This window comes from Mangifera indica, chromosome 17, assembly GCF_011075055.1.
Source record: "Mangifera indica cultivar Alphonso chromosome 17, CATAS_Mindica_2.1, whole genome shotgun sequence".
Taxonomy (NCBI): domain Eukaryota; kingdom Viridiplantae; phylum Streptophyta; class Magnoliopsida; order Sapindales; family Anacardiaceae; genus Mangifera; species Mangifera indica.
Window position 1 is genome coordinate 944,404 of NC_058153.1, and position 53,342 is coordinate 997,745.

At 36.0% G+C, this 53,342-nt stretch overlaps 8 protein-coding genes, 1 non-coding gene and 2 pseudogenes across 16 annotated transcripts in view; 4 read left to right on the forward strand and 7 right to left on the reverse strand.

Annotated features, from left to right (window-relative positions):
* The first annotated feature begins 372 nt into the window (after positions 1–372).
* LOC123200846 lies at positions 373–4,202 on the forward strand (annotated as a pseudogene).
* Positions 4,203–4,908: 706 nt separating this feature from the next.
* On the forward strand, positions 4,909–6,462 carry LOC123201166 (E3 ubiquitin-protein ligase ATL42-like). Its single transcript, XM_044616635.1, has one exon. It carries the CDS (start codon positions 4,909–4,911, stop codon positions 6,082–6,084), a length of 1,176 nt encoding a protein of 391 aa, XP_044472570.1. The 3' UTR covers positions 6,085–6,462.
* Positions 6,463–10,056: 3,594 nt separating this feature from the next.
* LOC123200391 (ankyrin repeat-containing protein At5g02620-like) lies at positions 10,057–13,640 on the reverse strand. The gene is made up of 3 exons (XM_044615558.1): positions 13,087–13,640; positions 11,836–12,251; positions 10,057–11,357 (listed from the first exon to the last, which is right to left on the reverse strand). Exons 1-3 carry the CDS (start codon positions 13,544–13,546, stop codon positions 10,458–10,460), a joined length of 1,776 nt encoding a protein of 591 aa, XP_044471493.1. The 5' UTR covers positions 13,547–13,640; the 3' UTR covers positions 10,057–10,457.
* Positions 13,641–18,860: 5,220 nt separating this feature from the next.
* LOC123200677 (casein kinase 1-like protein 3) lies at positions 18,861–25,826 on the reverse strand. Of its 3 annotated transcripts, none has more exons than XR_006498654.1 (17): positions 25,606–25,826; positions 25,460–25,500; positions 25,054–25,123; positions 24,822–24,970; positions 24,511–24,606; positions 24,345–24,415; positions 23,239–23,300; positions 23,088–23,151; positions 22,827–22,911; positions 22,303–22,429; positions 22,076–22,158; positions 21,542–21,608; positions 20,855–20,991; positions 20,498–20,674; positions 20,294–20,402; positions 19,942–19,995; positions 18,861–19,832 (listed from the first exon to the last, which is right to left on the reverse strand). XR_006498654.1 is itself a non-coding variant. In XM_044616000.1 (15 exons), exons 1-14 carry the CDS (start codon positions 25,679–25,681, stop codon positions 20,519–20,521), a joined length of 1,284 nt encoding a protein of 427 aa, XP_044471935.1. In that variant the 5' UTR covers positions 25,682–25,826; the 3' UTR covers positions 20,112–20,402; positions 20,498–20,518. The 3 variants fall into 3 exon arrangements, 1 of the variants encoding a protein (XP_044471935.1); XR_006498655.1 differs by having other exon boundaries at positions 20,165–20,402; XM_044616000.1 differs by lacking the exons at positions 18,861–19,832; positions 19,942–19,995 and having other exon boundaries at positions 20,112–20,402.
* Positions 25,827–27,295: 1,469 nt separating this feature from the next.
* On the reverse strand, positions 27,296–31,622 carry LOC123200379 (splicing factor 3B subunit 1-like). The gene is made up of 2 exons (XM_044615549.1): positions 31,484–31,622; positions 27,296–31,385 (listed from the first exon to the last, which is right to left on the reverse strand). Exon 2 carries the CDS (start codon positions 31,357–31,359, stop codon positions 27,574–27,576), a length of 3,786 nt encoding a protein of 1,261 aa, XP_044471484.1. The 5' UTR covers positions 31,360–31,385; positions 31,484–31,622; the 3' UTR covers positions 27,296–27,573.
* Positions 31,623–32,044: 422 nt separating this feature from the next.
* LOC123201061 (protein NRT1/ PTR FAMILY 1.2-like) lies at positions 32,045–35,016 on the reverse strand. The gene is made up of 4 exons (XM_044616514.1): positions 34,670–35,016; positions 34,361–34,578; positions 33,576–34,132; positions 32,045–32,912 (listed from the first exon to the last, which is right to left on the reverse strand). Exons 1-4 carry the CDS (start codon positions 34,779–34,781, stop codon positions 32,045–32,047), a joined length of 1,755 nt encoding a protein of 584 aa, XP_044472449.1. The 5' UTR covers positions 34,782–35,016.
* A 1,870-nt stretch (positions 35,017–36,886) lies between these two features.
* On the reverse strand, positions 36,887–36,968 carry TRNAS-CGA. Its single transcript has one exon. It is a non-coding gene; the product is annotated as a tRNA-Ser (tRNA).
* Positions 36,969–37,566: 598 nt separating this feature from the next.
* Positions 37,567–40,851, reverse strand: LOC123200134 (probable beta-1,4-xylosyltransferase IRX9H). 3 transcript variants are annotated; one of them, XM_044615274.1, is made up of 5 exons: positions 40,486–40,851; positions 39,167–40,143; positions 38,232–38,481; positions 37,936–38,144; positions 37,567–37,812 (listed from the first exon to the last, which is right to left on the reverse strand). In XM_044615274.1, exons 2-4 carry the CDS (start codon positions 40,069–40,071, stop codon positions 37,974–37,976), a joined length of 1,326 nt encoding a protein of 441 aa, XP_044471209.1. In that variant the 5' UTR covers positions 40,072–40,143; positions 40,486–40,851; the 3' UTR covers positions 37,567–37,812; positions 37,936–37,973. The 3 variants fall into 3 exon arrangements, with proteins under 3 accessions (XP_044471209.1, XP_044471208.1, XP_044471207.1); XM_044615273.1 differs by having other exon boundaries at positions 39,167–40,146; XM_044615272.1 differs by having other exon boundaries at positions 39,167–40,308.
* Positions 40,852–40,986: 135 nt separating this feature from the next.
* LOC123199993 lies at positions 40,987–43,884 on the forward strand (annotated as a pseudogene).
* A 1,512-nt stretch (positions 43,885–45,396) lies between these two features.
* On the forward strand, positions 45,397–46,774 carry LOC123199994 (E3 ubiquitin-protein ligase PUB23). The gene has a single exon (XM_044615062.1). It carries the CDS (start codon positions 45,679–45,681, stop codon positions 46,690–46,692), a length of 1,014 nt encoding a protein of 337 aa, XP_044470997.1. The 5' UTR covers positions 45,397–45,678; the 3' UTR covers positions 46,693–46,774.
* A 1,082-nt stretch (positions 46,775–47,856) lies between these two features.
* Positions 47,857–53,342, reverse strand: part of LOC123199992 (protein EMBRYONIC FLOWER 1-like) — a 6,650-nt gene continuing 1,164 nt past the window's right edge. For 2 of the 4 annotated variants that reach the window (XM_044615058.1, XM_044615057.1), the window contains 6 exons: positions 53,096–53,294; positions 52,250–52,677; positions 52,049–52,165; positions 50,467–51,938; positions 48,595–50,284; positions 47,857–48,466 (listed from right to left, as the gene is read on the reverse strand). In XM_044615058.1, coding sequence (XP_044470993.1) covers positions 48,456–48,466; positions 48,595–50,284; positions 50,467–51,938; positions 52,049–52,165; positions 52,250–52,677; positions 53,096–53,238 — 3,861 coding nt within the window. In that variant the 5' untranslated portion in view covers positions 53,239–53,294 and the 3' untranslated portion in view covers positions 47,857–48,455. The remainder of the gene's footprint in view (positions 48,467–48,594; positions 50,285–50,466; positions 51,939–52,048; positions 52,166–52,249; positions 52,678–53,095; positions 53,295–53,342) is intronic. The other 2 variants (XM_044615059.1, XM_044615061.1) reach the window with 2 other exon arrangements.

Consider the following 53,342-nt stretch of genomic DNA (forward strand, 5'->3'; position numbering starts at 1 on the left):
TTTCATCTCTTTCTTCTTACAACCACCCCCATACCTTTGCCATTTGAAAATTTCACCACATCTCAATCATGAAATTAACTGCCCAGTTCACTCGGTCTCTTCCGGTGTTCCTCTGCTGTTGATCTATGCTCTTTGCTAGCTCTTCTCCACTACTTTTGACAATTTGTCCACTCTTCACATTATCATAAATCCTGTCTTTTATTCTCGCACTCGATATATGGACATTAATATTTACTTTATTTATGAGTTGGTTGCCCAAGAGACTCCTGGCCTTTGACATGTTTCAATGATCTCTTTGCTTGTGGATATATTCATGGAGGGATTGTCTCACGAGTGTTTTGAATTAAAAATCAAATAACACTTGATCATAATATGTTTATATGTATACTCAAAGTAATTACGCATAACATTGCTAATACTTTACGGGTATCAAGTGCAGGTTCAAGTCCTCAATTCGGAAGTATGAAGTCAACAGTTTCAATAGTTGGAAGATCAAACCAAATTTGGGTGGAAGGAGAAGGAATGCATCATGCATTATATTTTAAAAAGAACGTTTGTGGAAATTGGACAGTATCTTACAACAATAGGTTTGTTGAAAGTAAAACATTTAAGCTTCAGAAAGAAAGAAAGAAGCCAGCTTTCCTTCCGGCTGTAGAGGGAGATTCTGTGGCTATACTAGCAGGAATTCTTTTGAATACGGTACACGGTGTTCTATTCCATTTGGCTAATAGGCTATGGTGTTCTTTTGAATAGGGTATTTGGTGTCGCATTAATTTAAGATAATTTGTTTAATTTCCCAGTTGAGATTTGGCGAAGCAAATGGACATATGATTAACACAAACGTGTTTGAGCATTCTGGGAAGTTGTATTCCATTGCAGAGAATTACCTTCCTCAGGAGGTTGACATTTCTACCTTGGAAACTTTGGATGATTGGGATGTCAATGGAGCCTGGAATCGACCATTCACAAGCCATCCAAAGGTTTTTTCTTATTTGTTTATTTTTTCAATCTACCACGACCACACATTGCTTGTTGGGTTATCCCATATGGGATGGAAAAAGATGACGGAAAGTCTTACTTTTTGAAATAGCTTTCAGGGCGGAATAAGTCTAATAGTATTTAATAGTCGAATAAGGATCCTATGGCAACAATTTTATCTAAGTGTCTGCCGGAATGATTGATTAATCTGAAGGTCCAATCAGTAGCCCCTTACCCCTTGGGAAAGGGGTTAGATGTCTCTATATAAAGTGTGAGGGAAATCCTCACCCTTGAGCTAGTTATGGTTTATACTGTTTTTTGTTTTACTTACATTTCCAGTCAAATTATCTTGAGGGAAAATAATAATAATTAGTTTCATCCAACACAGAAAGCTCCAGAGTCAGGAGAGCTAGTGATGATGGAGTTATTTCTGGTAATTGATTGTTTGTTGATTGTGTTCCATTCTGAATTTCTTCAATAGCCACAAGATGATGATACCAAATTAATGGATTTTATTGAATTATTTCTCACTTCAGCTGATGGCACGAAGCTAACTCATAAGGCTGATTTGAAGTTCAATAGGAGTGTTCTTAGCCATGAAATTGGAGTTACCCTGAAAGTAAGTTGATCTTTGAACTTAAATATGCCGCCACGGTTCTTGTATATGAAGCAATTCCCTTCTGTCCAATAAAACCAATTACAGGAAAATATAAGCATGGAGGTTATGAGCTGCAATTCACTTTTTCTTTTTTTGCGGCGTCAGGTACAACATAATAATGGATTATGCTCTTACAACTGACTTTGACAGACTTCTCAGAGGTGGACAGTGAGTACAGATCTTGTGCTTGGCTAATGCTCTGTCAAATCAATCTAGTGTTAATAAATACCCTTAAATTCCTAGAGTTTGTGACTTGCAGATTTATGAAATTTGAAAAGGAAGGCCATGCAAGAATAGGAGTAATGCCTCGTTATGGAAATGCAGATTCAGTAGAATGGTTTGAGGTAGAACCATACTGCACATTTCACCTGATCAACTGCTTTGAAGATGGTGATGAGGTCAGTAAAACCTTCAATGTCCTCTAGATCATAAAATTCCTCATGAATCTAACAGAAAAATTAATTAGAGATCTCTCAAGTTATTGTGAGGGGATGCAGGTCTCTCCAAGCCATCATCCCAGGTCCTGATTGGGATCAAGAAAAGTTTGAGTAGTTCTCCAGGGGATTCAAGTTCACAAATTATACTGAAAAGAATCCCCATAATTCAATGCAAGATGGGTTTCTTTTTACTCATGCATATGAATGGAGATTAAACATGGAAACAGGAGAGGTGAAGGAGAGAAATCTCTCTGTTACCGACTTGTCCATGGAAATTCCTATGGTCAATGAGAAATATACTGGTTTAAAGCATAAATATGGCTACACCCAAGTGGTAGATTCCATTGCAAGCTCAATGGCTGGTATAACAAAATTTCATCAAAATTATATTTTGTCCCATGGAACTGAAATGCCCTTCAAACATTATACTGGTTTTTTTCTTCATGTCAGGCCTTCCTAAATATGGTGGTCTAGCAAAGCTGTACCTTGATGAACCACCAGCATTGCCCGAGCCAACAGAGGTACTGAATCCCTTTATCAGAGTAGTAAAATGATATCTGGACTTTGATTTATACATACTTGCTAGTTCTGATTACCGCATTTTCCATGAAATTAGATAAGGACCAAAGCAATCAGCTAATAGAAGTGGAGTACCATAAGTTTGCGGAGAGCAACCTTTGCAGCGGCACTGTGTTTGTGGCAAGACATGGAGCTTCTGAAGAAGATGATGGTTGGCTTGTCTCTTTTGTCCACAATGAGGAGACTGATAATACGCAAGTAAGTGCACTGCTCTGAAATCAGCCAGATCTCAATATATTTGTTCCATAATGTGTGATTAGAAGTTTAATTCAGGATGAGGATTCTTTTATCGCAGGTTCATATAATTGATGCAAAGAAGTTGGAAAGTGGACCAGTTGCCAAAATTGCGCTGCCACAGGGTGCCATATGGTTTTCATTTAAGTAGCACGAAAACTCACAATAGGGTGCGTTTTCACATTTTGGAAACGTTTCTAGTTTCGAAACTCTCCAAAACTTATACAAAACGTTTTGGGTCAATTCAAAATTTTTAAATAATTTTGAAACGCATTTCTTTTAAAAAAAAAATCGTAAAATCAATTAAATACACATCTTTTATATTGTTGGACCTAAAATGTCTTTAAATCTTATACTGAATTCATCTCTTTTCTACTTTTTGATCTATTACTTATCTCCTCCCTAACATGTTATATAGATTGGTATATATTGTTTTTTTCTTAAATATCTATATGTGCTTACTCAAAAATAATTTACAATAGGTTCTATAATTATATTTTATAGTATTTTTTCTTTTTATTTTTTTTATTATTTATTTTTATACTATATAAGTTTATGTATTTTTGTTATAAAAAATTTGACATTTAAAAAAAAAAACCCTTATATTTTTTATATTTATAAATTTTTTTACGTTTCCATTTCCTATATTTTTAAAAAAATATATTTTCACATTTTCATTTCTACATTTTCATGTTTTCGCATTTTCGTTTCTGTGCTATATAGATTTTCATGGAGCTTTTGTGCCAATTCCCAGTCATCCTTGGAATCTTTTGCCGTGTTGTCATTTTCTGCCAAAATTCCTGGTTTACCTTGTACTTCAGCTTCTTGATGTTGAACCTTGGGCACGATTGCGCAAAGTGGAAAACCAGTAAAAACCTTATGAATTGGTCGGTCAAAGCAAAAAACCAGTTTGTCTACAATCTAAGGTAGGAGAGAATCGGATATAACGCGTCCGTGGTGCAACCAAAGTGTGGTGTGAGCTAGTTGGTGGAGTAGTGGTTTGGTATAGAAGCCTAACAATGCAAAACTGATATGGCGCATTGACAGAAGAGGAAAGCTCGTGTGGTGTATGGAAGGCAACGTAAGATCTTCTAACGGAGCGTGTAGAATTTGATGAAAGCACAAGGGCATCAGCGTTGAACTCGTTGTTATGACAAGATGTGTTTGATCTGTTAAGGAGTTTCTTCTGACAACAACGACTATAAATAGTAACACAAAAGAAGGCGTCAATTACAAACGTTATTGAAAAAAATCATTAAACCTTTCGGAAACCACCTGAGAGGGAGATGCATGATATCTAGTCGATGGCTGGAATGGAGTGGTCACTAGAATAGGTGATTGGAAAATATCAAACCCTAGAAAAGAAAATGCAAACTTCTCAAATTTTAAGTAAAGGAATTATTAATTTTTTAAATTAAGGAAGAAAATGAAATAAAATTTTAATTTTTAAATTTTTTTTATTAAATAACGATTTTAACTTTAATCTTAATAGAAAATTTTAACAAAAAAATAAGTATTTAAATTTTTAAAATCTTACAAGTGGAAGTTTGAAAATACACCAAACCTCAGGTGAGAATAAGTCTTTAGACCTGAAAGGCTAATAGTCGGCCCTAATGACACAATGCAATGCCATTTGGCCTGCGAAACTGAAGCATTGGCAATCAGGGAAAGTTTTTTAAGTTCTTATGAACCTTACTTTGACCCTTACATAAACAAAGGATCAAGCCTTGAGGAATCTTCCATTTTTATAAGACAGCACCGAGTTTAATAACTTTCAGATAACCTAAAAATTTAACATAAGATTGCAGGTTGAATTTATTTATACAAGTGGGATAAATGGAGACAGCATAGAAAGACAAAACAGAAGAAAACAAAAAGAGAAAAAAAATACCCTTCTGAAACACTGCATCTTATGGACCTATACAGATCATTGGGTCAAGGAAAGGTATCCAGCTGAGTAGAAAATTCAGTGGAGAAGAAGATAAATTTAACAGAAGAGACAGCAAGTTTGGTCATTTAGCCATGAGCCAACTGGGTGTACTCATTATCATAGTTCTTTGCTTGTTCTTTCATGTCAGAGCCCAAAACATTTCATACTCTGAACATCTCAATGTTCTTCATTCTCTCCAGACAAATCTTTCGGCAGTTCTTGGGGTCTTCTCTACAGTGTTTTCTTTATTACTTTTGGTACTTGCCTACGCAAGATTTTGCCCAACAAATCCATTTGATTTTATGAGTCAAATTAGTAATCAAAATACTGCCCATCGCCAGAGCCAAACTTTCCAGGAACTTATTCGATCATCACCTAGATCTTCAGGGATTGATAGAGCAGTGATAGACTCAATCCCTTTTTTCAGATTTTCATTGCTGAAGGGGTCGAAAGAAGGCCTTGAATGTGCAGTTTGCATATCAAGATTTGAAGATAGTGAAATTCTAAGATTGTTGCCAAAGTGCAGGCATGCATTTCATGTCACATGCATTGACCAGTGGCTAGAAAGCCACTCTAGCTGCCCTCTCTGCAGACACAAGTTTGACATAAAAGACCTCAGGAGCATCAGCTTGAGGCTCTCGGGAAACCCTTCAAATCTTACAGACGATCCAAATCTTGAGCTATTTGTTCAAAGAGAGCAAGACCGTCAAGCCTCATTGAGGTTCAACATTGGCAACAGCTTCAGAAATGCTGAAAAGGGTAAGAAAGAAGAAGAATTGCTTATTCAAGAGGTGAATAGGAATCAGGAAAAACTCCTGCATAAGTTCAACCACAAAATCATTGTCTCTAATGTTGTAATTAAGAGTCGATGGAGTGATGTTAATGCTTCGGACTTACTGTTCTTAAACTCTGAGATGCTTCGTGCTGTATCAAGCAATAGAATATCTCGTTCCAGTTCAACAAGAGGAAGATCTCATTACGAGTCCAAGTTCAGTGGGCAAGACAGAAACCATTCAGATTCATCTTCAAGCTTGGCGAATTCTTCAGAGAAGAGATCAATGTCTGAGATCATCAACTTTGCAAGGTTCAGAGATTTCGGTTTAAGACAGAAGATAAGCCAAGCTTCACCTGGCGGCAGTGGAAGAAAAGAAGAGAGAATAAGAAGGCTTTGGTTGCCGATAGTGCAGCGAACAGTTCACCGGTTTGTACGTGGAGAAAGAAACTTAGAGGAAGAACAGGAGGAGAAAAAGACTGCTTTGAACGTGTAAATTCGACTCTCAGAATCACCCTACAGGGTGAATCTTCTTGCTGTAAAGGAAATTCAGGGGTTGTTAACCTATAATATCAATAGAGGTAAAGTACAGAATTGTCATGATCAGGCCATTGATGCTTTTTTGCTTGTGTTTTTCTCCTCTTATCATACGAGGGAATCATACCCTAAGAGTTGTCGAGATTGGAGAGGTCAAAGTCACATAAACTGGACAACAGAAGCCTATAATTGTCATGATCATTGACATTGATGCTTTTTCTGTTTGTGTTTTTCTTCTGTTTCTGCTGTAATCCCAAGCATAAGGCATGATATTTGATATGTGAAATTTATGATTTTGAGTTGTTAACATTAACTGCTAGTTTTTAGCTTGTGGTTTTGTCAAAATTGTTTCATTTGATATATTGCAATATTCACTTGGGACTACCAATAAGCGCTAGCGCACATCTAGCCTCTGTGAGCATTGGGGTTGTGAAGCGAGATAATATGTTAGTTGTCAATTGTGGTAGTATATTACTATCCCAAGTGCAAGGGTGGTAATGCCAACATTATGGCATTCACTAGGGGCTAGTTAGGAGTTAGAATGCAGTCAACCTACGTGAGCATCAGTGTTGTAAAGTGTAGTGATATATTACAATCCCAAGTACAAACTATGAGACTTAAATTTTACATTGGAAAATATGAACATCTTATGTAGGGTTTATATGATTTTAAAATTTTCAATCTCAACAACTACCTTTTGAGATATGGTTCTTCTAATATTCGTATGACTTTCATCCACTCATTTCATACAACATTGATTATGCATACAGAATAGGCTGCAAGGATTCTCAAGTGAGTTTTCTGAAACCCTCCTAAGTGAGAAACTAGACCCCCAAATTTGTTTTATCTGTTCAACCATATTTCATCCATAAATCATGGATGGCTCAATCAAGCCGAATCCTGATTTTACCGAGTGACTGATTTGCATGCATCTACCTTGACTGGGTACTGAAGGCGTAGGAGTTGTCCAGGGGATGTATTTTCTGGTTCAAGCTGCCCGCTCAATCTAAACATAATTAAAATCGTCCCAAAGAGAAGAAAAAAAAAAGCCAAAATTTGTTGCTTTCACTAGCATTACTAGAATTGTCTATGGCAGATCTGTTTGGACTCTTTCATTGTATAACTTACCACACATTTTTAAAAGGATTAAAATACTATTTCCCTGTCTTCACCCTCTTGTCTCATCCTGGAAAGAATCCAGAAATCCACTTTATATTCTGTGATTTTGTTCATGCATTATCATAATGTGAAGTGGGAGATCAGTCCTTGAATATATTATATAGTTTTTGTGCAAGCTATATGAAGACTACTACTTTCTTCTGTTTGTCTTAAAATATAACCCAAATGGTCTGCATTTCCACAGTGTCACTCTATGGAAACAGGGTTACTCTGTTTCTCAAATAAATTATTGCCTTTTCATGTATTTTCCCCATGCTAAAGTAAATACCGGTCCAAAAATGGTTTACATAATTGCAAATGTGTAAAATCAGAATCAAAATCAATAGTATCAGTCTTGAAAAGTGCTATTGGGCATTTCTCTTATGCCGGTAGACTTGTGCTCATCAACTCCATCTTGTTTAGCATTCAAATCTATTGGGCCTCTATCTTTATGCTTCCCTCTAAGGTGATCAAGGAGACTGAATCCATGTTGAGAGCTCTCTTTTGGGATGGAGTTGGTCTAAATTGAAGGAAAGCCAAAGTAGCTTGAAATGAAATGCAAGCCAAAAAATGGAGGTCTCAAAATTTTTAGCTGCAAGGAGTGGAATAAGGCTGCCTTTTCAAAACACATGGGACCTTTGCAACCCTTTAAGCAACTCTCTTTGGGTAGATTGGATTAAAACTAATGGAATTGGGAATAGAAGTTTATGAGAGATAAATGTTGGAAATTCTAGCCTTTAGAATTGGAAAAAATTAATGAAGCTTAGGGAGTTTATGAAGAATCGAATCAAGATGGAGATTGGTGATGGTGAGGCTACTCTTTTTTGGAAGGATTGTTGGCATCCCTTTGGTCCTCTTATTGAGAGCTTTGGAGAAAGAATTCCCTATGAAGCTCGTTCGAATTTAAATTGCAAAGTGAAGACGATAGTCAATGGAAAACTTAGAGATGGCCTAATGTTTTGTCCTTAAATTTAATGGAGGTTAAGAACTTGGTTGATTTTTTACCTTCAAGTGAAAAGGACAGGTTGGTGTGGCTCCCCAACCATAATGGTAAGCTTTTTATCAACGTAGCTTGGAATGAAATTAGAGCCAAATGTAGGTTTGTTGGAATGGGGTGGTGTGGCATAAAAAAATATATTCCTAGGCATTCTCTTATTCTTTGGATGGCTATGAAGGGGAAGCTTCCCATGAGAGCTAAACTTGCAAAATATAGTGTTATTAATTTGGCAAAGTGTGTCCTTTGTAATGAAAAGGAAGAAGACTTGAACCACCTTCTCTTCCAATGCTCTTTTAGCCAATTCATTTGGTGTGGGTTATTGGAGCTATGCCATAGAAGATATATTTGTCAACGTTGGAGCATTTATGTGGAAAGGATCGCTCATTCTTGGAGGAAAAACAGCTTGCAAAATCTAATGTGCAAGATGAGTCTTGTGGCCATGGTGTATGCAATTTGGATGGACCAAAGAGCAGATTATGAGCAGCATCAAGAGAGTGTGTGGCCATAAAGGATCAGAGTTCAAGAATATAAAAAGATCAAGAAGGAACGAAGAAGTTGCTAAGAGATGGGGTTTCTCGAGCTGTATCTTCAAAGAAGCATTACAAAGTTAATACTTTGGATAGCTTTTTTGTGGCTTGTTTATCTAACTTGTAAGTTATTTTGCAGGTTTATGTTAGATATGTTGAGGTGGTCAAGGTTGTTTAAGAAGGTTGAGCCCCGGGTTTCAGCTTTGTTTGATTGCAGTGTGTTTCCCATAGGTCTAGCAAAAAGATGAAAGACCTTTTTGCTGTTGCTTCTTATGGCTGGTTCTCTCTTTGCTCTTGTTTTCGTCTTATTGGTCCATCTCTTGTTTATTTAGTCAAGTTGTTGGTAGTCTTATTTAAGATAAAGGCTATGTTGAAGGCCTTTCTTGCTTGTTTCCCTAATTCTTGTTGGCCTCTTGTCCTCCTGGTTAGTTAAGAATTCTGAAGGCAAAAGTTATGTTGCCTTCTTATTGCTGGTTGGGCGGCTACATTGTTGTTTGCTGGTTTTTGTCCTTTAAGGAAGCTGCTTCTATTGGTTTCAATCTGTAGGAATCTTTTTTGTTGGCTCGACGGTTTCATTTTGCTTGCTGGTGTTGCCCCTTGCTTTTCTTTCCAATCTAAGAAGGCTTAGAGTCTGTGGTTGGTGTTGTTACCTTGTTTTATCCTTGTGTAAATGGATGTACATGGTTTTAGACGTATTTTGGGCTGGTTTGTTCTTTAGTCTTTGTGTGCAGAGCTTTCTCTTATTTTCAATTTTATTTTTGTTTGGCGGGATAAAAAGTAAGAGAGTGGTATTTTCATGTTGTTGTTTGTTTTCGGCTCTGCCGTTTTCTTTGTTTTGAGCTTTCAAGTCCCTTTGCTTTGTTTAATACATACTTAGCAAAAAAAAAAATTCTCACTCCAATAGAGGTGATTCTAGAGATAAAGCGGCTAACTGTTTTATTTGGGCATCCAAAGATGAAATTTTAACAAAATTAGAGCTGAAACTCATTGTTCTTAAACCCTGGATGAGATTTTAGCAAAATTGGAGTGAGAAACCCGTTGTTCTTAAGCATCCAGCGATGAGATTTTACCAAATTTGTAGTTGGAACCCTTTGTCCTTAAACATGGGCTCTGAAACCATTTCTATGATCTTAAAAAGTGTCATTAAGTTTCTCTCACCCAAAAAACTAGCTTAATGGTTTGAGTCTTTTCCTTACACTTTTATACTCATATCCAGCTAAATTTCCAATCACTGTGGCAACAAATAGAATGGACAATGTTAGGCAACATGTTCATTGTTTATTACTGACAACTAGCATGGATCTATACCAGAAGAAATGGCCATAGTCACCTCAAACTTCTGGATTCTGATTACCCTATTATCACCTGCAATGAAAGAGTAGCTAGTAATGACTAAATAATTCCTCGGCATCAATTGACTTTTACATGGAAAAATAAACCAAATGTACAAGTATTTCACATACTAGCAATGAAACACTAACAAATGCAAGGCCAACTAGCAAAATTAGCAATGCTATGTACAATCAGTTTTAAATACTCAAATGATGTATCATCGTGTAATAAGTGTTACTTTATCTTTAATTTATTACTATAACATATTATATAGATACTCAATTAGACACCGTGTTAGCGATGTCAATTTTTCTAATTCTAATATAGATGAAAACCCCCTTGATCAGAGCTATCAAGGTCCGAGTTACTAGTAGATTCTCCTTTCTTCTTCGACGTGAGCATCTCTTCAACCCGACTAACACTACTATTGGGGCTTCCTTTTCTGTCTTTACTCTTCCTCCATTCCCGTTTTCTATGCCAATGCCTCGCCAACAGCACCCCCAGTCCGATAAATATGAGCAAAGTGCTCCCTCCCCCAACACAAATTATCGTCACCAACACTCCTGCCATCCCTTGCCCATGAGGCATAATCGTCCATATGGAAGCCAGATAAGCTGCAGCCATAAATGAAACCGACACCCACATCAGTTTATGTGTAACCATCAATAGTTTCATCATGGATTTTCTCCGGAAAGGAATGATGCTCACTAGGAAAATGACTATGCCTAGAGACAGAAATAATGCCACAATGTTGCAGACCATAAAGACCTTAAAAGAAGTCTTTCTTCCCATTATGCACTTCCCAGTAGTTTGGTTGAATCCCCCAGGAGGGTTTACTCCAGCAGCAAATGCAACCGTTGCTATCAAAACCGCAACAACTGTGATTGTGTTTCGTGCATTGCGTATGCCCTCATTCTGTAGCTCAATCTGCTTTTCTCGGCGACGACGATGAGAATGGCGCTGATGTCGGAGTGGAGATTCAAGGCCCTTTTTAGGCCGCGAAGGGGGTGTGTTTGGATAGCTGTCTTGTATAGCTTGAAATTCTTGTGACATTGGTGGCAACTGGTCACATCTTTTAGCGCCTGCTTCTTGTAATGCAGGTAAAATCACAAGAACACCAGAATTAGTTGCATCGCCTTCAACAACATCAAGAGCCGTGTATCCCTTTCTGTTTATTGCATTTACATTAATGCCAAGCTTCAGTATGTAGATGACCATCTAGTCACAAGACAAAATGTTTCAGCTATAAGAATAATTTGGCAACAGATTAAAAAATGACCTGCAATATGGCAACCGGATAAGTAGGGGCCGAATGTCTTAATTCTCAATCCCACAAGAAAAACCTATCATTACCCTATCTCCAGTATAGGGATTACGAGAAATCTTTGTCCCATCCCCTTATGCGGGGAAAATTTATCTCCCTATTCCTATGGGAAAATTCCCTATATTTTCCCTTTTGTCATGACATATTTGTAATAATTCAAAATTTTAGGTAATTTAATATATACGGATTTAAAAAATATCTAAAGAAGGGGAGGGAGGGAATGAACCAAAAATATATTTATCCCCTTCTCCAATTTTGCCCCAGTCCCCATCTCTGTCTTCATCTTTATCGAGGAGTCTTCTCCTCATGCGGGAAGAAATGGGCTAAAAATTTTGCAGATCGGATTACCATATCTATGAGCAAGGAACTTACAGTAGAGAGCTTTCCTGCGGTTGCTAAATGCAAGATAGTGTTGCCATCGTTATCAGCCATGTTGGCCAGCTTCGTGATGTTCAGGCACTCCATCAGGTATTTAACAGCTTCATATTGATTATTCTTTACTGCAAGATGAAGAACAGTCTCTCCAGAAAAGGTTCTCATCTCGGCTGACTCAAGACTGGTTGATAGGATCTCATCAATGATGTTTATACGGCCTTTGATGGCAGCCAAGTGGAGTGGCGTTCGACCTTCATTGTCTTGTAAAGAAGAGAGGTCTGGGTCTAACTTTAGAAGCTCCCTGGTTGTGTCTAGATGGCCTTTGCTGCAAGAAAGGTGCAATGGTGTGCTCCCATTGAAGTCCTTTTTCCATGCCAATTCTGACCGCGCCACTAGAAGCTCTTTCACTATCTCTGCCGCATGTAGAAATAACAAGTTAATAGCTGCCTTGTATAATAGCTGAACTTTGTTATCCTCTTTCTTGTTTAAAGATTAAACTTTTGATATTTTACTGTGACTTAATTTTCATTATCTAACTAATTGCTTGCTTTCAAAATAATCAATTGTAATTGTATTTGTTTAGTCTTTTTAATTAAAAAAATAAAAATTTGAACATACTTGGTTTTTTTAATTGAAGATTTGATAATTTAATCTCTTCGATTAAAAAAAAAAGGGTTTAGTTTCTTTAATTATGATTAGACACGAGCAGAGTTAACTTATTCTCGAAAATTAGTTCAAACTTAATTTGAGCTAAAGTCAAGAGGGTCACTTTTTTTAAAAATTGAAGTAAACTTAAGTTAACAAATTAGACAAATAACTCAATTTGATTCGAATTTGACCTATAATTCGATTAAAGTTATGTCAAATTATTTTCAAAATAATATTATTTTTTCTATTATTGAATAAAACGGTATTATTTGGTTAATGAGAAGTAAATTCAAATCACAAATCTGAACTATGAATTTGAATAATAAACTTAAACTTAACTTTGAAATTTAAACTTATAAATTTCATCCAAATCAAACTAACTCTAACTTTAATTCGATAAATTCAAATAAAATTATTTTTTATTTGGATAAAATTCGATTTGATTTGTGTCTACCTTTGGCATGTGGTAATTCAATACACCCAATCCTTATTATCTCTAGCTATTAATTTATAACTTAATTAATGAAATTACTTGGTCAAAGACTCAAAGTCTAGCACCCAGTCATGTACAAATGACTGTATCAAGCACAGCATGGTTACCTGTATGGCCAGCCCGAGCTGCAGCATGAAGACAAGAGGTGGTGCTGTACATCTCCAACATCAACAGCCTTGGATACTCCAAAAGCTGCTGCACCACAACAAGCTTCCCTGTCTCGCACGCTACATACAGCCCGCTCTCATTGGTTTTGTTCACCTTATAAATTACCCAAGGATCTTTCTCCATCAACATCCTCACAATGCTCAGTCTTCCTTCTCTACAAGCTTCGTGCATCGGCGTCTCCAGTTTCTCGTTCTCAGCCGACGCCATCTCCGGCCACAGCTTCAAAATCTCTGATGCCAACTCCTCGTGGCCAAAACGGGCCGCTAAGTGTAAGACTGAGTTCAAAGGAGGTGGAGGAAGTGCTTGTTCGGTTGTATCTTGAAGATGCTCCTCTTGAAGGATACTGAGAACGGCCGGTATGTCGCCCCTGAGAATTGTCTGATAGAGGCGCCCTTCCATGTTCGGAGATTGGTGATCGAAAAAGAGTTGGAGGTGTGCGCAACGATTTGGGCTGATGAAATAATAAATAATGAAGCAGGAAGCCTTGTTTTTCCACAAACTGAAAGCGCCATGAAATTTCTGCGGTTGCTGCTTTGCAAGAGCATTAACTTCTTTTTCCTAGAAAAATCAATATTTATTTGTTTTTGTTTTTAAATCTCCGTTTGTCTTATAATTACTAGTCAAAAGATTTCAGGTTACACGACGACCCAATGTAAGTGTTTAAGAAATTATGAAATTTGTGTTCACATTTTGTTTTTGAATAAAATTAATAGTATATATTTTTTGCATAAATAATTATACATCTAGATCATTGTCATTACGTGAATTTGTAATTTTAAAATAAAAATAAAATAATTTTTAATTATATTATATAATATTATTTATATTTTTAAGGAAAAATGACTATTTTCCACCTAAATTTTAGCTCACTTTCAAACTCATATCAATGAGAGATAAAAAACTCAAACTCTCACCCATGGTCAAACTATCGTCTAAATTTTCAGTTAGAAAAAAGGATAAAATCATTGTTTTACCTATAAACTTTGAAACTTTAAACTTTTGTCATTCTCCCCTCCACGTTTTAAAAACTAACACTTTAACCCATCCTCAAAGTTTGAAAAATTTAGATTTCATCTCTAAGGTTTGTTTCCTTCTTCAACCATCACCGACGGCTGATGCTTTCCACCGATCTCTTATCTCCAGCTACAAAGAGCGATGAAAGACGACCCTCGCTTAGATCTAGATGATGAAGCGTCGTTTAAATCTGAAAGAACAAACAAAGGAGGATGTTTCGTCATCCTTCGTTGTCACGCTTGGATGACGTGACGAGCGATAAAGGACAACGAAACATCATCCTTCATTGTATGGGTGGTGCGACGAAGAGATCTTCGTCTCTTTGTTGCACCATCGTTGTCACACCAAGAGAAGAAGAAGGCCAAAAACAAGGTCGGAGATGACGCTGGAAGATGAAGTTGAAAAGTGGGGGTGAAACTGCTATTTTTGCAAGTTATGAGGGGCAGCTGAGTTTTAAAAAATATGAAAACCCTTAGTTTGAGGATGAAAATATTACTTTTCAAAGTTTCAAACATTAGGTAAAGGTGAAATGTTAATTTTTAAAACCTAAGGGGGCGGAGAGTAATAAATTTTATAACTTTTTAATATAAACAGTAAAATAATTATTTTACACCTTCATTTAACAGAAAAAATTAACAAAAGTTTGGGTATGGGAGGGAGTTGAAGTTTTTCATCTCCTGTGAGTGTGAGTTTGAGATTGGGTTAAAATTAGGGTGGGAAATAGTCTTTTTCCCTATTTTCAATTATATATTTAAAAAAAATATACACATAATATTATTATTAATTTCTATAACAATAAAATTATGTATACATATATTTGATATACAAATTAGATATACAGAGTATACGTTATTATGTTATTGAATAATTTTGAACAAAATATAAAATAACATGTAATCACATAATGACACATTATTTGTGTACTCAAATTATATACAAAAAAAATGTTTACACATAACATTGTTTTTATAATAATACATATTTATCTTACTGGCTTATATATGTACGTCATAGTTATTAGTATCCTATAATATACGACATGTATTTTACAATATAATACGATACAAGTGAAAAATGATACATATCATAAAGTGTATTAAATTAATATGATACAATAAACATATCATACAATATGATACGTATTATTAATATAGAGCAATATATTTTTTTAAAAGAAAATGATGATATAACATGACTGTATATGAAAATTCTTAAAATTTTATGCGAACATTTTTATATCATTTTTTCGTTTTGTATTAGTAACAATTAATACCCCCGAGGAGAAGCTTAAGTGATAAAAGAAGATGTTTCATATATAAGAGAATATGAGTTCAAGTCTCCTTCAATAATATATCAAAATCAAATTCTTGACTTATTTAATTAAGTGATTGTAGAATCGGTTATTGGATCCAAAATTTGTTCTATCTGATATGATTGATTTGATTCCATAAAAATAATGATTCGGCTCAAATAGGCTCTTATTTTAATTACTCAGTTTTCAGTTGAACATATATATTGTTCAGATTTACCCACTTTAGATGGGCAATATATTTGAAGATTTTTTTTTTTTTGGGTCTAAAATTACAATGTATTTTTATTAGGCACTCCATACAGTCACAACTTATTCTGCTTCTCTTTGTTCTTTTTATTGACACGTTAGCCTCCTGATTTAGAAAATGTGACACAATCTTTTGAGTTTTTCTTTTTTTTTTTTTTTTTGAAAGGAAGAGATTTCATCTATCCTTCAAATGAAGCTTGACTAAGCCAAGTGCCCCATGGATCTAAAAATCCAAGGACAAGAACCCAACAATTAAAAGTTTGAAAATTAATTTTGAAAACAATGGGTACTTGTTGTTTATGTTTAATTTCACATTTATAATCAACAATTAAATTTGATTTGAGATTGAATTAACCCTTCAATAGTAAGCAAAAGGGATCCTAACTAATCTACTTAAAAATTGTGGTGCTCTTCATTTTTATTTATATATTTTATTGCAGTGAGTTTTCAATTGAGAATTGAGACCATTATGGCAAAACTATTTAAATAATATTTATATATATTTAACATCTCTTTTGTTAATGTCAAATTTGTTATTATACTTCGATTAATAAATTTTTATATATAATTATTAATATCTTATTATACATATCATATATATTAAGATATAATACATATAAAAAATAATACATATCTTAAAATATATTAAATTAATTTGATATAATTAATTATATTATAATATAATTAATATATTATATGATACAATGTATATTATCGATATAAATTAATATATTTAAAAAAAAACATAATGAAATAGTATTAGATTATATGAGAAATTTTAAATTTTAAAGGATATTTGTGTAATATTTTTCTAAAATAATGATTTATCAATAAAATATTTTATTTTTTGAAACACAAATCCTACAATATTATAAAATATAATATAAATATGAAAAATTAAATTTTTAACATATAATACAATACATGATTCATCGTGGTCTTAATACTTAATAAATAGTGATTGTAAGTATTATAATTATAATAAAATTATAGGTATAAATTATATACCTAATTAATAATATATTAACATATATTTATATATTAATTTATTTTAAATTTTAAATTATTTAATTATATAATATAATATTATTAATTATCCATAAAATTGTGTTGGTGGTAGCCCTTGTCTTATAATCAAGCCGATGAGAAAAGTCTAGGAAGTACAGCTGATGCACGTCTGGATGACGCCCATGATGATCTCACAACTTATAGTTAAGGGCGACATATACTGCCGAACATTAGAAAAAGCACACCGACAACAAAGTTCAAACACATTCAGCCTAAAGTGGTTATATATAAATAATTAATTCTCTTGTACGGTCAATAAACTAGGATTAGATACGAATTAGGGTAATTCGAAGGCCAAACGACTATTTCCCACCCAAGGTATGCTGTAATGACAAGTTTTCACCCTTTAACTATGGAAACAGCAAACACCCACCTATGGCCGGTTAAATTTAACAAAACTCTAACGGTGATAAGGGTAAAATCGTCATTTTCTCTAGAATATTAAAAATAAACTAAAATAGAGTATATTTTGCCCCCCTAAACTTTAAAAACTAAAATTCCCCCCAGCCTAAGTTTTAAAAAATCGCAGTTTCACCCTCCCGAAGCATTACCGACGGTCTCCGGCTCCATTGCCGACGGTCTCTCCCTCCCGAAGCATCCTCACCTTCCGGAGATCTCTTTTTTCTCCCATTTGGACTTCCAATCGGAGTCGGAGAAGCTGTGGAAGACGAATAACTTCGTTGGGGAAGACGAAGTTCTTCGTCTTCCCAGTCGTCGTTGTCGTCTGGGAAGATGACGTCTTCCCAGATGAAGACAAGACGACGAGACGACTCGTCGTCCTCTGGGAAGACGAGTCGTCTTCATCTGGGAAGACGATTTCTTTTTCCAGATGACTTCTCTCTACATCGGATGCGTTGAGGTCGAGTTGAAAGGGGTCATCGGTGGAAGAGAAACCGTTGGGAGGGGAAGACGGCCGGTGATGACGACGGAGAAGGGTTTGGAAATAAACCCTAGGGGGGAAAATGCAATCTTTTCAAACTTAGCTTAGGGAAAAAATGTTAGTTTTTAAACTTTTAGGGGGAAAAATGAGATTAAATTTACCACCGTTAAGGTTTTGTTAAATCTAACTAGCCATGAGTGGGTGTTTGGTGTTTTTATAATTAAAGGATGAAAACTTGTCATTACAACATACCTTGGGTGGGAAATAGTCGTTTGGCCTAATTCGAATTTGTTTATTAATTTAACGCAACTTAAACGAGTTTAATAAATGCTCAATTTACGTAAATTCAAGTTTAAATTTAAAAATTATTATTTTATTTTTAATTTAAATATATCTAATTATATATCTCAAATGCGAAGAAGGTCCGTTCCAAAGATAGGAATTTATTATTGCTGCCAAATTAGTTGGCTAATATCCTAGTAATTCTACTGTTTCCCAACTTTTTTAACATCTGCGGAGTCTTTAGGTTATAATATGCCAGTCGGTGTTGTGATTGTTTTAAGTTGTTTTGCTTCGGTACACAATTGCCGCTAGGATGGATATAAATCAAGTTAAGTTTGAATACCCATTAACTTAAATTTAACTAAAATAAAAAATAATTCAATTTAAATTCAATTCAAATTCATCAAACTAATATTAAAAGTAATTTAAATTTAATTCAAATAAAAATTATTTAATTTAAATTTATAACTTAAATTTATAACTCAGATATATGACTTATATTCTTAATTTGAATTTGTAATTCATTAAAAAAAATATCATTTAATAATTATTTAATATAATTCAAATCGAATAATCTATTTAGTTCATAAATCAAACCGAACCAACTTTTATATAACCCGAATTTAACTTAATTTTAAAATAAGACAAATCTCTGAATTTAAATTTAATTTATATTTAAAATAAATAAATTTAAATCAATTAAATTAAACCGAACTAGCTTTCGGGTCGAAGGGCCCAGCCCTAATTGCCATGGTCCTGAAGATTAAAATGCAGTGCTGGAGCTGACATATAATTATGGGGTCACAGATTACGACAAAGGAAACGGTTATGCTCAGGTAAATTCTTCGACTTCACTGTGCTTGTTTTTATTAGAGTCGCTTCTCACCCCTCATGAGGTGTATTCAATTTCGTTATGCGGAGTAATTATTTAAATTTTAACAGACTGCAATAGATACAGATGATGTTTACAAGACTACTGAAGCAAAGCAATCAAATTATCGGGTGGAAAGATTACCCGCGTGAACCTGGACCATTGCCAGGTATCAATACCAAGATTACCGCTTGCTTGGTTCCTGACGGTTGGAAATCGCTATGGCTGTTGGTCTTCCTTTTGTCTCATTGTTTCTCTCTGCCCTGCCGGTCTTTGTTGACAATATTGATTTTCTGAAAGAGCCAGAGTGACCGTGACATTATTCTAGTCGCCACGTCACACGACCGAGTCCATGGAGATTCATAACAATTTTGTCCATTGGGAATTCCCTTCCACTCAACTTTATTTTTCCGGAATGACCTAATTATGGAACAGTCCTAATCCCATTTTGTAAATTTTGTTTTGTATCTGTTGTTGTATAGGACTCCTAAAGCATGCTTCATGTACAGGCAAATGAAGACAAGCATGAATATTGTGTTACTACCAGAAAGGAGTATTGATTATCAGAAAGCTCTTCTATCCAAACTGTTATAGTTTCTCAACCCAGAATAGCCTCCCATTTTAGGATTCGAAGGTTCGGAAATCCCAGATCTAATTTTCCCCGAAAAAATACACCACTATGTGAGTATAAGTTTCCACAGAGAAATATATTAGAGAATGAAACTGATTTTTCCAGGCCATGTTCCAATGAGTACTAGCAGACATTTGTTTCCTGATCATTATATCAGAAAAGCCAAAAGCAAACATTTCTGCAAGCAATCTTCATCTCTCTTTTTTCTTCTAACAAAATGAAAGATGCAATATATCATTAAAGAGAGCAAAAGTGAAGTGCATTAAATACCTTGCAGCCACTAACTTATTAAGGTCCCAGATATCCATTCAACAAGCAAGGTGGACTCCTCCCGTTTATACATTAAAACCTCCTCTCATGCCAAATCTGAATCATATAAATCTGGCAAACAAGACATAAAGAACAGAAATGCCATAGAAGTTCAATATGCAGTAACACAATAACAGTAACTGAAATAAAATCCATAAAACTTAGCAAGATAACCCGGTACCTGAATTGCTGGATTAAATCCTTTTATTTTTCAGATTCTGAAGGATGTGCGTACCTAGATTCAAACTCATCCAGGTAAACATCCAGCATTTTTATTCAAAAAAATAAAAGCAACAATGATAGAGAATGAGAATCCTGAATTTAATGAGATACATAACCAAAACAACCATATAACTCAAAACAGACTTTCTCATCTACTAACAGAAGAATGGAAGAAACTTTACATATAATCCATTGAATTATTAGACATGAATCTGGATTCAGTCATTTTTTCCACCTATGCACATATGAAAAAACCAAGCTTTGATGGACCAGGTCTTGGCACCATCCAATGTGTCTATGCTTGTAGTCACCTTATAAAAATTACATTATACGACGTGGTAGCTTTGCAACAAAGAATTCACGCTACCCAAACTTCACGAAGATTGCAACATTGTGTTTCCATATTCCTTCAAATCATGGCTGAAAATACCAACATCAATGCTAAGCAGATGATCAATATCATGAAGTACATAGTACACAACAAAATAAAGCCAAAGAATGCAAAGTTCCCATACCAATTACTTAGAAGAAGAATTTCAGTGTAATGATGGCACCCAGAGGCTTGAAGCACCAGTTCTGTTTCCATTTCCACGACCAACATTTGCGGCCTCATCCGGTTCCTCAGGAAAATTTCTTTTGAAAGCACTGGGCACAGCAAATGAAGTAGATGGCACTGGTGTATTGCTCACATTCTGCAAAAAGCATAGTTAATACTGGGATTTAGAATGACTAGATATAAAGAGAAACTTCATATCAGTGAAACTTCTAAATGCAACTTAAAGAGAGTAAATGGCTATATCAAATTCAAATATAAGTTGCATCAAGTTCATCAGGCATATAAAAACATATGTTTTACAGCATAGATGACTTACATGCTTCTCAATTGGGTTACTGGAACCTACATTCTGGGAAATCGATGATCTAATATGCATATCCAAATCTGGACGAGCAAGCTTATATGATCCCCTCCGCTCCATAACCTCAGCACAATATGATGCATCATTGACTCCTAAAATCCAAGAATGGACCCAAGGTAAGATGTATTTTGCAAAATAGGATTTCAAACGTTTAAGAATCATATATGAGATTGCCAATTATGAAAAATCACATTATACATAGTATGGATATAAAAAAAAAAAATACCAATGTAACCCAAAGGCAGGAAATAACCATTGCACTCCAAAACCAAAACGGTAGAAGCAAATTTCATTTGAAAGTTGTGCAAACTACTAAGTTAGGGTTAGGGGTCCTTGCGGGAGGATCCCTTAGAACGAAATCTGGAAGCCTTGTCTAATCAGTTTTTAGGATGCACAAATATATGGGTCATCATCATGTACAAAATAAAAGCTTCCCCTACCTAATGGAGATACAACCATATGATAATAACATATAGAAGATCTTAACATGTTTTTCTTTACTTAATCATGATCAGTAAGTGTGATACATTTTACTCTACAACAGAAAGAAAGGTTACTTATATAATCTTAAAAAAAACTTATATTCCATCTGCTACCAGACAAAAAGTTTTGAACCATCAACAAGGCAGACCAGGAGCTTACCCTTAAGTTTATCTGTATCCACAGGCCTTGCCCGACTGCTAGTCACCCTAGAAGCTGGCAGCAAATCCTGAAAAATTTCATGTGTAAAAAACAAACCACAGGAAAGGGCAATAGAAACATGAAGTAGTCTTAATGTGATTCATAAATTTATAAACGTTTACTGTTTATGACCAAAAATCCCTTGACCCCCCAGCTTATTATGTAGGCAGAGTTCAAAACTAAGGACTACTTCTGAACACCTACAACCCTGGTAACCAAAAATACGTGGTATATAATTATGTCCCAAGTAAACAGCCCCCAGGGAATTAAATATCAGAACTCTAGCTTATAACCGAAGGTCTTATCCACTCAATCCAATCCTTGAGTTTATTTATAAATGAATTACAAATCAACTTAAATTTTCTTAGGATAACTAAAAGAAAATGAAGGAAAGAATTTCAAAGAACTTCAAAAAAGATGCAAGTACATGTATACAAGCCTTAAAAGTGATTGATAGCAAATAACTGACAGAAAACACATCATAAAGAAACTAACAGATGATTGAGCCAGTTTCTTTGTCTTCTGTGTCTGCTGGTACTTGAGAATGGTCCAGTCAAAGATGTAATCAAACTCAAATCCTGTCAGTTAAGAGAATAACAATGCAAATATAACCCCAATATATAAATAAAAAATCTAATTCAGAGTGATCCCACAGTGTGAGACTTGATATGCCATGGAATGAAGAGAAAATACTAACCCAATAAATTTACATAGTGAATTACCTTCTCGAGTAAACAAGTCACGAAACAGGCGTTTCAAGAATCCATAATCAGGCCGCTGGTCAAATGTTAAAGAGTGACAATAATGGAAGTAGGAAGCAAATTCCACAGGATGGGACTTGCACAGGACCTTTAGAATATAGATTTGACATCAACTTTACTTGTCAATGTGGTGACGTTCAAGCAAAGAAATAATAAAAATAATAAATTGCTTCACTAACAATAACAGCATTCCAGAAATTAGAAGTTAAAATATATATTATTAATAATCCAGCAGATTTTTCCCAGAAAATGAACTAAAAAAACAGAAATCAATTCCGAAGTAAAAAGCACAAAAAATACATCACACGATATATAGATTTTACCAAAACAATGATATAAAAATTGAAAAGTTAGGCTAATAGAGTTTTGTAGCAAGAGAATATGTTAAAGAAAAGGAAAATCCAGACAGTTAATAAATATGAAGACATATAATTTCTCCAATTGAAGCCAAGAAAATAAAGTAGGCAAAGAAAACAAGAACATACCTCAATAGGGGTTGACACCTTCTTCTCACATATTTTGTCATACTTTTGCTTTTTTGTAGCAGCTTTCAGACCCTGCCAAGGGAGGCTAAATGCAGAATCATTCTATTAGAGTCGTATGGTTGGAATCATATCTTCTAGATACAACATCCCAAGCCCTCAAAGTTATTTAAATGACAGTTACAAACCACATAAAATCCTTGTTTTCACATGGACCGAAATTAAGAGACGAGGATCCCAAAAGTAGAACAAAAATAAATATACCTTCCCCGCAAAAAATACAAGAGAACATAGCCCAGACTCTCCAAATCGTCCCGCCGGCTTTGCTCTAGAAAAGATAAAAAGATATATATGACAAGAGCTACAGACTTCTATCAAGTCCATGAAATAGAAAAACAAAAATATCTCTACTTACCAATTCCTAGATGAGTATTACAGCTTGCATAACGAGCAGTCCCTGTTAAATTCTTGTTCTCTCTGAATGAGTTATAGATCAAGGACGGAGAAAATAACGTTAAAAAACTTGTTGCAGGAATATTTAAGTTAAGCAAGAGAGACAGCACGATATATCCAAATATAAAAATTCAGAAAAAAGAACAAAAAGGATGATACTTATTAGACGATTTGTCACATTGAACTCAGAGATTGTCTAAGCCTCAGTATATATAGGAATATAACAGCTTTTGATACCAAAGCTGCCTAGGCTAAATGAACAGCTTTTGATACCAAAGCTGCCTAGGCCAAATGAACTTATCCGGAAATATGTGGAAATAAAAGGCCAAGACCATAAGAATCTTACTTCAAGATAGGATCATAAGCTACAGCATACAGCAGATGTGTAGCCCTTATAGTTCTCAAAATGTTCCATTAAATCACTTCTGTTCAGATTTTCAGTCACCTAGTCTGAAAGAATTAATTTCAGTAAACCATAAGACTCTTCATAAACTTTTTGAGGGAAAATTTTCATAAACTCATTTCAAAGTAGTTTCTCTTCTATATTTTCATAATTGCATTATTTTTATTATAGGATGGTCCTTAATCTCTAAACAAAAAGTCAGAAGTCAAATCCAAAGATTGCCCAACCGAGAGAAGTTAGAGTACACTAGTAATAGTAAATTAAGCTGTGAACATACAAGTGATGTCTGGAGAATATTACTGTATCAAATTGAATAAATAAATAATAATTACGTAAAGAAACTGATCAACCAGTGACAATTATGTTGATTCTCCTTTTATGCAATTAACCATCAATCCCGCCCCTTCAAATTTAACCCCGTGAAGCAATATCTCATCAAACAAGTGGTAAATTTAGTCAGCAAGAATTTACTGCAATAAATCTTTAGGAAAACACATTCAAAAAGCTTTTAAAAAAAGACATATATCATCAACTTCACTCATATGGTTAATATATGTAGACCATCACCCAAAATCAACATCAGCATGTAGACAATAGAAAAAGCAATAACCTAAGAAAACCAAATTTTCATGCATTTGATAAGAACTTCACAATTGAACACTTACCTGTAAGGAATGTGGCGGTTTGTGGTGGGGTCCCGATATCTTTTTGCAAGCCCAAAATCAATAATATAGACCTGGTGATAGCATATAAAGAGAAATAAAATATGAGATAACAGACTAATTCATGCAAGTTAAATAATGAAGTAGGATGCCTGAGAACAATTAATACCTGATTTGCTTTCCTGCCAAGACCCATAAGGAAGTTATCTGGTTTGATGTCTCTGTGCAAAAACCCTTTGGAATGCAAAAATTCTATTTTTGTAATCTGTGGTCAGGTGAACCCAGAAATCAAGTGCATTAGAATTTCAGTCTTCTTAGTGTCTATTTTTTATTCTTCTCTTCATCTAGGTTTGTTTAAAAAAATGCTCATATACTTATTATTATTTAAAAAAAAAAAAAAAAACCTGTAATAATGATTACAGATAGGCTGACTGCATCAACAGTCACTCCCAAAAATCAAGAAACAGATTTGCTAATTACCATCTGATCAGCCAGCATCAGGACTGATTTCAGTGAAAATTTCCTCCCACAGTAGACAAATAGATCTTCAAGACTTGGTCCTAGCAGGTCAACGACTAGAACATTATCATCCCCATCAACTCCATACCATTTGATGCTTGGAATACCACCTAAACCAGAATAAACGTGTCAAACCAACACTGAGAGTAACACATCAACCAAAAAAAAAAAAAAAAAATCCATTGCATCATACTTCCTCCTTGAAGATTCTTATATATCTTTGCTTCGTATAGCAGCTGTGGATGTTTGGTCTTGTTATTTTCCTGCAGAACAAAAGAGAACATAAAATGTAACCCATGCCCATAAAAAGCTTAACAAGCCAAAGGAAATAAAGCAGCCTAGCGAAATTCATGACAAATTTTACCAAATACTGATAAACACTAAAGGCTTGATACTTAAATAAGGACATAATCCTCTAAGTTTGCAAATCAAAGACCACAAAACTTTAGGTCAACTAAAAACAGTTCATATCCCTGAATTAATCAAAAAGAGTCACTAACAACTTCAATTCCATTCTTCATATTGTAAACTGTCCGTATACACAGACCAATCAGCTCAAACTTTAGACATTTCAAATAATTACAGTCCAAGAGACTCACAATTTTAACTGCCACGATTTCATTGGTGTCAACATGAGTAGCTGAAACAATTAAGGAAAAAAAACGAAAAGCATTAATCGATATCTATAAATATTTAACAATGATCATGAAATGAAAATAATAAAAATTAAAAATTATCCACATGCCAAGAAATATTTCACCGAACGATCCACTTCCAATTTTGCGACCTAACTTGTACTTCTCTCCGATAATTCTCTCCATACGTAGTATTATCTCTCTCTTTTAGCTATTAGCTTTAGGATTGAGCTGAATTTTAACGAAGAGAGGGAGATTCTTAGGGTTTTAGGTGAAGATTGTCAGGGAGAGCGATTGAGGAGAGAAAGAAACGCGAGCAAGGTTATTTATAGATTGTCAAAAAGTTAGGGGTTTATACTGAGATTTGGCTAAATGACTATGTCCCACCCAAGGTATTGTGTAACCCAAACCGCTAATTTTCAAAAACTCAAAGTCTCACATATGAGTCAATTTCTATTAAAATTTTTAATTATGATTAGAGATAAATTCATCATTTTAATAATAATATTAAAACTATATATAATTAATTACTTTTTCACCTGTAAGTTTTTAAAACTAGCAATTTCACTTCTGATTAAAGTTTTTTAGTTTTAAAAAATGACATTTCCTCTCAAACCCTTTCTCTCCTCTTCAACCATCGGCAACTTCCACAAAACTCCCTACCACCACCTTGGTATGGATTCATTTAGATTAGACGAATCCAAACCAAGGTGATGATCAGAATGGGTTAGGGAGTTTCGTATAGGTCACTGGTAGTCGAAAATATCACCAGAGAAGAGTGGAAAGAAAATTTTAGGTTTTGGTGGGGGAGATGGGGGGAGAATGTGACTTTTTAAAAGTAAAAAACTTTAATAGAGATAAAATTATTAATTTTTAAAACTTAAAGGTAAAAATTAATGAATTATATATATTTTTGAAATGTGGAAATTCGTTTAATGATTCGAGAGAAAAAGGCTGAGTTGAGGCAAATTTAATGATTTTCTATGGCGGAATTGATCCAAATCAAATTGAATAAAAATTAGCTTATATTCTATTTGAATTAAAGAAAAGAGAAAAAGAATAATTAGAAGAGATGTAAAAAGTTATTCACGAAGCAACATCTAAATATGGGATTGATCTCAATCTAAGTTCAAACTTGATGAATTAATCCTTCGTCAACTTAAGTTTGAATCATTCAAACTAAATATTAAATTAAATATAAATTGATTCAATTCAAATTTACTCTGATTAAAGTCTCTATTAAATATTTTGGGATGGATTCAAATTGAGTAATATCTAAATAAGGGTTAATTTAAATTTGATTCGAATTTAGCATAACTAATTTGAAATTAAATTTAACTTATTCAATTAATGATGAGTTCATCAAAAAATAAAAAGACTAAAAGGATCGTCCAAGAGGAACCACAAGTGAAAATGAAAAATTACTAGAGAATGAATCTATTAACGAATTGTTGATGACTCAATTTGATCTCGTGCTAGAAGTAGACCTATTCAAACCCATTAATTTTGAGTCAACCATCGATGAAAAATTATTAGATGATGAATCTATTAACGAATTTTTAATGCCTCAATTTGATCTTGTGCTAAAACTAGACCTACTCAAACCCATTAATTTTGAGTCAAACACCAATTCGAGATCAGACCGAATCCAAACCTAGCTCTCCGCACACGAAATGTTGAGACAGTTATTCAACAAAAACCCAAGAAAAGGTAGCTCAAATTTTTACAATTCAACTTTTTATCACTGACATTCATTTTTCACCATTGATTACCTGCACAAATCTCGGTTACTCTCAGTCGTTCAGAAAGAACTCCCAGTTTAAGATAGCTGAGGCTATGTAAGAAAACATTGTATCTGTAATGAACCCACCAAAATTAGACAATCCACAATCACTAGAAACTGCACCCACAATGTGGTTTTCATTACAATGGAGTACTAACAACCTATTAAACAGAATAACTAAGATGAAGCACCAGAATTTCTGATACATCAATCCAGGCTAGCCCAGTTGCTGATGGAACGGCACAAACTCCGATATGAATGCATCTCTACTCTCTAGCTGTAAAGACATTGCACTTCAGATGAACATCACTAACTCAGGCCTACTATAAATGTTATTCTGTTCATCCTCCAGCGTAGCATAAGCAGCAACGAGAGCATCTTGAGAACCAATATATAGTGAGTTGTAAATCTTCCAGTAAACTTCCCTAACCTTCCTAGCTGGATGGAAAAGCCCCTGCAGACAGTAGTTCAGCACGATAGCTGCACCCAAGGCAACCCTCATTCCTTCAACGGCTTCCATGACTGCGTTTATGACATGAGGGGAAGTCTCAAAAATGTTTGGCCAGACATAGTTCAGTAAGTGGATCAGCGCATCCTCACAACCCAATCCAGCAACCCCCAAGGCCATGTGCTTGACTGCAGATGCCGCAGTCTGCCTGTGAACTAAATCTCTGTCCATCAGGGCATCCTCAAGTAATGGAGTCACAGCATAGATATAGTCCTTGCCCATTTCACCAATGTACTCAAAGAGGAAGGAGAGGGATTTCAAAACACCATTCTGCACATTGAGCTCAGGCACACGGTACTCATTCATTAGGGCTGGCAGAACTGTAAAAGGAGAACAAGTTTCAGCAACAATTGCAATAGCCACAGTAGTGCACACACGATTCTGACGTTCCTGCACCTTGAGATTGTTTAAGAGAGTTGCAAGGACATCTTGTGGCCCAATGGCTTTAGCAATATACCCAAAGGTGTTCACAGTAGCTCGTCGAATACCCTTCTTGTGGGCTTTAAGCATCTCAAGAAGTTCAAAGCAAATCCTCATCCACTCCCTAGCTGGTACAAACTCAGCTCCACGATCAGCAATTCGACCAACAAGATCAATACAGTTTTCCTGGACTTTCTCATGCCTATTCTTCAAAATTGGAGTCAACCTGGGAAGTAAATCCTTGATTGGAGGAGTCATTTTTGTCATACCAATAACATTCACAATGGCCTTAAGAGCACCTAAAATTGATCCAAGAACTTCAGGATATTCTTCTCCCAAATATTCATATAATACAACACCAAGATGACCCATCAGTTGCTCCTCTTGGCACTGCTTCATCACCACTGCAATCCTTGAAATAAGATCTGCTGCCTGCTGCCTCACCTTGGCACTTTTGTTATTCAAACGCCACTTTATGGTACCACATATCTGGGGAAGATATGGCTTTACTCTCTGCCCAAGAGAATTCACGACTGCACCAAAACCATTAAGCATCACATTGGCATCATCACTGGTTTGCTCTTGGAAGGCATAAAGAATTCCGTCAATAAGAAGCTCTTCCAACCTAGCGTCAATATCAGATGCACCCAAATTAGCAACCACCTTTTCAATTGTTTCCATAACCATTCGCCTATAAGGTTCACTCTCATCTTTAAGATCCTCAACAATTCTCCCTACTATATCAGCAACTCCAACTTTGTTTGCAATCTCCACAGTTGTCTCCACAAGCTGCTTATAGTTTCTTCGATCTAAAGCCATCCTTCTAACCCAGAAATTCCTAAAGAACTCAGGAAGGATATCACTTCGGATATAATCAGCTTCTACACCCTCAGTACTCACACACTGCTTTACCACTTTCAACACAATTTTCTTCATTTCTTCATCAGGTGACTGGAACTCACGTATCAGAATAAACATAACTTCCTTAGTATAGTAACTGGCATAAATTGCATCCATTAGAGGAATGATGAAGCCAATAGCCTTCAAAAATGCCGCCAATACCTTACCACGGTGTGACCTAATACCCTTCCACAATGGCTTCAAGACCGAGTCAAAACTTTCGATACCATATGGAGCAGCAGCCTCAGCAAGGGCTGCAAGAGACAAAGCAGTAATCGTTCTCACCTTCTGATTCTCATCATTCAAACCATGTTCGATAATTTCCACAAGCGACCTAAGATGTGGAAGAACAGCACAGCCAATCAAGATAGCAATCTGCTGTACAATCTTGATCCCCGTATGACGTGCTTGCCAGGATTTCTTACTTTGACACACGGCTTTCAAGAACGGCAGCAGTGCAGGAATCCCAAGAGCAGATGCAACAACACTGAAAGCCCTAGCAGTTGTGTTCCTAACGTACTCATCAATGTTATCAATATCTGGACGCATAGCAGCAATCATAGTAGCCAAACCTGCTGCCTTACTCAGATTAGAGATAATTTCTCTTCCCTCAACACGGGCATAATAGTCCTCATCAATTAACAACGGCTCAATAACAACAAGAATCTTATGCACATAAGGTCTCACCAACTCATCTAGCTTGTATAGCACCCTATCAATAACCTTAACCAAAAGATGCCTCTCCTGATCTTCTAACGTGGGTTGCATAAGTAGAGGTAAAATACGATTAAATAACGGACCTGCACCAAACTCCCTTGCTTTGTCAGTAAGCTGTCTCAAAGCAGTCTTCCTCTGAGGAGGAGTGCCATTCTTCACCTTCAACAACAGCTTCATAATTTTTCTCTCCTTCTGCTCCTCGGGTGTCAACTCCTCCTCCTCCTCGTTCAATAAAGCCCCAAAATACTGATAATCCTCAGGCTTCATAAATGGCAATCCACCAGGTGCTTCCTTTGGCACATCAAACTGCTGTCCACGATTCTCTTCAGGAATTTGATACAGCGGAGTCCCAAGGGGTGTAGGTGTTGCAAGTAACTTCCTTGCAGGAGTCCTTATTGGCACATAAGATGCTGGTGGCTCCAAAATCTTATACCCTTCTTGTGGAAACATAGCATCAAGCTCTTCATCAGTTAACGGACGGTTTCTTTCTTCTATATCCTTCTCCCACCTCAATAAATTATACTGCTCAGGTGTTATAGAACCACGCAGATTAATAGCACTCGGGGTAGGAGTTGCCACGTCCATTGCTCCAACAGGAGTGACACCAGGCGTATAAGCAGCGGCAGGTGTGGCTCCGGCCATTGGAGTAGCACTGCCCATGGTGGCAGGTGTCTCATCCCACCTTGAACGCTGACGTTTTGGTGTTGGAGTGGCTAAACCTTTAGGAGTGGCATCCCAAGTCATTCCAGCAGGCGTGGCACCAGGAGTAACCCCACCTGCTGGTGTGGCATCAGCATCAGCTTCAGCTACCCGTCCGGGTGTGGGGGTCTCATCCCATCTATTCCGTCTGCCTACAGAAGGAGTTGAATCAGAAACCCTCCCCGGCGTGGGAGTGGCATCCCACCTACCAATACCCGGAGTGGCATCAGGTAAATCCCAATCTGATGTGGCTTTAGCCTTTTTTGCAGGCGCTGCAACAGAATCAGTATCCTGAGATTGATCCCACCTATTCCTCCTCTTAGGTCCCTCAGCTTTAGCAGCTTCTTCCTCTTCCTTCTTCTTCTTTGCGATTAATTTCAAAGTCTCTTCCTTCTCTCTCTGCAACGCCTGCTCTCTCATGACATCAGCATAAGTCCTAACACTCGGATCAGGCGTCTTCTCTCCGGCAGCAAACGCATCGTGTCTCTCAGGCGAAATCACACGTTGCAATCTCCGTCTTCTGTAATCATCTTCACGGTCAATAATCTTCCCCGGTTTCTTAAATCCCAGATTACCATCATCATCATCACCACCACGAGGAATCTCATTGAAAAGAGACTTAGGCGCCGTATAAGATGCGAGTTTCCTCGCAACCTCGGAGTCCATGGCGTCGAGATTATTGGATTCGTCATCGTCGGTAACTGGAATCGAACTGACGTAAGCATCACGATCAGTGCCGCCATATAGGTCGCGATCGTAAGTTAAAGAGGTAAGTGAAGCAAGCTCTTGCTCCATTCGTCGACGCTCTTCTTGCGTCTTTGCGATTTCTACATCCATGATTATTGATATGGTTTACCAAAGCCCTAAAAGATTAAATGAAATTGAATTAGAAGAGAACTAAATATTGCTAAAGACGAGTGAGAAACAACTGATTGAGATAAAAAGGAACAATTACAATTACCTGAATCGAAATGATTTTAGGGTTTTGATAAGACGACTGAGGATATTCGGGGACAGGGGTGACCACATAAATGTTGGGCTTGAGATAAATGAAAACCGACTTAAAGAGGTCGGTTTGGTTTTCAGATTGGGCTGCTGGCTGACTATCATTGGGCCACTATTTCCATGTGGACTCGTTCTTCAACTTTGGTGGCTTCACGGTCAATGCCTCGAACAGATTCGATCTAAATTGAATTAAATCATATTTAAAACTGATTTGATTTGATTTTATATCAAATTTATAATATTTAATTTAAGTTTAAATTAATTCAAATTAAAATATAATATTATTAAAAGATTGTTCACAAATAAATAATATTATTAAAGGAATTAACACTTATTCTCACTAAAAATTTGTTAAATTCTTAAATTAGTATACGTTAAATATTGAAAACTCAAACTTTCATTTATAAATAATTAAAATTAATAAAATCAATTAATTTTAAAGATAAAATTTTATTTTATTTTATTTTTATTTAGAAAATAACAATTTCTTACATAGAATTTCTTATTCAAGTTTAAATCAATGTTCCTCAGTGATCGTGTTATCCTTTTCTTTGCCTTCATCTTCGCACGGACCATAAGCTTTGCTACAAACCAGGAAGTATATAAAATTAGCCATGCTTAAACCAGCAAGAAGCCAATAATAATAATCATAATGACCCTTGTTGATATTGGCTGAAACCCAGCTCTCCTTTCCTCCACTTCTAGTAACCTTATCGACAACATTGATTATGAAACTCGACACCAAGCTTGCTGTTGAACTTCCTATTCCAAGAAGAGTGGAGGAGATGCTAGCCATGCTTCTAGGCAGCTCAGTGTAATAGAATTGAGACTGTCCAATGGTGTTGAAAGCCATGGCCAAGCCTCCCAGGACAAGATGAGGCAATAACCACATCGAAGACATGTTAATTACAGCTCGTGGGTCATCAGAAAATCCTTCCTTGATTGCAATTTCCCGGCGGAAAGTCTCCACAATTGCCCAGGCTGCCATGGATGCAGAAGAGCAGAACAATCCAATCCCCAGTCTCTTTTTTAAGCTAAGATAAGTTGACTTTCCACTGAGTTTAGATGCTAGAGGGATAATGATACGATCATAGAGAGCAATCCAGAGTATTACAGTAATGATCATGAAGATGCCGAAGGAGCCTGGAGGGATTTCAAAGTTGGATGTGATTTTTCGGTCCATTGTGCTCACCTGGATGGGGAAGGAGTGTTGATCCAGAGTAACACCGATAATGATTCCCGTCGACCACAGTGGAATTACTTTGATCAGGGCTTTCAGCTCTTCAACTTGATCTACTGTGCAAAGACTCCATGGGTTTGTGGCTCTTCCATCTGAGGTCAAGTCTTGTTGAGGATCTCTCACAATGCAAGCTTTGTTGAGCCAACTGGAAAGACAATTCGTGTACTGGATTTAAAAAGATTATTTAATAGAAGCTAAAGCCAAAATTGATTATGAAGAACATGCTTAATCACTCTTGACCATTCTATATAATTTGATATCTAGGAGACAAATCCCAAATGCGTCTGATTGCCAATCCCAAAGAATTCTGATTGCCTATTTGTTGTTAGGGCAAGTGTAAAACCCTTAAACAAATTTTACATTGATAAAACACAAGAAATGTTAGTATGTATGAACTTCCCCCATCATTTGATAATTATATGAAAAAATTTATTCAATAAAGTGTAAGCTACTAATTGAAAAGAAATGTTTTGGATTATAAAACATACTAAACAAATCCCACATAAATAAAACACAAATGATATTGGATATATTTGAGAATCTCACATTGTTAAATAATATGTGAGCTCCTAATTTGTGAAGATATGTTTGGGTTTAAAATATAAAAGCAAAACCAAGGTGGACTAGACAAATCACACAAAATAAAATCAGACTAAACAAAGTATGAAACAAACTAGATAAATCTTATATCGATAAAATATAAAAAAAATTAGATAAATCTCATCTCGATAAAACATGAGAAATGCTGAAGGTGAATGAGTCTCACACTTTGTTTGGGCAGCAAAATCATGACCAACATGAATGGTACCTTAATTTTTCACTCGGCAATAGAAGCATTGATTTCTTCCTGATGTGGTAAATATTATCATCCGTGGCTTGAGATGGCGACTTCATATGTCGATTTTTGTAAGAGGCTACAATGACTTGAGCGAGGCCAGTGAGCAAGCTTGTTTTAGCCTTCAACTTGACATAAAAGGAGGAAGCCAAGAAGAAAGAAAGAACCGATAAGAGCATGAGAGCAGCAGGAACTCCCAAGCCAACCTTCCACCCGAGTTTATCTTGAATGTACACAATACAAGTCACTGCAAACATAGATGAAACCGAGACTGCAACGTAGTACCAACTGAAGTATCTCTGTAAAATGCCTGCATTTTGTAAGTTGTCTTCCCTGTTGTTCAACTGATCAGCACCAAAGGCTAAAGAGGATGACCTTATCCCACCTGCTCCAACAGACATGAAGCCTAAAGATGAATACAAAAACAGAAGCTGGGATGCTGTTGGAGGTTCACAAATGCTGCTTGCTGGGTCACAAAGAGGAGGCTTTGCATCTGGAATTATGGTTGTCAGCCATAACAGCACCATCCCCTGTAAAATGAAAAAGAAAAGCTAATCGCTGGTGTCAATTTAGCCGAGGTTTCACCCTATCCGCTACATGATAAGGAACGAGTAACTATTCAGGACGCTGCCCTCTGCCCACTAACCGAGCAACGAGAGCCGCATGTGTTAGAATAAAGTCTTATAAAAGAAGTGGTCACCACTTCCAACATAAGGAAACAATGGCTAGTAAAGTAAAACTGAGATGGAAGAGATTACCAGGAGAGTCGCAATGGAACCGAAACCGACCATCCGGTACCGACCGGCATAAGAATCTGAAATAAAGGCCCCAAGAACTGGCATAAGATTAGTAACAGCTGACCAGATGAAGAGTATAATAGTTGCTGCAGTAGTTTCCAAATTATATTCTCTTGTCAAATACATGATCATGTTTGAGTGTAGCCCAATACTCGCCACTCTCTCAAATGCCTCGTTTGCTGTCACAATCAGAATCCCAAAACACTTCATAAAAATTTCTGCTAGTATAAATTAACCAGCATGCATGGTTTTGATTCATGTCAGCGTTACCTATGATGAAAGGCATAGTTCTGAGGCCTCCCTTTGGGTTCGGATTATCGCTCAAGAGAGGCTCCATAATCAGTTTCTTCTCATCTGAAGAAGACGATCTCTCAGTTCCCATCTGAGTCGGCTATCTGCAATGAAAGTGAGAAGAGTTGTGGACACTCGGCAAGCAATATCACAGAAAGATTAGCTAATGATCCTTCTTCTAAGTTGCCTGTGTAACCGACAGATGGGGGACTCACTTTCTTTAAAGGAAAATTTAAACAGATAAAAAAAGAGCACCATGAGCTAATGGCTTTAGTCATGAACTTGAGCAACATTCTGAAAGTAATTGTTTATAGGAGGAGACAAAGAGGGCAGCCAGCCTTGGAGGACTTCTCAACCACCGTCTCTGCTCATCTTTTTTTTTAAGTGATGTAATTGGTCCCCGGTTATGATTTAATTATAACAATGTAATTGACTAATTGGTTGGTCCCCAATTCCCAATCTTTCTTTTGAATAATGAAGAGAAAATCAATGCAATTAGAAGAGTTTGTTGTGTTGTTCATGGCATGATGGAAATGTAAATATCTCATTGGCATTGCACTAATGCTGATAACTCCTCTCCTCGCATTGCGGAAATAAACTAAATTATTGGTAGTAAGCAATAAGGCAAATCATCAATTCTCCATTTTGTAATCTTCAATGTTTTTCATGTGATATGGGAAGCTTAGAATGTTCCGTTGAATTCGTTGCATGATTTGCATGATAGAGATTTTAAATTTAAAATAAAATATCATTAATTATATAATGGTATATTATTTAAAAACCTAATTAAATACTTAAAAAATAAAATATCATATAATTATATAATGATATATTATTTAAAAACCTAATTAAATAATTAAAACTGGGTATACATAGTATTACTTATAATTCAACATCAAACTCAATTATTTTTTTTCTAAGAATTATTATTTTTTCTTTGATAACTTGTCATCTTCGTCTTTGATGTCACTAATTACCAATCAATCAAATTAAAATCAAATTCAAGTTAACAATTTTAAATTCGAGTTAAACTCAAATTGACCCTTATTCAAGTTCAGCTTGGTTGAATTCGTATATAAGGGTGGATTTAAGATAAACCAAAATCAAACAAATGATATATTAAACTTGATTCAAATTTAAAATGGTTAACTCAAGTTTAAGTTCGGTTCAATTGATGGTAAACAATAACATCATAGAAAAAGATGATAAGTTGTTGAACTAGTCTCCCATAATGGTTGAATTGAGTTGGGTGCATATAATTCTAACGTTGCCATCTCCAGAAACAAAATTGAGGGGAGGTTTCCACCCCTTTACTCCTCCAAGGGATGACCAAATGTGTGGTGAGTCCTGTTACATATAATTTACGTTACTTTTTTTTTTTTTTTTTGAAACAAAGCATTCAAATTCTTCATCCATACTAATTCAGAATGTTCAAGTTATCATTTTGTCATCGAAATCAAGTCCAATTACATGATCTGCTTTCTCACTAGAAAGAAACCAATGAAGTTAAATCACAAGAATCTACAAGAGGATTTTACATTTTGGCCGGTGGACTGGAGAATTCTATACATCCTGCGCCTCCTCTCAATCCAATGCCCACCACTTGAAGCCAGAAAAACTGTTAATCTGAAGAACTTCAATTCAGAATCTTCAAGCCTTGACAGGCTGGGCATTCAAGTGGGCGATGACAAGTCTGGCCTTTTCTTTGAATTCTGGGACCAAACGTCGGAGCCAGGGGCCTGATGCCGAGACAACAGCAATGCCATAACGCAGAATCATGCAAAGAATCAGAACAAAACCCAGATGAAGATCGGCCTCCACTGTCTCAAAATACGGAGAACAAATCGAAAAGATTGCGTAGAGATCAATGGCGATGACTGACAAGAGCGACAGAGTGGATGCCAGTAACATGAGAATGATGATGAGGCAGACGAGGAGAAGAAGAACACAGGCGATTAAGGAGCCGTGTAGAAAGGCAAGGAGGATGATGTCTAAGTTGGGCACCATTTCTGAACGGGAAACGGAAGAAAGGTAACTCAGGAAGAGAGTTTTGATCATTGTTATGGATGGAGGACTGAGAGAAAGGAATTCAATTTGAAGAAGAGAGGAGAAGAATGAAGTGACATGCACTCATTCTGTGGCGTGGAATCAGAATTTTACCGCAAAAACGAGAAAGAAGAAAATGCGAAAATGGATCGTCGACAGCAGGATTCGAACCTGCGCAGGCAAAGCCCAACAGATTTCGAGTCTGTCTCCTTAACCACTCGGACATATCGACTTCGCTCATTTCGCTGAAAACGTTTTATTTATATGACAAGAGCTTCTCAAAACTTGCAAAATGAAACGTACAATGAGATGCAGAGAAATTTTGATTTGCAATTTCTGGTTAGAATAATTTTGCTTTATCTTTAAATTAAAATTACTCGATTATATAATAATATATTAATCTATTAATATTTATTAGTATTCATTCATTAGTATATAAAATATTATTTTTTTGATCTTTTGATTTATTATTCTTTAGATAAGTCAAATTTCAACTAGTTTATTACACTAATCAAATATGATTTTTTTTTAAATAGAATTAGATTCAAACTGAATTGAATCTAAATATGAACTACCTTGAATTCGAATCAAATCTTAAATGATTAGTTTGAATTTAAACTCAAATTTGTTTAAATTGATCCAAAATCTCATAAGAGGTTGTTAGTGTGATGAATAATATCATCGATAGAATAAATAATATTATCGGATAATTCAAGTTTATCTTGAGTCATGCTACTAAATTAATGCTCTAATTCAAATTCAGTTTGAATCAAATCAAATATCAGTTTGAACTAAACTCCGTTCATTCCAGCCTTTCTTTACTGAATATGAAAAAGACAGAACACCAAACAAATAAGCTTATTGCTTTTGCTTGTCTTACAGTTGAACAGCCTATCCAACTTGGCCACATAAAACGTCACCTCTTTAAATAAAAGAGGCAACCCATTTCAAAAGGATAACCCTGCAATTGTACCAGACAAGAAAAAAGGGGTGTGCAAAGCAGCCCCTCTGCACATTAATGAGAACTCCAAGCAGGCATCAACCTGAACGTGGGCTTAGTTGTGACCACAAATCATCTACATGAAAAATCACAGAGAGGTTGGAATTGGGTTAGCATATAAACATGATCATGTATGAAATGTCACTTCTAATTCCTGTGGCAACTAAACAACTTGAAGTGAGAAATCTGAATCACTTACCTTCACCATTCAAATTTACTTCTTCCACGTCAAGAACTTCATGCAAGCGAGGCAATGGCATCAAGATTGTTCTTCAAGAACCATTTCTGAGGATAGAACGAGATCGATGACTCAGAAGGTGGAAGCCAAACCATGATTCTGGAGCAGTTCTCCAGCAAGCCCTCCATTTGGCTTTCATCTTCCACAATTTGTTCAATAAATGTACTTGCCTGCAAATTGATACCAACAAGCTTACTATTCGAAGTCAATCAAGGGAATGGATGATGAGCAACCAACATTAAAAAAGAGATACTCACTTGAAACGCATCGTTAGTTGTATCAATCTGCCGAATAGGTTCAAAGGTAGGTAGGTGCCATTGCTTTGGATCCCAGAGAATAGTGCTATTGAAGGCAAACCCTGGCATTGCAGCATGGAATCTCCGAAACCTCCTACTTGGTTCATTTAGATGCCATCCGATGACTTGAGTTCCATTACAAATAGGCCCCTCCAAGACAGCTTCGACTCCGTTTTCTGTTAGTTTGGCCACTGCCCATGTTCCAAAACGCCTGCATGTTAACATAAAATGATCCTCAATGAAACAAGATCTCCAGAAAAAGAGGTAATTTTAGTTAGATATCTGGTTTCAGGCGAGCAGGTATAGCAAATTTGCAATAGATCCTATTACCAATAAGCAAGTGCTGCAAGCAGAGAAAGACAACTAGGACCATGCTAAAGAGAAAATTCCTAAGGAGACAATTAGAAGAATGCGCAGATAGAAACTCAATCATTTTAGAGAAGTTATGAATCAAATGCACATGTGCTACAAGTTCTGATAATATGCCCAATAAAGCTGATGAAACCATATGATGGAAGCAAATCTTTGAAATTCTAGATGCAAAATACTCTGAGCCATGCTATAGAAATTCCGGGTTCGTAGAGTACATGCTTAAAGATCAAGCGTACCAATGACAGCAACCTAGCAATTGATAGAGTTATCCATTTTTACTATCAATTACGACTTCACTCCAGTGCCTTATCCAAACATAGTTTAAGTCTATGCTAAGTGGCTAACAGCCTAAATTCAGGCACAACAGACAATTAAAAATGCAAATACAAATGTCAGCATGTGATCATATATAGGGATCTGAAATCAACACATCTTATTCTAATACCATGCTAAGTTACTATTTCACCTAAAAGGTAATTTTCTGAAATAACGACAATTATAAGCCCTCTAGCAAGAAAATGTACCTGATCTCTCTCAGTTGCTCAAAAAGATCAGTAGAATATACATTATCATCATCAGCAAAGTAGACAATGCCATCAAGACGGTGATTTTCAATATGAGATAGTGCCACATTCCTTTGGTAGACTCTTCTATCTCTCACATCAGTTAGATTTTTTTTGCAAACAAGATGCCTGTAAATAACCCCAGTTCTTCTTAGAATGTCAGCTGTTTCCTCAGATTGGGAGGTCATTTCCACAACTATCCACAACAGAGGAGGTTGGACCATCCATAATGCGTGTCCCAAACGGTTTAGATAATAAGCTTGAAATGGTCGAGTGTATGTGGGGGTCACAATTATCAAAAGCTTTCGATAAACCAAAGCTGAATCTTGAGGAATTGATTGATTAGCAGGGTTATCATTAGATACATATACTGATCTCAGTTCCTTCCCTTGTGATTCTATCGTTGCATTACTCTTGGTACTTTCACTATTTATCAGCAGTGCTGCATTTTTTGTTGGACCATCGTATGTTTGAAAATTTCCAACTGCAGAAACCATCTCAAAGGTGAATGCATGTTGCTTTGATTTAAGATTCGTTGACATATTCACAGAAACAGATGAAGTGAGTCCACCAAAAAACCCAACCACAAAACAAATCAAGCCATGAAAAACAGCCCTCCTCCAGATTTGCCCCTTTGGTTTTGACCTCTCAAGGGGTCTGGAAGGTCTGGGTGAGGAAACACCAAGAATCGAAACTTGAGGGTCCAGTGAACTGAACAGAGAAGACAAGAATCCACTGGAAGCTGAAGGGTGATTCTGAGTACAAGATGAGGTCTTTGATAAAGGTGAAGCAACTGAAATGGCTTTCCCATTTAATAAAGTTCCCGGTCTAGGAATTGGAGACAAGGCTCTTCTAATAGATGCCATTGAAGCAAAAAACCCAATCCAATATTACTATCTCACTAAATATCTCCTTGCAAACATTTAACATCATCATTGCTGCTGAAAAACATTCAAATCCAGCAGAGTCTCATTATTCTTACTTGATTTATGAACTCAACAATACCTTAATGCCCATCATATATAATAGTAAAGATCAAGAAAAACTAGTATTGCCAGCATTATATAAATGCAAAGTCTCCATCCACTCATCCTAGACAAGCTCTGATTTACAATAAACGGAACATATAAGTATAAGTCGAAGCATCAAAAAAACCCTTAAATACCATTTCAAATCAAACAAAAGTACCATTAATAACACTAATGAGGACCTGGAAACAAGAAGTTTTAGAAGCAAATTACTTTAAAATCTGACTGAAATGAAATGGGATGCGGGATTACCGAACAAGGCCAAAAGGGTCTTCGGTCTTTTGAACTAAAATTCACAAACGGCATTGTTCTGCTCACTAGCGACAAATATCAGTGCTTTGGATATTCCCGTTAAGAAAGGCCGAGACTTTTCGATGTTTTGAGGTCAACTCGAGTGTAAAAATAGGATTTGCAGAGTCATTTTGGAATCTGAGCTAGTTTTTTAAGTGGCTGAAAAAAAAGACCGTGATATTTCACTATCTTGTCTCTCCCGATCACGAGAACTCATCAGACACGAGAATAAGCGGTAGATATTTGCGTTGCTTTATAAATGGATGATGATGTCACGGCGAGTTTGATGGATTTTGCATGCCACTTGGAATTTAGAACCCCGTGAAACCACGCTGACTAATCTCGATTCTCGAATGGGTTAATTCGAGGCGGGTTCAAATTTACTGTATCAAATTCAAATGAAATTCAAGTTTTAATGTTTTATTAATATTATTAATAAGATAAATAATTTTATCGTTTAGATAATTGGTGCGATCCACTGAAGAATAATATTAGATGCTTACAGAGTCAGTTTGATGGATTCATAATTTTACTGTTACTGTTCTTGGTGAACGCAGCTCACTTTAAAGTTCTCACAAATTCGTCCTCGTCTTCTCGGTCTGTCTCTTCTCAATGGCACAAAGTACAGGGAGTAATTTGCCATATTCATGGCCACCAGAGTTTTTCTCCTTATTCTACTATTTTTATCATGCGCAATTTCCATCTATTCGCTTTACGAAGATCAGGTCGGTCGGCCTGATGGACTGGTAACTCATTAACGCAATTAATTGAAGTTCAAATTATAGTTTGTTTCGCTCATTTTAGGTTTTCGTTTTGATTATTGCATACTTTTTAAATATAGGCATCAACAGTACATAGGCAAAGTGGAGCACCCAGTGTTTCACGCGCGAAAGACCGGTCGAAAGCGTATATTGGTGTCCACGGTAGAGAATGTTATAGCTTCGCTTGATCTTCTAAACGATCGCCGGGTAGTTTGCACATATATATAAGTTTACTGTAACTTTCTGCCAAAATTCGGAGATTATGTCTATAATTGAAATGGAGAATGCTGAAAACTTTGAAAGATGACAAGGGTAATGTGATCATTGTCTCTGCTAAAGGATCTGTTCATGGTGTTTCAAGCATAGATGGTGAGGTCCTTTGGATGAAGGATTTTGCAGCTGGGAGGTTAGTTTGGAGTTTCATCTCTCAAATTGTCTCTTTAAGTTGAACTTGTTGGACATCAGAGTGCCACTGATATCTTGTGTTCTTTTGTGTCTGCAGTGTAGAGGTTCAGCTGGTAATTCCACTTAATGATATTGATAATATATATGTGGTAGGGTTTGCCTCTTCAACTCAGTTTCATGCATATGAAATCAATGCTATGAATGGGGAGTTGCTGAAGCATGAAAAAGCTGACTTTTCTGGTGGGTTTTTTGGTTAACTAGCATTACTTTCAAGTGAGACACTGGTGGCTTTGGATACCACTCGGTCAATTTTGGTGACAATAAGCTTAAAAAATGGGAATATAAACTTTCATCAAACATACATTTCAAGCCTTGTGAAGGATTCTACAGGGACAGCAATGATATTACCTTCAACACTAACAGGGATGTTTACTTTAAAAATCAATACCCTCAAGCTTAATTATAAGAGTGACAGGTGAAGACAAGTTGCAGGTCGTAGAAAAATTTGATCATGCAACTGTAGTTAGTGATATTCTCTCAATCTCTGAACACAAAGAAGCATTTGCTGTGGTTCAGCATGGAAGCAATAAGATTCACCTTCAAGTAAAGCTGAGTGATGACTAGAACAGTGATTTGGTTAAAGAAATCGTTGAAATGGACCTGCAAAGGGGGTTCGTTCATAAGGTCTTCATAAACAATTATATCAGGCCAAATAGGTCTCATGGATTTAGTGCCTTGATTGTCATGGAAGATCATCATTCACTTATGTTACTGCAACAGGGTAAGATTGTCTGGAACAGGGAAGATGGTCTCGCCTCAATAATAGATGTCATGACATCGGAACTCCCTGTGGATAAAGCTGTGTCAGTGGCAAAAGTGGAGCATAACCTCATTGATTGGCTTAAGGTATGAGTTTCCTTGAAATGTTTTCAATAAAGTTATGATTGTATATTCATGTTTATGAACATGCGATTGTTGTGCTTTTGTTTTCCTATTAGTGATGTTAACTTGTATTTGGATTCAAAGAAAAACTTCTTGTCCAGTTGGTTGATGTTGTTTTGTTACTGCTATCAAATCATGGATTAAGATGCTCTGGTGTCCTTTTCTAAAGTGCGAAAGACAATGATGAATAAATTATTATTATATTTCCTCTCCATTTCTTAGTATTACTATTTAAAATGTTTTAGTCAAGATGAGAACCTTGAGCAGTTCTCTGAATGGTTGTATAACTTTACTGCTCCATTTATTTCTTGAAAACGCTGATGCATACATTTGATCTATTACCCTCTGTCAACAGGATTTTAACATGGTGCTGCTATTGAGAAGGGACACATTCTGAAGCTTAAAGGGACCTTAATGCTTGCAAGTCCTGAAGATGCGGTAGCCATACAAGCAAATAGGTTAAAAAGTTCTAAGAAGAGCAAGTTGACCAGAGACCACAATGGTTTCCAAAAGCTGATCATAGTACTTACTAAAGTAGGGAAAATTTTTGCCCTACACAGTGGAGATGGATGGGTTGTCTAGTCTGTTTTACTGCCTTCCTCGCAGAAATCAGAAGTGTGTGATTGTCCAACAGGGCTAAATTTGTATCAGTGGCAGGTCCCTCATCATCATGCAATGGATCAAAACCCATCTGTTCTCGTTGTTGGCAAGTGCTGATATAGTTCAAATGCACCAGCTGTGCTATCTTTTGTTGATACTTACACTGGAAAGGAGCTTTGTTCTTTGAATCTTGGTCATTCTGTACTGCAAATTATACCACTACCATTTACAGATTCAACTGAACCGCGCATCCATCTACTAGTTGATGCTGACAAGCAAGTGCATTTATATGATTATATCCCAGAACTCCTGAAGCTAGAACTACTTTTCAACAAGAGTTCTCAAACATATACTGGTATTCTGTTGAGGCTGATAGTGGCATTATCAAAGGTCATCTGATAAGCATTGGTGAGCTTGATGATGATTTCTGCTTTGAGTCTGGGGATTTATGGTCAATTGTATTTCCTTTGGAATCAGAAAAGATCATTGCAACTGTATCAAGAAAATCAAATGAGGTATTTCTATAACAAATAGCATCCTTGAAGATTCTTTTATTGATGTGCTACTGGCAATCTCCAGCAGATGCCTTGATATACATTTCTTTGTTTTCTGAAAATTCTTCTTAATCTTATAATTATGGTGGTTATTATTATTTTCTTTTTCATTTTTTTGGTCACATCAACATTTAAAGATCATATGTGCTAAGCTAGCATGAGGAAATTGACTAGTTATAGCTATAAAATTTTACCTATGATCTTGCCTCACTTCTCTGGCACTAATTCATTTCCCCTTATGTCAAGTTGGCCCTTAATTTATATGGTTACCAGTTATTTATATATTTAAAATCAGTGATTAAGATTTTTGGGATGTAATTACAAAATTTCAAGTTTTAAAAATTTATTAATATTATATTCGAATTCAAATTCAGTCGTGAGTTTGGGCTCAGCTAAGAGCAAACTTAAATTTGGCTCAATATGAACCTATTTGCAACCAGCTTGGATGAGAATTGATTCATTTGCAACTCTATTATAGATAGTTTTATATTTGTTAAAATTAAGGTGTATTTGGTTCGAAAAAATACAAAATTATTTTGATAATTTATATTTTATAATAGATATTAATTTGTTTGGTTTAGTAATATTTTATTATCAAGTAATACTTATTTATTACCAAATTTATAGTGTAGATAATACAAGAGATAATTCGATAATTACGTTTTCTTTATATATTAAAAGCTAAAAGACTTGTTCACACCTAAGGTTTAGTGTAAATTCAAATTCACACCTATTAATTTTAAAAACTCTTAAAAATCCACTCATATATTAAATTTGATTGTTTTTGTTACAGGTAAAATTATCATTTAAAAATTTTATTTAAGTTCATATTTTAGATTATCTTTAAATTTTGAAATTTTTAGTTTTATCTCTTAACCTTATATTTTTTAGATTTAAAAACTTATTTTTTTTTCAACTCTAGGGTTGCAAACTTTTTCCCATATACAATCCCCCCCCCCCCCCCCCCCCTTCAACTATCTAGAAATTTTCAATTGCAACAAGCTTCCTTTCTCCTTCTCTTCGACGACGATCCGTCGTTTTCAACTACTAGCTCTCTTCCTCTTATTAATTCTCACTTCATTCACCGACCGTCTTTTTTAAATGCAAAGATGAAATCATTTTTGTCTTATATAAAGACAAAAGGTTTTCATTTGGATATTATTTTATTTTTGATTTAAAACTACTAGATTATATAATGATATGTCATTATTTAAAAATAAAATTGTATATATTATTTGTGTAAATAATATTACTCATATTAAAAAGATTACTATTATAGTATTAGGATGTTAGCAATTTTATTATAATAAAAATATGTATACATATTTTAAATATATATCATATAATTAAATAATTTTAAATTAAAAATATTAAATATTAAATTATATGATAATATATATATATAATATTATAATATATACGAAATTACATATTTTATTATTAGTATTATTTTACTTACGTTTCAATCACCACCTGAACGGTGAAAGCCAACAAAAATCTTTCGAAGTGGACCACGATTGAATGTACCATGACTAAGAATGATGATAATCTGACTACAATTTACAACTGCCCCATGTCAGTTGGGTTTGTCCTCAAGAGAAAGTCCGCTGTAAAAGCTGAAAGCAGATTACCATTTTTATTTTTACCGGGTAGTGTTGTCGACCGAACAGCGGAGCACAGAAGCACGATGAGACATCAGGTTCGTTCATTGAAAACGACACGTTTTGGAAGCGGTTGTGTTGTGTCAGACAGACTGTGCTTCTGAGCCACAGCCTGACAGTGTCACGAGCTCACTTCCATTCCGCTTCTTTCAAACTTCCATTATTATTCACCTTTCACTGCTCTCTCCCAAACCCTTCAACATCTCTCCAGCATCTCCACTCTCTTCCACCATGAAAACTCACCAACATCATCCTAAACTCAAAACCCAGCCATGTCCACTCTTCTCTTGTGGCTTCTTTCGTCACTGCACTCAATCTGTACTCAGTCCCACCAACTCTCAATCCCCTCCTCTTCCACTCACTCCTCAACAAACACCTCGTCCACCGCTGCCACCACCGCCCCCGCAACCACCATTATCAACCCATCCACCTGAATCTTCCTCCTCTTCTTCCTCCACCTCCCAAAGCTTTACTCAGTGGAAATTCCCTTTCCCTCTCCCAACTTCACCTATCCACCCACAATCCCAGCCCGACCCGGAACCCCTATCCAACCCCAAACCCATCTACCTCCCGCCTAAACCATTGCCACCTCCAATCCCATACACTAGCCTCCAAGAACTTTTTCACTTAGCAGAGCTCCAACTCACTACTGGGTCTCAGTCAGATCAGCTCGCCGCGCTTTATCTTCTGGAACGTTCCCTGGTACCGAACCCGCCATCCGACCATGCGTGCCAGCCCGAGTTGATGCGCGGGGTCGTTGCTAATTTGAAAAACAAAGCAGGGGCAAAACCGGCAACTAAAGTTTTATTAGCGCTTTGTCTTGCGGAGAGCAATCGCCACGTGGCAGTGGAGGCAGGAGCGGTTGGCGCGGTGATAGAAGTGGTGGCGGAGCTGGACAGTGCGGCGGGGGAGAGAGCTTTGGCTGCGCTGGAGCTCATGTGCACGGTGGCGGAGGGCGCAGCGGAGGTGAGAGCTCACGCTCTCTCCGTGCCGGTGATGGTGACAATGATGGGACAAATGGCCGGAAGGGGGAAGGAGTACGCGATAAGTGTGATCGCTGTGATTTATGGCGGAGGAGATCAAATCGTGTTGGCGGCGCCGCCGGAGGAAGTGGCGCGGGCTGTGGCTCTGGCCTTGCAAGGTGATTGCACCGCTAGAGGAAGGAGAAAAGGGACCCAGCTACTGAAGGCGCTCAATGAGTATGGTGGACTCGATGGGAACGAGGAAGAACATCAACAGCTGTGATTGATTTGTTTGTGGGGCCTATTTTATTGTAATAATTTTTTTAATAATCGACGGTTTCTGAAATATAGCTTTTGTTTGGTACGAAAGAAAATTGAACAAATAATAACGAAACAGAGTTGTTTAAACAAATAATTAAAATTCAATTAAGTAATATTTATTAAAACTAATATCAGTTATGGATTAATTTAATGTTTTTAAATTAGATAGGGTATTAATTTATTAGAAGAAATAATCTATTTTAATTGATAGTTAAATTAGTTGATTCAATGATCAAATCGAATTAATTATTTAAAAATAATATTAAAATTTTTTATAAAATTTATAATTAAATATATAATTTAATTTATTTAATATTTAAATACGTAATATTTAATAATATATATATTTAAATATAATAATAAGATTTGGATTTAAGATTTTATATTAAATTTTTAAAAAAAATTAATATTTTATATAATTAAAATCAAATCTAATTTTATATATAACCTATTTAATTTTGTTAGGGGTTGATAACAAAATTAATTATTACCTTTTGATAATTTATGTTGTCCATAACTTAAATCTATAATTCAAGTAATTGCCCTGTCATCAGTCCCACATCTTCAAACTTTTTGGACCAGACAAAAGCAATGACGCCAAAGGCATTATTTTTGGTCGGAGCACGTCATGTTGGGTTCAATCAGCATTAAATCCAATTTAGGTTGACTCAACTTCCAATTTTTAACTGGATTTAAATGAGCCTAAACTAAAATCTCATGGTGTGAGTTTGAGCCCATATTCAAGCTACATTTTTTAATTTTTATAAATTTAAAATCAAATTTGAGTTTGATAATTTTTTTAATTTTAAAAATTATATATTTAAATTAAAAAAAATCCATGACTCAATAACTAGAAGAGTCCTATAATAAAAAGCTCAAGTCTCACGTATGTAAGGTTGGCCTTAATAATTAATTCACGTATTATAAATAAATCCATTCATTTAAATATCACATTTTAGCTTCTTTTTATGTTTTTTTTTTGTTTAAAAACATAATTTTTTTTATTAAAAAAATTTGTAATACTTAATTAGGTATGATTATATATAATTTTATTTTTAATTCAAAATCACTAAATCACATTATCCCACCACTCAATTGATTACTCAATACAGAGTATAACAGATGGTAAAATAAAGTCATTTCTTCAACAAGGTCATTAAAGGAACATCATTAAGGTAAGAAATGCTCCTGCTTTCAGAATCAGGTATCTGGTACACTCTTATTTCAGGCTTTCAGATCCACTTTTTCTTAAATTTATGACACGAATAACTATAAAATATAGAAGTACAATCAACAATTACAAACTTATTGACAAACCACCTAGTGCACTCCAAGCATATGCAACCAAATATTATATTAGCTTATTGAGAAGGCCCCCTGTTCTTTTTTCTCTGACTCCCATAACACACAAGTAACAAACGAGCCCTGTAGGCTTTTGCAAAACCTTTTACAGTGTAGCATACAACACCAAACTCAGAGGTAGATACATCTATATCTGTTGCTGGAAGGTAAAGGAACATGTTGTAAGTATATACGAGCCTCACGCCACAGTCAGTCTTCCACATCCAGCTTTGAACATTAATACCAACATGATCAAGAGTTTATGGAAATGGAAGGAATTATTGTTTATATAAAGATCAACTTTGGTGCAGCACAGGATTACAACATTTGCTATCTGACCCTTGTAATGCTTCCAAGTCATTTTCATATTGCTAGCATGATACTTTAGACTTTACCTGTTCACAGTAAACAAATCAAATTCTGATTTGATGCATAAGAAAGAAAAATGAAAAAAAAGTTCTGTAACAATAACAGAAAGATGAGCCCCTGCAATCATTAGTTTAATGAAGAGGTGAATTTGAACCTTTGGCAGCAGTAAGCTTCCTTTGTCGTTTGCGCCGATCCAGTTTGATTAAGCCAGATCTATTATCAGGAAAGACTGGCTTTCTAAATTTTAGGTCTTCACCTCTAATCATGTAAACATTTCCTGCTTCTGGCGTGCTAAAATCAGCAGGATTTCTGTTAATACTGCATATTTCAGTCTTGGAACTGCTTTTCAGAGGCAAAACGCCACTAGTAGTATTGCAGGCTTCCGACTTACATTTCGATGCATTTTCAACTACTTGGCACTGCAAGGGGAAGGCCATAGAAACAGAAGTGCCAAGGAAATTTTTCTGCATATTAAAAGGAAAGGACCTATGATTTGCGCTTAGACCACCAGTTATAAGCACGGATTTTTGAGATCTATGGCTTTTATTTTTTGAAGGTGAATCAGAGCCTTTAGTCTTCTCCTTCTCTTTGGACCGAAGGGATGTCTGACCTGTAAAACCAGTGGTCTTCTTGATACTTTTATCATGATGAAATGAAAAACTAGAATTACCAATGGTTGACATGGCAGGAAAACATTCATGAGAATTCTCTGGAAGGTGATTTTTACCATAATAATCATATAATGGGGGCTTCATGGTACTGCTGGTCTTGTATCCCCCAGATGAGAGCCCAAAGAAGTCCTTAGAAGGATGATCATGCACAAAGGAAGGTCTTTTGTGGAACTTTTGTGTCCCATTAATATCAATTGGTGCACCTGACTGCAATCCTGCATCCATGAGACTCAGTAAATGCATTGCAGGTATGGTTTCATTAGAATACAGATCTAGTGATCCCATCCTGCTATGTTTACAAGCAAGTGGACACTCAGCTTGTGTCCTGCTGAGGTTTTCAGAATCAGAGTTCCTATTATGCTTTTCATTGTTGGTAGAATTCAAATTCAGAAAGTTCAAACCAAGATTTCCATTCAAGTTCCCCTTACACAAACTGTTGGGATAATGTGAAAGAGAATTTATGTTGCTCGATGGATCTGCATGTTTTTGACCAATGTTGTATACAAAGGGCATGTGGCTTGGCATCATTGCTGACCAAAGATGAGCTCCTTCTTTATTCTGTTGTGGACCACTCTGGCATGTGTTACTAGATCCTAAAGTCTGCAAATTGGTTGGGTAGGACCTGTGACCCAATATATTCCCAATCCATTGGCAATTTTGAGACATACCATGCTTACAGAAACTGGTATCAGAAAATCTGACTCCGCTTGGTAGCCTCTCTTGACACTGAGGAAATGCCCTAAACTCTGTAGGGGCATTACCTGGCTCCAGCTGCTGTATATTGTGTTGTTCTCTATTGACTTGAGAAAAGCAATCAACTGACTTCTTTTTGGTACTTCCAATTCTTGTGACCTTGTCACTTTTTCTACTTTTAGCTTGAGGTTTTGGTTTGTGAGCAGTCTCCTCCAACAAAAAGTTAAACTTCCCCTTTGCATTTATCTGAGCATTACCGGTGTTAATGGTTGTTTCTGATTGGTGATTATCGTTTTTGATATCAGGAAGACACCTTTCATACTGATTCTTTGCCATGAGTTCAACAATTTCCATGGGTATGTCATCAATAATTCCCTGTTCAGATGCCTTATCAGCACGTTGATCATAATGTTTCTTAGGAAGCGCTGAATGTTCCATTGTTTCTGTAGATTTCAAATTGCTGTTTCTACCACAGAAATCCTGCAAAAAGTAGGCATTTTTATCACAAAACTATCAAGCACCTCAACATATCAACATCAGAAAATATGAACACTAATGAGGAGCATGAGGAAATAAACAAAAAACTGTCCATTCTTCTACACATATATAGGCAAGAATATCATGCTTCTGCAGCAGTAGATAAAGACAAGAAAAGGTCTTACCATTTGCTGCATGAGAGAACAGTTCCCTGTTTCAGACTGAGACGTGGACTTTTGCTTATCATTCAGAAAAGATGTTCTAAAGGTATTACTACTGAGATCACCATTTACTTTCCTTTGATATGCCTCTGGCTCTGATTTAGAAGCAAAATAAGAACCTATAACATAGTTTGCCTGGATATCTTTCCCCATGACCTGGTTTTCCTTTGAGACAGCCTCTTGCCAAAGCAGTAGCTGATCTTCAAGTGGAGAAATATAATTTCTGTCATATCCATGGGATGACAAGCAGCTTTTTAGGGAAAGATGTGACCCCTTTTCAGTGCATACATCTTTTGTTGATTGAAATGGATCAGTAAAGGATGGCATTTGCATGATTTCCATATCTTTTGTTGTTAATGGACTTCCCCTGAGAAGACCATTACTCCAAGGAATTAGAGAGGCCTGCCTATCATTACAAAGTGGCATCTTGCTTTTCTTCTTGCATAAACTAGAATTTCTCTCAGTTTTCTGGGGAGGCAAAGGGAAAGGATGCATCCCTCTGCTTGTAAATGTAGTGTGTCCAGATTCAGACAAGACAATATCAGCAAAACTGACCTTATTCACATCTCCAGCTTCATTCTGACATTCTTTCTGCACATTTTCTTGGGCTGGTACTGCCAGGGACAAAAATTCATCAACAGCCTGGCCTTTTTTGTTTTTCTTCTTACTCATAGTCGGACTTCTAACAAGCCTGAATTTACTCAAATGGCTCTTCACACCAATTTGTAAGCCAGTTCCAGCATCTTCTTCTGAATCTGCACTTGCAAGTTGACTAACCGTTTCCACACCCTCATTGCAGGTTCTATCCCTTTTATGGAAATTATTCTGGCAGCTTAACTCCAAAGGTCTCCATTCCTCATCACGAGAGAACTTCCTTTTCCTATTTTGGTCAGAAACCCGAAGAACATTTCCTCGGATAGCCACAGAACAATGGGGTGTAGAGGGTGCAGCTACCTCAGCTGATGCATCAGGAGCAGAATTGGAAGAAAATTTTTCATCCCTTGTTAGATTCATACTTGCATCTCCGTTTTTAGCCAACAACTCAGTCAGTAGACGCACCTTTCGAGTTTTTTTACGATGTGAACCACTTGAGTTATCATGATGATCCTCTGGATCATTTCCAGGCAATATCCCAGCACTTTCAGATGATGCATCATCATACTCATCAAATACCCGGCAAGGATGTTTGCTTGTGCTCTTGACAGCGTCAATCACCTCATTAACCATTCTATTTACCCCAGATGTCCCACAACTTACCACTGCCTTTAACTGTTCAACTTCAGCTGAAGGTTGTTTTCCTGTTTCACAAATTTCTGAAGAATTCTTAGCTATGCTTTTGAGATTTTTATCAGCAAGTTCTTCAACCTCAGCATTTTGACAACTTCCATGGCTGGGCTGGTGTAATTCAACAGATCCATTGCAACTTGCCTTAAGCGCTATCCATGTTTAAATCAGCAAAATTTAACATTGCATCAAATATAGTTCTAACTTTTCTTTCAAATCAGATAAACTGTTATATAGTTTAGCAGGTTGATAATTAAATCACCTGTGTCATCGGTGTGATGACTTCTGGCTGTCATCATTCCAGAGGTACGTCCTGTTGCAGCACCAGCTGATTCAGGGACATCCAGATTTGTGTTATCTTCTGAACCCATCTCATGCTCTGGAGAAACACAATAAATGGACCGATTACTTTAATTTAGTAAACACATAACAGAATAAATTGAAATTTGGATTGGGGTATTACCTATGACCAGGGTGTTTGCAGATTCAGATTTCTTTTCTTTCTTATCATTACATGAAGAAGGATGGCAGTCATTATCATTCAGTTTAATGGCAGTACTGGCATCAACTATTGTACTCTCAAGAATTTTTAATTTTGGACCTTGATGAAAATCTGATTGCTGCACTTGAGCAAGGGAGGACATATGGGAACAAGTACCACCAGATTTGAATATTGCCTTACTACAATAATTGAAGGTATTTCCATTATTATCTTTTATGCTTTCAGCACCAAATTCCTGTAAACAATTCTGGCAATGCCACCATCTGAATTTTGAAACAGGTAAGGGAGGAAGAGTACATGCTTGCTCCTCAAATTTATCATGATTACTATCTAAAGCAAATGGCCAGCAAATTTTCCAGTTTTTTTTGCGAATTTCAGACACATATCCGCTGCAGCAACATCAAAATATGTAAAGAAAACAGTGTAAATGCAGTATCAACATACTTTATAGAGAACAAAACTAGTTATTGGCAAAGTAACTACCCATGTAGTTGTGTATCTCATCAATGTTATCTTTGATAGCAGCTTGAACATTTGTTTTCTTAATGATAATCCTCATTACAACGTCAGTTTAAAACGAACTCGATGGTGTATATATCAAAGTAAAAATAATAATAATAATAAATCTCTATAAATCCCAACAAATAGACATCCACACCAGAATGCACATGTGCATCCATGTACACATAACCAAACTCACAGAAGCATGCACTCACACAACACAGACGCAGTAGGACTGGAGACAGAAGCAGATAGGGAAATATAAACAAATCCTAAAAATTATTAGATATTAGGATCAAGGCTTACCGTATAGAAAAATGTTCACAATTTCCTGCATCAATCTCATTATTACTAACAAGATCTATAGATATTGAGTCAATCTTAATAGATGATCCCACAGACTTCGAGACAAGATCAGAATTGCTAGTGTGATGATTCTCCTCCACCATAATATTTCTCTCCAAGTTAGTAGCAACCAACAGCACAACAGGCAATATACAATTTCCTAAAACACAAATCCAAATATTATCTCTAGTGGCATCATCACCATAGG

Bases quoted from the DNA above. Each gene is read 5' to 3' on its own strand.
- LOC123200677 (XM_044616000.1), bottom strand. From the start codon at position 25,681: ATGGAGAGAATTATCGGAGAGAAGTACAAGTTAGGTCGCAAAATTGGA. The intron at 22,912-23,087 runs GTATATTTATTT...TTCTGCATTTAG, and splicing joins TTGTATTTTTTGCGGGGAAG to CCTCCCTTGGCAGGGTCTGA. The intron at 22,159-22,302 runs GTAATTCACTAT...CTTAACTGACAG, and splicing joins TGACTTGTTTACTCGAGAAG to GATTTGAGTTTGATTACATC.
- LOC123199994 (XM_044615062.1), top strand. From the start codon at position 45,679: ATGAAAACTCACCAACATCATCCTAAACTCAAAACCCAGCCATGTCCA.
- LOC123201061 (XM_044616514.1), bottom strand. From the start codon at position 34,781: ATGGGAACTGAGAGATCGTCTTCTTCAGATGAGAAGAAACTGATTATG. The intron at 34,133-34,360 runs GTAATCTCTTCC...TTCATTTTACAG, and splicing joins GTTCCATTGCGACTCTCCTG to GGGATGGTGCTGTTATGGCT. The intron at 32,913-33,575 runs GTACCATTCATG...TTGTCTTTCCAG, and splicing joins TTGCCGAGTGAAAAATTAAG to TTGGCTCAACAAAGCTTGCA.
- LOC123200391 (XM_044615558.1), bottom strand. From the start codon at position 13,546: ATGGAAGGGCGCCTCTATCAGACAATTCTCAGGGGCGACATACCGGCC. The intron at 12,252-13,086 runs GTAACCATGCTG...TACATGCGGCAG, and splicing joins AGCTCGGGCTGGCCATACAG to AGATAGTGAAAGAGCTTCTA. The intron at 11,358-11,835 runs GTAAGTTCCTTG...TCTTGTGACTAG, and splicing joins CCGCAGGAAAGCTCTCTACT to ATGGTCATCTACATACTGAA.
- LOC123201166 (XM_044616635.1), top strand. From the start codon at position 4,909: ATGAGCCAACTGGGTGTACTCATTATCATAGTTCTTTGCTTGTTCTTT.
- LOC123200134 (XM_044615274.1), bottom strand. From the start codon at position 40,071: ATGGCATCTATTAGAAGAGCCTTGTCTCCAATTCCTAGACCGGGAACT. The intron at 38,482-39,166 runs GTACATTTTCTT...GTTAACATGCAG, and splicing joins GAGCAACTGAGAGAGATCAG to GCGTTTTGGAACATGGGCAG. The intron at 38,145-38,231 runs GTGAGTATCTCT...ATCAATTTGCAG, and splicing joins CAACTAACGATGCGTTTCAA to GCAAGTACATTTATTGAACA.
- LOC123200379 (XM_044615549.1), bottom strand. From the start codon at position 31,359: ATGGATGTAGAAATCGCAAAGACGCAAGAAGAGCGTCGACGAATGGAG.